At 42.4% G+C, this 72089-nt stretch overlaps 2 protein-coding genes and 3 non-coding genes across 6 annotated transcripts; 2 read left to right on the plus strand and 3 right to left on the minus strand.

Annotated features, from left to right (window-relative positions):
• The first annotated feature begins 12954 nt into the window (after positions 1-12954).
• On the plus strand, positions 12955-13026 carry trnac-gca (transfer RNA cysteine (anticodon GCA)). Its single transcript has one exon. It is a non-coding gene; the product is annotated as a tRNA-Cys (tRNA).
• A 2557-nt stretch (positions 13027-15583) lies between these two features.
• On the minus strand, positions 15584-15657 carry trnai-aau (transfer RNA isoleucine (anticodon AAU)). The gene has a single exon. It is a non-coding gene; the product is annotated as a tRNA-Ile (tRNA).
• Positions 15658-15975: 318 nt separating this feature from the next.
• trnat-agu (transfer RNA threonine (anticodon AGU)) lies at positions 15976-16049 on the minus strand. Its single transcript has one exon. It is a non-coding gene; the product is annotated as a tRNA-Thr (tRNA).
• Positions 16050-17619: 1570 nt separating this feature from the next.
• On the minus strand, positions 17620-39387 carry LOC133443843 (cytochrome P450 2F2-like). 2 transcript variants are annotated; one of them, XM_061721124.1, is made up of 11 exons: positions 39100-39385; positions 31131-31293; positions 29838-29990; positions 29567-29727; positions 28206-28274; positions 27979-28083; positions 27635-27773; positions 25412-25497; positions 19735-19836; positions 19499-19640; positions 17620-19402 (listed from the first exon to the last, which is right to left on the minus strand). In XM_061721124.1, the coding sequence occupies exons 1-11, from the start codon at positions 39259-39261 to the stop codon at positions 19215-19217; spliced, it is 1470 nt and encodes a 489-aa protein (XP_061577108.1). In that variant the 5' UTR covers positions 39262-39385; the 3' UTR covers positions 17620-19214. The 2 variants fall into 2 exon arrangements, with proteins under 2 accessions (XP_061577108.1, XP_061577109.1); XM_061721125.1 differs by lacking the exon at positions 19735-19836 and having other exon boundaries at positions 39100-39387.
• Positions 39388-52453: 13066 nt separating this feature from the next.
• tgm2l (transglutaminase 2, like) lies at positions 52454-66702 on the plus strand. The gene is made up of 15 exons (XM_061722497.1): positions 52454-52503; positions 52889-53059; positions 54095-54325; positions 57272-57390; positions 58427-58555; positions 59801-59978; positions 60832-60958; positions 61057-61163; positions 61310-61452; positions 61548-61647; positions 61759-61904; positions 62056-62185; positions 63508-63662; positions 63978-64114; positions 66335-66702. Exons 1-15 carry the CDS (start codon positions 52488-52490, stop codon positions 66501-66503), a joined length of 2058 nt encoding a protein of 685 aa, XP_061578481.1. The 5' UTR covers positions 52454-52487; the 3' UTR covers positions 66504-66702.
• Positions 66703-72089: the final 5387 nt, after the last annotated feature.

The raw sequence follows: 72089 nt of genomic DNA on the forward strand, positions 1-72089 counted from the left end.
CGAAGGAATGGCATAAATTTCGCCAAAATGACACGATTAATTCAAAATGGCCGACTTCCTGTTCGGTTTCGGCCATGTCGCCAAGAGACTTTTGTTTAAGTTGTCCCATGATACAGGTGTGTACCGATTTTCGTGCATGTACGTCAAACCGTATCGTGGGGCTTGAGGCACAAAGTTTTCAAGGGGGCGCTGTTGAGCCATTTTACCACGCCCATTAATGCAAACAATTAAATATCAAATTTTTCGCCAGGCCTGACTTGGGTGCAAAATTTGGTGACTTTTTGGGCATGTTAAGGGGGGCAAAAGGGCCATCACTTTGTCAGAAGAAAAATAATAATAATAATTAAAGCTGCAAGCAGCAATGAACGGGCCCTCGCACTCACGGCCACCGCCCCCCATAAGCATATCAGAAATGACACCACCCACGAATCTCTATGTCAAACTATTCCAAAGTTATAGCAGAAAATCGGGACAACCAATCAGAAAAAGGGGCGGGGCTAATTAAGGCCAACGAAGCTTAAGGACTCATTACAGAGTCCCATGACACCACCCACGACTTCCTATGTCAAACCATTCAAAAGTTATACCAGAAAAAAGGGACAACCAATCAGAAGAAGGGGCGGGGCTAATTCAGGCCAATGAAGGTCAAGGACTCCATACAGAATCTGATGACACCACCCACGACTCTCTATGTCAAACCATTCCAAAGTTATAGCAGAAAATCGGGACAACCAATCAGAATAAGGGGCGGGGCTAATTAATGCCAACGAAGCTTAAGAACTCATTACAGAGTCCCATGACACCACCCACGACTTCCTATGTCAAACCATTCAAAAGTTATAGCAGAAAAAAGGGACAACCAATCAGAAGAAGGGGCGGGGCTAATTCAGGCCAATGAAGGTCAAGGGCTCCATAAAGAATCTGATGACACCAGCCACGACTCTCTATGTCAAACCATTCCAAAGTTATAGCAGAAAATCGGGACAACCAATCAGAAGAAGGGGCGGGGCTAATTAAGGCTAACGAAGCTTAAGGACTCATTACAGAGTCCCATGACACCACCCACGACTTCCTATGTCAAACCATTCAAAAGTTATGGCAGAGAAAAGTTTTCTAGGGGGCGCTGTTGAGCCGTTAGGCCACGCCCATTAATGCAAACCATGAAATATCACATTTATCGCCAAGTCTGGCTTGCATGCAAAATTTGGTGACTTTTGGAGAACTATCAAATATGGACCAATCACATGAAGGGGGGGCGCGCCTTTTGGCGTCTAGCGTTGCCACGGTAACACTTTTGAAAGAGAAAAGTAATGCGTGGTGTCGCAGGATGTAGACGCACATTTTGATGTATAACACACCTGGGTGCACGTTACGGTTCGGGCTGAATTAACTGCCGAAAGAATGGCATAAATTTCGCCAAAATGACACAATTTATTCAAAATGGCCGACATCCTGTTCGGTTTCGGCCATGGCTCCAAGAGACTTTTCTTTAAGTTGTGCCATGATACAGGTGTGTAGCGATTTTCGTGCATGTACGTCAAACCGTATTGTGGGGCTTGAGGTACAAAGTTTTCCGGGGGGCGCTGTTGAGCCGTTAGGCCACACCAATTAACGCAAACCATGAAATATCAAATTTATCGCCAGGCCTGCCTTGCATGCCAAATTTGGTGCCTTTTGGGGAACTATCAAATATGGACCAATCAGATGAAGGGGGGGTGCGCTTGTTGGCGTCTAGCGTCGCCACGGTAACACTTTTGAAAGAGAAAAGTAATGCGTGTAGTCGCAGGATGGAGACGCACATTTTGATGTATAACACATCTGGGTTCACGATACGGTTCGGGCTGAATTAACTCTCGAAGGAATGGCATATATTGCTCCAAAATTACGCAATTAATTCAGAATGTTCAAAATGGCCGACTTCCTGTTCAGTTTCGGCCATGGCGCCAAGAGACTTTTCTTTTAGTTGCGACATGATACAGGTGTGTACCGATTTTTGTTCATGTACGTCAAACCGTATTATGGGGCTTGAGGCACAAAGTTTTTTCTGTCGAACCAATCAGATGAAGGGTGGGCGCGCTTTTTGGCGTCTAGCGCCGCCACGGTAACGCTTTTGAAAGAGAAAAGTAATGCGTGTAGTCGCAGGATGGAGACGCACATTTTGATGTATAAAACACCTGTGGGCACGTTACGGTTCGGGCTGAATTAACTTTCGAAGGAATGGCATAAATTTCGCCAAAATGACACGACTAATTCAAAATGGCCGACATCCTGTTCGCTTTCGGTCATGGCTCCAAGAGACTTTTCTTTAAGTTGTCCCATGATACAGGTGTGTACCGATTTTCGTGCATGTACGTCAAACCGTATCGTGGGGCTTGAGGCACAAAGTTTTCAAGGGGGCGCTGTTGAGCCGTTAGGCCACGCCCATTAATGCAAACCTTTAAATATCAAATTTTTCGCCAGGCCTGACTAGGGTGCAAAATTTGGTGACTTTTTGGGCATGTTAAGGGGGGCAAAAAGGCCTTCACTTTGTCAGGAAAATAATAATAATAATAATAATTAAAGCTGCAAGCAGCAATGAACGGGCCCTCGCACTCACGTCAACCGCCCCCCATAAGCATATCAGAAATGACACCACCCACGACTTCCTATGTCAAACCATTCAAAAGTTATAGCAGAAAAAAGGGACGACCAGTCAGAAGAAGGGGCGGGGCTAATTCAGGGCAAAGAAGATCAAGGACTCATTACAGAGTCCCATGACACCACCCACGACTCTCTATGTCAAAACATTCAAAAGTTATAGCAGAAAATAGGGACAACCAATCAGAAAAAGGGACTGGGCTAATTGTCACCAATTATGGTCAAGGACTCAATGCCGAGTCCCATGACACCACCCACGACTCTCTATGTCAAACCTTTCAAAAGTTATGGCAGAAAAAAGTATTCTAGGGGGCGCTGTTGAGCCGTGAGGACACGCCCATTAATGCAAACCATGAAAGAAAAAATCAGATCACTCAAATGAACGACGATCATACAGTACAGCTGTATCTCATGGTCCAGAATGTATGATATTATATTAATCTATTATACCATATTATATTACATGTTGTTATTTCATATTAGCGTACCCAGTAATATAGCATATTGTATTATTGCATTGTATGTTGCTTCATTTCATATATTTTTGACTGTATTATATTGTAAAATTATATATCATAGCGATTGCATTATTATATAATTTCAATTTATAACACTAATATACAATTCCTCACACACACACTCCTTCCAAATGTTTCTTTTTTTTCTCCATTATGACAATTGTATGCTGTCATCCGTTATGTTTTTTGTTTTTAAGCTTGTTATGTCTGTTATTCAAATATATTAATACATTTGTCATGCTGAGTGTCAGGCTGTGTTTAATCATTTTATTGTTTTGGAATTTTAGTGTAACATTTTATTTGCATGCATGTTTTGTTGCTTTGTCTAGTTATTATTGTTTGAAATGTAACTTCTTCTGTTTTTGAGTTGGCATGCAATTACCTTTTTGTTTGAGTTGATTAGACACAGCTGAACACAATCAACTGAATCCTGACAGACAGCTGCAGTGGCCAATAAACCACTGCAGGCTGGCCCCCCAGACCAATGGTGGACCAGGGGAGGGTTCCCTTCCCCCCTTGATATTCAAGGGAGCTGCAGAGTTGAGGAACGAGAGTGGAGGGCTGATGAACAAGAGTGGATGGACTGTGGTGGCTGGACGGAGAATGGGCAGAGCTGAGGAGGATAGCCTGACGTACAGAGGCCCATGGGGGCCCAGGTGGTTGGGGAGCCCCCGGCGAACTCGGACCGGGGATCCCTGTTGGCGTGGGCCAACAGGGAGGGGGCACTGAGAGGGCACTGGAGGACAGTGAGCCCAGAAAGACTGAGACTGTCCATCTTTAACCTTTTAACCTTTTATAGATTGGCCATTTTTAGAACATTTCTATTTTTAGTGACATTTTACAACAGTCTTTTGCACAATAAATGTTTGTTGCTGCACCACTACTTTTTGTTGTGGGTTACTAAGCGCTGCTCACCCTCGAAAGTTTTTAATTGGGGACTTGAGCCACCCCTGTGACATTTGGCGTTGTCGGCAGGATTCGAGTTCGTGAGCAGTGCTGGGTACCCACAAAGTTTTAAAATGATAATTTATCCTGGTGCCCGTTTTTTGTTGGGCCTTAAAGAAGGCCCTCTGCCCCAAGCCCTGAGGATGTTTTGCCCGTCGTAACAGTGATGCGACCTTTGCCCATATGCAGCAAGAGAGACCACCGGAGGCTACTGGTGGGGCTGATGGATGCTGCTGAGAGCTGGCTGCAGCACGAGACCACCGGAGGCTACTGGTGGGGCTGATGGATGCTGCTGAGAGCTAGCTGCAGCACGAGACCACCGGAGGCTACTGGTGGGGCTTTTGGATGCTGCTGAGAGCTGGCTGTGGCACGAGACCACCAGAGGCTACTGGTGGGGCTGATGGATGCTACTGAGAGCTGGCTGCGGCACGAGACCACCAGAGGCTACTGGTGGGGCTGCTGGACGCTGCGGAGAGCTGGCTGCAGCACGAGACCACCGGAGGCTACTGGTGGGGCTGCTGGACGCTGCGGAGAGCTGGCTGCAGCACGAGACCACCGGAGGCTACTGGTGGGGCTGCTGGACGCTGCGGAGAGCTGGCTGCAGCACGAGACCACCGGAGGCTACTGGTGGGGCTGCTGGACGCTGCGGAGAGCTGGCTGCAGCTGCTGGGATAAGGAACCGCTGGAGGCTGCTGTTGGTGGACATGGGGATTGTTGACAGGGACTGCCAACGGTAAACTGTGGGGGGATGTCATGCTGAGTGTCAGGCTGTGTTTAATCATTTTATTGTTTTGGAATTTTAGTGTAACATTTTATTTGCATGCATGTTTTGTTGCTTTGTCTAGTTATTATTGTTTGAAATGTAACTTCTTCTGTTTTTGAGTTGGCATGCAATTACCTTTTTGTTTGAGTTGATTAGACACAGCTGAACACAATCAACTGAATCCTGACAGACAGCTGCAGTGGCCAATAAACCACTGCAGGCTGGCCCCCCAGACCAATGGTGGACCAGGGGAGGGTTCCCTTCCCCCCTTGATATTCAAGGGAGCTGCAGAGTTGAGGAACGAGAGTGGAGGGCTGATGAACAAGAGTGGATGGACTGTGGTGGCTGGACGGAGAATGGGCAGAGCTGAGGAGGATAGCCTGACGTACAGAGGCCCATGGGGGCCCAGGTGGTTGGGGAGCCCCCGGCGAACTCGGACCGGGGATCCCTGTTGGCGTGGGCCAACAGGGAGGGGGCACTGAGAGGGCACTGGAGGACAGTGAGCCCAGAAAGACTGAGACTGTCCATCTTTAACCTTTTAACCTTTTATAGATTGGCCATTTTTAGAACATTTCTATTTTTAGTGACATTTTACAACAGTCTTTTGCACAATAAATGTTTGTTGCTGCACCACTACTTTTTGTTGTGGGTTACTAAGCGCTGCTCACCCTCGAAAGTTTTTAATTGGGGACTTGAGCCACCCCTGTGACACATTCATTAATATGCTATACTGTATTTTGTATTGTGTATATTGTGTGTGTGTGTGTGTGTGTGTGTGTGTATATATATATATATATATATATATATATATATATATATATATATATATATATGTGTGTGTGTGTGTGTGTGTGTGTGTGTGTGTGTATACCTGAAGTGTGACTACCTGCAGAACGTATTTTAGCATGAAAGCTTGCATATTTAACGTACATCAAGCATCCTGTATCATAGCTACATGTCTGCCGTTTGTAACAAAGCAAACCGCGTGAAAATCGGTTGAAAATCAAGTGAGTTATAGTTATTTTACTTATGCAGACACCTCCTTCCACAATAGAAGTGAACGCTCTAGAGTTAAAGCGATACCGATCCAAGATGGCGGCCACGCCCGACGTTCTCAGGCAGTCAATGCGGCGCCTCGACCAAGATGGCGGCCGCGCTGAACATCAGCCCCTCCCCCCGCGGGATCTGCGCGCGCAAACTCCACTCAAATTCAAAAGTTATGGCAGAAAATCGGGACAACCAATCAGAAGAAGGGGAAAGAGAAAAGTAATGTGCGTCGTCACAGGACAGAGACGAACATTTTGATGTAAAAAAAACACAAAAATTGCTGACAAAAATTTTGGCACATCAAGCCAGGCTTGAACTCTCGACCTCTGGCAGCAAAGACCGCAATAATCTGGCTGAGCTAAGTCTCAGCTATTCCTTTGATTTGACCTACTGGGTTAGGACAGACCAACATAGCGATAAAATGTCTGGAACTTTTTTTTCCTAATTTTTTAAATATTTGTAAGTTATAAATATTAGTAAAACCCTACTATTTAAATTATTACTTTTTCTGTAACCATTCTGCCAAGGTTGTAACCGGGCTGAGCCGGGAATATTTCTGAAGTCACCACATTACAGGGAGCTGATTGGTCGGGGGGCGGGGCCGTCATCACCCTACTCGCCACTGATTGGTCGGGGGGCGGGGCCGTCATCACCCTACTCGCCACTGATTGGTCGGGGGGCGGGGCCGGCAGACGTTTGAATCAGGAAGCGGGAGTCAAACCATTAAAAAGTTATAGCAGAAAAAAGGGACAACCAATCAGAAGAAGGGGCGGGGCTAATTAAGGCCAACGAAGCTTAAGGACTCATTACTGAGTCCCATGACACCACCCACAACTTCCTATGTCAAACCATTCAAAAGTTATGGCAGATAAAAGTATTCTAGGGGGCGCTGTTGAGCCGTTAGGCCACGCCCATTAATGCAAACCATGAAATATCAAATGTATCGCCAAGTCTGACTTGCATGCAAAATTTGATTACTTTTGGAGAACTATCAAATATGGACCAATCAGATGAAGGGGGGGCGCGCCTTTTGGCGTCTAGCGTCGCCACGGTAACACTTTTGAAAGAGAAAAGTAATGCGTGTAGTCCCAGGATGGAGACGCACATTTTGACGTATAACACACCTGGGTGCACATTACGGTTCGGGCCGTATTAATTGCCGAAGGAATGGCATAAATTGCGCCAAAATTACACAATTAATTCAAAATGGCCGACTTCCTGTTCGGTTTCGGCCATGGCTCCAAGAGACTTTTCTTGAAGGTGTGACATGATACAGGTGTGTAGCGATTTTCGTGCATGTACGTCAAACCGTATCGTGGGGCTTGAGGCACAAAGTTTTCCGGGGGGCGCTGTTGAGCCATTTTGCCACGCCCATTAATGTAAACCATAAAATATCAAATGTACCGCCAGGCCTGGCTTGCATGCCAAATTTGGTGCCTTTTGGGGAACTATCAAATATGGACCAATCAGATGAAGGGGGGGTGCGCTTGTTGGCGTCTAGCGTCGCCACGGTAACACTTTTGAAAGAGAAAAGTAATGCGTGTAGTCGCAGGATGGAGACGCACATTTTGATGTATAACACATCTGGGTTTACGATACGGTTCGGGCCGTATTAATTCTCGAAGGAATGGCATATATTGCTCCAAAATTACGCGATTAATTCAGAATGTTCAAAATGGCCGACTTCCTGTTCGGTTTCGGCCATGGCGCCAAGAGACTTTTCTTTAAGTTGCGACATGATACAGGTGTGTACCGATTTTCGTTCATGTACGTCAAAGCGTATTATGGGGCTTGAGGCGCAAAGTTTTTTCGGTCTGAACCAATCAGATGAAGGGTGGGCGCGCTTTTTGGCGTCTAGCGTCGCCACGGTAACGCTTTTGAAAGAGAAAAGTAATGCGTGGTGTCGGAGGATGGAGACGCACATTTTGATGTATAACACACTTGGGGGCACGTTACGGTTCGGGCCGTATTAACTGCCGAAGGAAGGGCATAAATTGCGCCAAAATTACACAATTAATTCAAAATGGCCGACTTCCTGTTCGGTTTCGGGCATGGCTCCAAGAGACTTTTCTTGAAGTTGTGCCATGATACAGGTGTGTAGCGATTTTCGTGCATGTACGTCAAACCGTATCGTGGGGCTTGAGGCACAAAGTTTTCAAGGGGGCGCTGTTGAGCCATTTTGCCACGCCCATTAATGCAAACCATTAAATATCAAATTTTTCGCCAGGCCTGCCTTGCATGCAAAATTTGGTGACTTTTTGGGCACGTTTAGGGGGGCAAAAAGGCCCTCCTTTCGTCAGAAAAATAATAATAATAATAATAATAATAACGCGAAGAATTCCTACAGATACAATAGGGCCTTCGCACTGAAGGTGCTCGGGCCCTAATAATAATAATAAAAATTCCTGCAAATACAATAGGGCCTTCGCACTGAAGGTGCTCGGGCCCTAATAATAATAATAAAAATTCCTGCAAATACAATAGGGCCTTCGCACTGAAGGTGCTCGGGCCCTAATAATAATAATAAAAATTCCTGCAAATACAATAGGGCCTTCGCTCTGAAGGTGCTCGGGCCCTAAAAATACAAATAATTCCTACAGATACAATAGGGCCTTCGCACTGAAGGTGCTCGGGCCCTAATTAAAGCTGCAAGCAGCGATGAACGGGCCCTCGCACTCAGGGCCACCGCCCCCCATTAGCATATCAGAAATGACACCACCCACGACTTCCTATGTCAAACCATTCAAAAGTTATAGCAGAAAAAAGGGACAACCAATCAGAAGAAGGGGCGGGGCTAATTCAGGCCAATGAAGGTCAAGGACTCCATACAGAATCTGATGACACCACCCACGACTCTCTATGTCAAACCATTCCAAAGTTATAGCAGAAAATCGGGACAACCAATCAGAAGAAGGGGCGGGGCTAATTAAGGCCAACGAAGCTTAAGAACTCATTACAGAGTCCCATGACATCACCCACAACTTCCTATGTCAAACCATTCAAAAGTTATAGCAGAAAAAAGGGACAACCAATCAGAAGAAGGGGCGGGGCTAATTAAGGCCAACGAAGCTTAAGAACTCATTACAGAGTCCCATGACACCACCCACGACTTCCTATGTCAAACCATTCAAAAGTTATAGCAGAAAAAAGGGACAACCAATCAGAAGAAGAGGTGGGGCTAATTCAGGCCAATGAAGGTCAAGGACTCCATACAGAGTCCCATGACACCACCCACAACTTCCTATGTCAAACCATTCAAAAGTTATGGCAGAGAAAAGTATTCTAGGGGGCGCTGTTGAGCCGTTAGGCCATGCCCATTAATGCAAACCGTGAAATATCAAATTTATCGCCAAGTCTTTCTTGCATGCAAAATTTGGTGACTTTTGGAGAACTATCAAATATGGACCAATCAGATTTCAAAATGGCCGACTTCCTGTTCGGTTTCGGCCATGGCTCCAAGAGACTTTTCTTTAAGCTGTGCCATGATACAGGTGTATAGCGATTTTGGTGCATGTACGTCAAACCGTATTGTGGGGCTTGAGGCACAAAGTTTTCCGGGGGGCGCTGTTGAGCCATTTTGCCACGCCCATTAATGCAAACCATGAAATATCACATTTATCGCCAGTCCTGGCTTGCGTGCCAAATTTGGTGCCTTTTGGGGAACTATCAAATATGGACCAATCAGATGAAGGGGGGGTGCGCTTGTTGGCGTCTAGCGTCGCCACGGTAACACTTTTGAAAGAGAAAAGTAATGCGTGTAGTCGCAGGATGGAGACGGACATTTTGATGTATAACACATCTGGGTTCACGATACGGTTCGGGCCGTATTAATTCTCGAAGGAATGGCATATATTGCTCCAAAATTACGCGATTAATTCAGAATGTTCAAAATGGCCGACTTCCTGTTCGGTTTCGGCCGTGGCGCCAAGAGACTTTTCTTTAAGTTGCGACATGATACAGGTGTGTAGCGATTTTCGTTCATGTACGTCAAACCGTATTGAGGGGCTTGAGGCGCAAAGTTTTTTCTGTCTGAACCAATCAGATGAAGGGTGGGCGCGCCTTTCGGCGTCTAGCGTCGCCACGGTAACGCTTTTGAAAGAGAAAAGTAATGCGTGGTGTCGGAGGATGGAGACGCACATTTTGATGTATAACACACCTGGGTGCACATTACGGTTCGGGCCGTATTAACTGCCGAAGGAAGGCATAAATTTCGCCAAAATGACACGATTAATTCAAAATGGCCGACTTCCTGTTCGGTTTCTCGACATGACGCCCAGAGACTTTTCTTTAAGTTGGGCCATGATACAGGTGTGTACCGATTTTCGTGCATGTACGACAAACCGCATTGTGGGGCTTGAGGCACAAAGTTTTCCGGGGGGCGCTGTTGAGCCATTTTGCCACGCCCATTAATGCAAACCATGAAATATCACATTTATCGCCAGTCCTGGCTTGCGTGCCAAATTTGGTGCCTTTTGGGGAACTATCAAATATGGACCAATCAGATGAAGGGGGGGTGCGCTTGTTGGCGTCTAGCGTCGCCACGGTAACACTTTTGAAAGAGAAAAGTAATGCGTGTAGTCACAGGATGGAGACGGACATTTTGATGTATAACACATCTGGGTTCACGATACGGTTCGGGCCGTATTAATTCTCGAAGGAATGGCATATATTGCTCCAAAATTACGCGATTAATTCAGAATGTTCAAAATGGCCGACTTCCTGTTCGGTTTCGGCCGTGGCGCCAAGAGACTTTTCTTTAAGTTGCGACATGATACAGGTGTGTAGCGATTTTCGTTCATGTACGTCAAACCGTATTGAGGGGCTTGAGGCGCAAAGTTTTTTCTGTCTGAACCAATCAGATGAAGGGTGGGCGCGCCTTTCGGCGTCTAGCGTCGCCACGGTAACGCTTTTGAAAGAGAAAAGTAATGCGTGGTGTCGGAGGATGGAGACGCACATTTTGATGTATAACACACCTGGGTGCACATTACGGTTCGGGCCGTATTAACTGCCGAAGGAAGGCATAAATTTCGCCAAAATGACACGATTAATTCAAAATGGCCGACTTCCTGTTCGGTTTCTCGACATGACGCCCAGAGACTTTTCTTTAAGTTGGGCCATGATACAGGTGTGTACCGATTTTCGTGCATGTACGACAAACCGCATTGTGGGGCTTGAGGCACAAAGTTTTCCGGGTGGCGCTGTTGAGCCATTTTGCCACGCCCATTAATGTAAACCATTAAATATCAAATTTTTCGCCAGGCCTGACTTGCATGCAAAATTTGGTGACTTTTTGGGCACGTTTAGGGGGGCAAAAAGGCCTTCCTTTTGTCAGAAAAATAATACAAAGAATTCCTACAGATACAATAGGGCCTTCGCACTGAAGGTGCTCGGGCCCTAATAATAAAAATTCCTGCAAATACAATAGGGCCTTCGCACTGCAAGTGCTCGGGCCCTAATAATAAAAATTCCTGCAAATACAATAGGGCCTTCGCACTGAAGGTGCTCGGGCCCTAATAAAAATTCCTGCAAATACAATAGGGCCTTCGCACTGCAAGTGCTCGGGCCCTAATAATAATAATAATAATAATAAAAATTCCTGCAAATACAATAGGGCCTTCGCACTGCAAGTGCTCGGGCCCTAATAATAATAACGCGAAGAATTCCTACAGATACAATAGGGCCTTCGCACTGCAAGTGCTCGGGCCCTAATAATAATAAAAATTCCTGCAAATACAATAGGGCCTTCGCTCTGAAGGTGCTCGGGCCCTAATAATTCCTACAGATACAATAGGGCCTTCGCACTGCAAGTGCTCGGGCCCTAATAAAATGCAATATACAATTGTACATACAATAATAACAAAAAACAATGCTGTCAATAATGTCATCTTCTAAACCACACACATACTGAATCACGCACTGAGGTGGTGGTGGTGGTGTGTGTGGGCGTGTGTGTGTCCGGGACTTCAATTTTCCAGGTTCCCTTTGTCCCCCAAGGACCTGTTGTAATTGTAGGTGGCAGACTTTGCAGCTTCAATCACTTTCTTGGAGGGTACATACTTGTGGCCAGGGCTGGTATGTTTAATCTTGCAAGAAAGGAGTGCGCAAAGAGTAGAATTATCCAAACTCGTGTTTTCTGTGAGGATCTTTTTCACCATGCTGAGTGACGTCTCTGAGCTTGCATTGCTGTGAGGGATGCAGAGCATTGCCCTCATCAGTGATGCCAGATTTGTAAACCTCGCCTTTTTCCCTAAAAGGCCCCAGAACCTGTCAACTCTCTCTTCCTATGGGAGGTCCTTGCTTGCTATGACTTGATACTCCACGAACTCTTCCCTCAGATTTCTTTCAAAGCATTTTCTCAAACAAAACAAATTTTAAAATTTTCAAATAACAAAACAACATATTTGAACCATTTTCCAGACAATAAAATAACTGAAAAAAATCTGAAAAATGGTTCAAATATCTTATTTTGTAACTTGAAAAATGTTAAATATGTTTATGTAAAATATGCTTTGCTGATGAGAAAATATGTTTCTCTATTTTTCTTATTTTTGTGAGGGGGGATATATATTGTTTTTCGGCACTACCTTGTTCTCTATAGCTGATATAACATGAATTACTCCAATGTGGGATCAATAAACTTCTTATTTTTGCCATCTGAGAAAATTAAATATATTATATTTGGTGCCTAACTGTTTCCCAAGTATATTAGTGCGTGTGTGAATGAATAAATGAGACGTACAACGTAAATTTCTTTGTAGAAGGCGCTTTATGAAGATAAGTCCATTTACTTGTAATAGTTTACAGCGCAGTCTTGCCACATCCAATATGGCGGCGACGTTGACATACGGCTCAGCGCTTAAAGCGGTTAAATAATACATCCATGCTCAGCATTCGATGGGTCGTCTACGTAGCTTGGACGTAGGCAGTGACGTATGTATGTATGTGCATGTTTGATCCAGGGCTGGTTTACAACATCTTGAGTTACATGCACAGTCTCCCAAACCAAGTAGAGACCTTTTTCAGTGAGGTAAAACTTGGCAGAAAGGGGGTATAGCTCAGTGGTAGAGCATTTGACTGCAGATCAAGAGGTCCCCAGTTCAACTCTGGGTGCCCCCTACTTGTGTTGTGTGCAGGGGTGTAGCACCAAATTCTGGGCCCTGTACACTCTCGATGTCAGTGGGCCCCTACCCATGCCCGCGAGGCGCGTGAGAGAAAAAAAAAAAAAGGGGGGGGGTGTATTTATACAATCTACTACAATCAACTACAATCAGATCAGATTATATTGATGAGTGGTTCTGAATTGATGCATTTGGCCTACTTGTGCTCAAATACCTAAAACATTGGGCTACATCTGGGCTACATTTGGCTGCAATAAGTTGCAGAGGCAAAAATGTTTTAAGCCATTTTTCAGCCAGATTGAGAAGAATAGCTAATTGTTTTTCTATGTTCTCACCACCCAGACCTATCTCTTTCTCTCTCTATCTATCTATCTGTGGCAAAAATCACAATCACAATCAATTTTGATTAATAGTGATATCACAGTTATTTAACATGATTATTCATTGGCTTTGGTAACATCATGAATTTATTGAACATTGACAATAGCTTTTAAGCACAGCACTGCACCGCAATGCTAAGGCTTTTTACCAGACAAAAATAATAAATTGCGTTATTGCTCAATTAATATATTACTAGTGTGCACTTGAGCCTACAGTGATATTGGTATGTTATTTACATGTTGATATATGCAGCAGCAACATTGCTAGATGGATCATTCATTAAATCTCAGCATGGAGTTTCATTTTATTTTCTGTAATGCAAAAATGTCATACATTCTGGATTCATTAAAAATCAACTGAAATATTGCAAGCCTTTTATTATTTTAATATTGCTGATAATGGCTTACAGCTTAAGAAAACTCAAATATTCTATCTAAAAAAAATAGAATGTTCTGGGAATCTTAATCTTAAACCGTAGGCCATAATCAGCAATATTAAAATAATAAAAGCCTTGCAATATTTCAGTTGATTTGTAATGAATCCAGAATGTATGACATTTTTGTTTTTTTAATTGCATTACAGAAAATAATAATAATATTCTAATTTTCTGAGACAGTCCTGTAAACTTGCTGGCGTGGTTGTGCTTGAACCACTTCCGAATATCCATCATTACTTTGAGTTAACGGAGCAGCAGAGAGCAGCGTCTTGCAGATGAGTGACGTACACCGGCTGATTTATGGTTCCGCGTTGCACCAACGCAGGTCTTACGGCGTAGAATACGCGGGGATGCGAACGTACGGTGCGCGTCGCAGCGTACCCTACGCCGTCAATTTAACGCGGAACCATAAATGAGGCTTAATGCGCGCATTTGTCAGTTTTCTTTTCATCTTTTCAACTGAGCATGCAAACACAAACTGAGGGTGCAATGCTTATGCACCCTCGTAGAACCGGGCCTGTATGAGCAGCAGCTGTCTGGAGTGGACTATGTTAACTTTAATTGGACTTTGTGTGACAAGCTAAATTGGTTCACCTTTGGGAAAGAAAGCAGTCAGCAGCTGCCCCCCTCGTTCTTCCGTCTTTCTTTTTGTTTCCTCTCTTTCTTTTTCTGATAGCCCGATTTATGTTTTTTGGGCAGCATGATGTCCTGCACACAGGTGTCTGATCTGGGCGCACTGTCTGACTGACCTGTTGCCTGTCGCTGTTGGGCGGACTAAACCATTTTGCATCTCCAAGAGGGGGGGCCCAGAATGTCTAATATGTTGGGAGAACTGTGACATTAAGTTCATTCTCTCATTTGATATTATCAATATATTTGAAATAAATTATGACACCAATTAATTGGAGGGCCCAATTCATTCGAAATAAAAACATCACAAAAAAAAAAAAAAAAATCAGGATTTTCATGGGCCCCTCTCTCTACTCGGGCCCTGGGTAGTCAGGTCCACTTTTCCACGCCCATGGTTGTGTGACTTAAAACCTGATTTCACAGCAAGTTTGAAGTCCAAAAGCTTTTCAACACTCCTTCCAGCACTGTCGTGTTCAAGGATGCAAGCAGTTTGCTAAATTGAGGTCTGAATTCCAAATAAACGGTTGGGTTTTGTAAAATGGAGTGGTCAACTTTCCTCCATTTCATGCTTGCAGTGGAAGATCCCTGCCTTCATTGGGAAAGAGGCAACGTATGTCCTAAAAATGTTGCCACTTTGATCAGAAAAGTTAGGGCAACTAAGCTCCACTCTTACAAGAGACTTGAGACAGTAATTAGTGTCCTACCTCACATTCACTCTTTACAGGTCACTTCAGTTTGGCTACCGTCTCGGGTTATTGCAAATATACGGAGAGTAGAGATTCTCCAAAAATTTGAACTCTTGACTTCAAATTTTACATTTTGTTGACTAATTCCGATTCAATCAAACAAACACGTTTATTTCAGCTTTACAGAATTGATAACTGAGGTACTTCCACTTTATGGAAACTTTTGTTAAATGGGTGAGTATGTCAGAGAAAGTACTTGATGGTACATCCATTCATTATCTATGCTATATTCTTTGCAGGGTCACGGGGGTCTGCTGGAGTCTATCCCAGCTCATTTTTAGGCGAGAGGCAGACCCCTGGACAGGTCAATTTTTATAATCTGAAACTTTCAACAATAACCCAAGTTTTAGTAGTAAAGAGTTTGGCCAGTATGGGGATTGAACCCATGACCTTGGCGTTATTAGCACCACACTCTGACCGTCTGAGCTAACCGGCCTTCGTGGTGAGTTTTCTTTTCCGTATCAACGTACGTATGTACTGTATGTATGTATGTATGTGTTTGATCCAGGCCTGGTTTACAACATCTTGAGTTACGAGTGAAGAACAGCAAAGCGAAAAGAACCAGACATGACCTGCCTCTCAAGCAGTCCACATCTCTTAGAAGATCTTTAAGACTAGAATGTGTGAATTAACTTTGGTTAAGAAACCTTCAATGTGCCTTTCTTCTTTTTTAAGCTACATGTCATTTTTCCATTTCACCACCATGGTTGAACCATCTCTAATCTTTCTCTCATCCAAAGACAGATGAGTTTAGAGGCTCTGCTGGGATTTGAACCCAGGATCTCCTGTTTACTAGACAGGTGCTTTGACCAACTAAGCCACAGGGCCTCCACAACCTCTCGCTTACCTCATCTCAGACATCAAAACAGTAAGACCTTTAGAGGTGTGACGTGCTGGAATGAGAAACAGACGCCATTGGGGGGCCTCACGTCCTAAAGGACAAGGCATCTGACTTCGGATTAGAAGATTGAGAGTTTTAGTCCCTCTGTGGTTAAAGAGACTTGAGACAGTAATTTCTAGTGTCCTACCTCACATTCACTCTTTAGGTCACTTCAGTTTAGGTACGGTCTCGGGTTATTGCAAATATATGGAGAGAGTAGAGATTCTCCAAAAATTTGAACTCTTGACATCAAATTTTACATTTTATTGACTAATGTTTCCGATTCAATCAAACATACACGTTTATTTCAGCTTTACAGAATTGATAACTGATGTACTTCCACTTTATGGACACTGTTGTTAAATGGGCGAGTATGTCAGAGAAAGTACTTGATGGTACGTCCATCCATTATCTATACCCGCAATATTCTTTGCAGGGTCACGGGGGTCTGCTGGAGCCTATCCCAGCTCATTTTCAGGCGAGAGGCAGACCCCTGGACGAGTCAAAATACAATTTTTATAATCTTAAACATTTAACAATAACCCAAGTTTTAGTGGTAAACAGTTTGGCCAGTATGGGGACTGAACTATTGACCTTGGCGTTATTAGCACCAGGCTCTGATGTTCTGAGCTAACCAGCGTTCGTGGTGCATGTTTCTTTTTCGTATGTATGTATGTATGTATGTATGTATGTATGTATGTATGTATGTATGTATGTATGTATGTATGTATGTATGTATGTATGTGCGTATGTATGTATGTGCGTATGTGCGTATGTACGTATGTACGTATGTACGTATGTACGTATGTACGTATGTATGTATGTACGTATGTACGTATGTATGTATGTATGTATGTTTGTTTGTTTGATCCAGGCCTGGTTTACAACATCTTGAATTACATGCACAGTCTCCCAAACCAAGTAGAGACCTTTTTAAGGGAGGTCAAACTTGGAAAGTAACTGACTGTCAGACACACCACGTAAAGAAATACACATTTGGTCAAGAAGAATTGGAGGAGTACCCCACCTTGTGGCACGAGTGAAGAACAGCAAAGCGAAAAGAACCAGACATGACCTGCCTCTCAAGCAGTCCACATCTCTTAGAAGATCTTTAAGACTAGAATGTGTGAATTAACTTTGGTTAAGAAACCTTCAATGTGCCTTTCTTCTTTTTTAAGCTACATGTCATTTTTCCCATTTCACCACCATGGTTGAACTATGAATGAATCATCTCTAATCTTTCTCTCATCCAAAGACAGATGAGTTTAGAGGCTCTGCTGGGATTTGAACCCAGGATCTTGTGTTTACTAGACAGGTGCTTTGACCAACTAAACTAATCATAAATAGTAAGTGTAAATAGTAAGAGTAACTAGTAGATTTTAAAAAAAGCCCAAAAGATGTGTATTAAGAAATAAAAGCAACCTTTCCTCCCAAAATTCAATCTACAAAATGGACAAATTACATGAACAAAAGTCTAAAAAATGAAGAAATAAAGAAACAAAGAGACTTGAATGCTATTAAAGGTTTAATCTTATCATTTATACAGTTTTCTCCGTCTCAGGAGACACACATACATGAACGGGCTCGTCTATGAGTCTCTCCTGAAGATCTGCAGGAACCTCCTGAAGACAGACTTCTTCTTCTATGGTTTGGGTTTGTTCATGTTCTCCAGCTGCTGCTCCAGATCCTCCACCATGAGGACCAGACTCTCCAGCGACTCCTCCATCTCCACATCTTTCCCGTGCAGATCCTCCCGCAGGGCGGACATCATCCCCAGCAGGCAGGACTTCTCCTCCCTCCACTGCTGCGTCTCTCCCACCAGCACCTTCTTGGCTCCACGACGGCCTGCTTCGTGCTGAGGACGGCTCCGTGATGCTGCTGCGTGTGGCCGAGCTTCTCCTCCTGCTCCATCTCCTCCTCCAGCTGGGCCAGGCCGGCTGCGCAGCACTTAGCAACCAAACACCGCTGCATTGCATTGTGGGAGGTTTCTGCTTAGCTAGTGTCCATCAATCCATATTAATAAATTTATCCGGAATGAGTATGGATAGTGCATACTATTGAGTATGTACTAATGTTTCGGACGCACTAAAAAATCTCACATACTGTTTTTGCATACTCATTAGGGTGGAAGTATGGAATTTCAGACGACGCCATGGGCTTCAAAATATACATTTAAAGGAAAACACCTCAAGCATAGAGCTTTTCTCAGCAATTTTTAGGTGAGATTAAAAAAGATTAATTAGAAATTAATTGCAGATCCTAATTAATGGATCGCTCAATTTTTTTAATCGCTTGACAATACTAATTTAATGACAACGATCTAAACAAGAAGATACAAGTGGTGCCATGATGCTTATTTTGGCAACTACAATATATTTCAGCTTCTACTACTACTGCTTCAAAGTATTTTTCAAGGGATAAAAGCCAAAAAAATAAAACAATGCATTATTTGAGTGGCGATAGCTGTCATCGATATACTAACAAAAGACTGTGACGTTCATGTGGATTTTACTTATTACTGTATTTTTAGGGCCTTCGCACTGTAAGTGCGAAGGCCCTTTTGTATCTGTAAGAGTTCTCGTTTTTATTTTTCCGACGAAATGAGGGCCTTTTTGCCCCCCTAAACGTGCCCCAAAAGTCACCAAATTTTGCACGCAAGCCAGGCCTGGCGAAAAATTTGATATTTAATGGTTTGCATTAATGGGCGTGGCCTAATGGCTCAAAAGCGCCCCCTAGAAAACTTTGTGCCTCAAGCCCCCCCATACGGTTTGACGTACGTGCACCAAAATCGGTACACACCTGTATCATGTCGCAACTTAAAGAAAAGTGTGTATATATATATATATATATATATATATATATATATATATATATATATATATACATATATATCCATATTTTGTTAATCCAGGTACTGTATAATGAATTTAAGTAGTAGTAAGTAGATTTTGTACCTAACTGTGTCCCACCACATTCGTGATCCCATCCCTGTCATTAATTTTTAATAGGAACATAAAAAAGCCCTGCATAGACAAGTAATTATGATTTTTAAAGGTAAATTCCAGCGGATTTATTTCAGGAATTGTGTTTCTCGTGTGCATCTGCACAGCACGTCATTGCTTTAACCTCTGTTGCACCTTCATGTAATAAGGTTTGGGAGTCAAAGTGGCACCAAAGACTGGAGTAAAGTCTGGTTCTCCTGCATCTTCAGGCCAGATGAACTTAAACCTCCTCAGCAGAGTCACGATGATGAGGAAGAGCTCCATACGAGCCAGACTCTCTCCCAGACACATCCGAGGCCCTGAGGCACAGAAGAAACCACAAATTAGGATACTGTTTTGATTTTGGTTTTCTTTTCTTTAGTTTCTTCTGTTTAGATATTTTTCTACACATGTACCTGCAGAGAAAGGCATGAAGGCTTCTGGTTTGACAAACTCTCCCTGATCATTGAGGAAGTTTTCAGGGTTGAATTCATGAGGATATTTCCACTGTCCTTCCTCCCTCAGCACAGACGTCAGATTCTGGATGACCAATGTACCCTGAAGAGAAACCAAAAGAACAAAGAACTTAAAGGACACGCTTAACTCTGGTGCACCTCGAGCTAAAACTTATTAAAACAAGTCGCCTCCTTACCCTGGGAATAGAATATCCCATGAGCTCTGTGTCTTTAGTAGTGCAGTGAAAGACACTGAGAGGAACAGTGTTGGCAATCCTCTGCACTTCATGGATCACAGCCTGGAGGAAAAGACAGTACACACAGTTTTGGTGCTGAAGAAATAGTGCAGGCTCTAAAGATCTCAAGCAAATACCATTATTTATATATATAAAATATCTACAAACAATTTCAGTCCTTATAGTGCCACCTTGCGAAATACCATGGCCATTACTGCTAATAAGAAATCTTTAGTCACTTTATGCAATCATACCAGCTGTGGGAAAATCAACAATTGTACAATTTTCCCACCCGTTACAGAAACTTGTTAGATGTTTTAATTTGGTCTTGTGTGCCCCAGTTTTTTCAGTGCCAATTAATGTTCATTATTACCCTGACTGAAAGGTTTCTGTGCCATATTAACCATGAAAATGACGTTGACTTTGGGATTGAAGCCACTGCTGTGCTGGTCCAGTGTCACATAGGCCTATGATGTAAGCATGTTGGTGCTAGCCTTCCTGGAAGCCACAGAGTTAACAGTAAAGTGCCTGAGAAGTGGAAAAAAACTAATGGGCCAACATGAGAATCTATGGGAGAGATCTATAGTGTCAATTCAACACCAAAAATATAAGCAAATCAAAACCCAAAATCTGAGAATCAGAATCCAAAATCTGAGAACCAGGACACAGAATCTGTCACCAGGAAATCAAAATCTCTGACCAAGAATGCAATTATTGTTCTCAGTTATACAGTAATCCCTCGCTATAACGCGGTTCACCTTTCACAGTCTCGCTGCTTCGCATTGCGCATCGTGTTCTGCATTCTGATTAGCTAAATAGTCTCCCTGCTTCTTCACTGCCTGTGTCAATAACGTTGGTCGCTTAGCGACAATGCTGAGAACGGCCAATGAGCTTCAGCGAGCAGCTCAAGAACGGGACCCTTTGATGAATCGTTCATTACAGTTCTCAAATATAATCCATGGTGGCATGACGGTTTATAAGAATCCTTTTGCCCAAAAGAAAAAAGAGCGACAACAACTACCCATAACTATATTCTTCTCTGGAAAAAACACTCCTGCACCGCGGGCTTTAGAAGAAAAACACTACAGAGCAAGTCAGGATGCAGCGGCAGTCAGAAGAGCAGGGAAATACGCGCCAGTTACAATTTGTCTTACTGTACTTCTTGTATTTTTTTTCATAACCCTTTTTCATTTTCTCCCGTTCAAATACAACTACTCAGGTCGCGGTGGGGTAAGGCTGATCTCCGCAATTTGAAGCCTGGTATAATTGTAAAAAAAAAATAAAGGTTGCTACTCCGCGGATTTCACTTATCACGGGTTCTTTTTGGAACGTAACCCCCACGAAAAACCAGGGATTACTGTACTTTTCTCGCCATTACTTCTAAAACCATCTCCGTTTTTGAATTATCTTGCTCAGTCGCGCTTTTGCTTTTTGTGGTTGCAATTCAGAAACAAGTGTCAAATAAGAACTATGTCAAGTTACACCGGGGAGGGGGAAATAGCTTGGCCATATGTTTCATTATTTTTTACCAGTTTCTTGCACTGAAATGGCTCTAGAAATACTAAATGAGCTTGCTTTAAAAAGTAGGTTGGGTCATTTGTATGTTAAGAGGCGAATACCAATTCTTCATTCTTGTAGATGTAGAGAGTTCTGCATCAGATGCTGAAGGCAAGGAAGGGTGTGAGTCTGAGGATGTGAGACAACGTGAGCTCTTAGACGCAACTTTAAGTTATTTCCAGTAATCATGTGTAGAAGCAGTTTCAACTGAAATGAGCAGCAGCCAGTACTATCATCAATGTATCATTACATGTGAGACTATAATAAATTTGAGGCTAACGTAAATCATGTGTGTTTCATGCTTGTAGATGTGTTTGAGAGTAGTGAGGAGGCTGAGGAGAGAGAAAAGGAAGGGCCAGGTGAGGGAAATGCAGAAGAGCTGTTGTCAGACGACCCAGGACTGTGGCCACACAAGCTAACTGCTCAGCAGAGAGAGACTCTAGTTTGCAGACTGGCGAGTGAAAGTGTAGACCTGACCAAAGTGGCACCCAAAGACAAGGAAGGCAAAGCATTTCCCAACTATCTGCAATATGTTAAGTCAGACAATGGGCGTGAGAAGATTAGGAGGGACTCGTTGATTCACAGTGACAGTGCAAAGGCTCTCTTCTGCATCCCATGCCTTCTGTTCTCACATGAGCAGACAAGGCCATCTAAAAGTGCACTGAACAGCAAGGATGGACTTAAGTTATCAGACATCAAGTGGCAAAAAAATGTATAGAAAGTTCCCAGAACATGAGACACACACTCCCCACAAGCAGTGCTATGTAAAATGGAAAAGCCTTCAGCACTCATTATTGGTAGCCACCACAGGAGTTGATGGGCACCTTCAAGAACAGTTTCAGACAGAAGCAGAGAAGCATACCAAGATCTTAGAGAGGCTTTTGGATGCAACTCTTCATTTGGCTTTAAGAAATCTTGCATTTAGAGGCAAAACCTCAAATTTGGATGATGTCCATAATGGCAATGTTCTTGGAACTCTTGAGTTGTTGGCCCATTATGATCCCCTCTTACACGAGCACTTAGAAAAAGTAAGACAAAAGAAGAAAGGGTCACGTTTAACTCACTACCTAAGTCCAGACACGCAGAACGAGTTCATTGAGCTCTGTGGCAAGAGAGTGCTCAACACTATCCTGAAAGAAAGAGAAGATGCAATATATTACATCATATGTCATATGTGACTCAACACCAGACATATCTCATACAGAACAGAACGTGCTATTGGTAAGATATGTACATCATGACAAAGAAGACAGTGGTGCTTGGAAGATAGTTGAGAGGTTCATTGAATTCAAAGATTTTCACAAAAAGACAGGCCAGGAAATTTCTGAAATGATTCTGGGAGTTGCAGTCCAATGGCATACCTTTACAAGACTGTAGAGGACAAGGATATGATAATGGAGCCAACATGTCTGGGAAGGTGAAAGGAGTACAAGCTCAGATTTTAAAAATCAATCCTCTTGCTACATTCTCCCCCTGTGCTTCCCACACCCTTAATCTGGTTGGTGTCCATGCGGCTGAGTCATGTCCAGAAGTCGCAACATTTTTTGGCTCTGTAAACCGTCTTTATGATTTCATCAGTGCTAGCCCTGAGCGATGGGCAATCTTGAAAGAAAAGACGGGATGCTCTCTTCATCGTCTCTCTGACACTCGATGGAGTGCATTGCTGCAGTACGAGTTGTGGCAGCTCACTTGCCCTCCATCCTTGAGGCACTACAATGTGTCTTAGCCACCTGCAGTCTGACAAGTGAAGCCAAGTCTGAGGCAAATGGTTTGATCAGTTATTTCAAGACTTTTGATGCCATCGTCCTTCTTACTGTGTGGGTAAAGATTTTGCAGTGCATTGAAAACTGAAATGTGATTCTTCAGGCAGGTGATATTTCTCTGGATGTTGAGGCTGCAAACATCAAGGCACTACAAGAGGAAATGCAGGCTCTTCGTAATAGATGGGACTCGCTGCTTGCAGAGTAGCACAAGCAATGGACGTCCCTGATCATTTTCAAAGTGAAGAGAGACGAAAGCGAAAAAAAGGAAACGCATGCCAAATGAGATGACACAAGAAGATGCAGCTACTGAAGACAGTGCCAAAAATGCATTCAAGAACAACATATTTTTTGTTGCAATGGATAGCATCATTAGTGCCTTGAGTGCAAGGTTCCAGACCATAGCAAACATATGTGAAACATTTGCACCTATTCTGAAGCTGACTTATATGATGAAGCGCAGATAAAAACAACATGCCGGGCACTGGCGAAAATATATCACATGGATCTCTCACAAAAATTTGAAAATGAAGTGCTATACTTCGGCACCTTATATGATGCTACATTTCCAAAAAATCTGTGCTCTCTTGAGCTCCTTAATGCCATCTGGAAGATGCAGCTACAGAGCATTTTTGGAGAACTTTGTATTGCTTTGAGAATTTTCTGCACACCTCCTGTCACAGTTGAAGGGGGTGAACGGGCTTTCAGCAAGTTGAAGCTGGTTAAGAACTACCTGAGATCAACAATGGGCCAGGATAGACTGAACAGCCTTGCCATTCTGTCGATTGAAAGCCAATTAGTCAAACAATTGGACTTTACAGATCTTATTAATGACTTTGCAAACAAAAAGACCTGTCAGTGGGCATTTAGTGGGATGTAAATTACATCTTTACATGTCATGTCAGCAAGCCTTTATTTCTTTTTCTGCAAGATGAAAAACAATTTGACAGTTGACATTTTGTACTATTGCAGGCTCTATTGATAAGATGACATAGGCCTTTGACGTAAAAAGCAGAAACCAGTCACAACTTATTTTTTTCACATTGAAACTCAATATTTTTCTGTTCATTTCTACTGTACCTTCTCATTACAAAAGGAATGTAGCTTATTTGATTTGATTCTGAGTGTACAGTTGTCTCTTGTTCTCCTGTTCAAGAATGAATGTTTTACATCAAAATTTGCACGAGTGTCATGGATCAAAATGTTAGTACACAAACCAGATGTAGCTGTTTTAGGTATTTGAGCACAAGTAGGCCAAGTGCATCAATCCAGAACCACTCATCAATATAATCTGATCTTATTGTAGTTGATAGTAGTAGATTGTATAAATACACCCCCCCCCCCCCCCCCTTTTTTTTTTCTCTCTCATGCACCTCGCGGGCATGGATAGGGGCCCACTGACATTGAGAGTGTACAGGGCCCAGAATTTGGTGCTACACCCCTGGCTATATGCACTTTGTTCCCTCCAGTTCTGCAGCGTAGCTTGAAAGCCATGGCAGACGCCTGCGTGACCATAGCAGGCGTCGTCAGGCATCAACATACTTTGTCAAGCAGCGCGATGCAGGCGTCCTGAGCCACCACAGGTCATTTTTGACGCTTTCGGTGTGAATCGAGGGTGACGTAAGTCACTGAGTCAGTAGTAAAAAAAGCTACTAGATCTCAGCTATGTCCCACATCCCCACTGTTAGCGAGTAAATCTCCATTCACTCCCACGTTAAAATGTCCAACGTTAGAGCAGAAATATACATATTTACAGCCTGGTTTGAAAAAAAAAGTTTTTGTCTCAGTTGTTTGATTTCCCACCCATGACAACTCTGAGGGGGGTTCATTTTTTGTGCCATGCAGGAGAATCGTCATGTGCTTAGCGAGGGAATCAGCCGTTTGTTCTAACCCAGCGTCAGCCGAACATTACAGTAATCTTTGATTTAGCCATCAAATCGACCTTTGAAAGGATATATTCAGCTGTAATCATTTGCTGGCACTTCTGCAGATATTTTGGTGGGGTTCGGCTAAAGTAGCTGGAAGCTGCAGCCAACTTTGACATCTGGTGGACATGTTCCTGACAGCTTTCTGGACAACAAGGCTGAGTGCTGTACAAACCAAGAGGCCTAAAAATCCACTCTTCAGGAAAAAAGAATAAGTCACGCAAACTAATCCTTTCGTCCATTATTTTTACCAGTCTATGTTTTGGGCAAAATCACCCCAGATACTACAATTATTCTCCAAATTTATATATTTTTTATTTTATGATCTCCAGCTAACATGCTGCTCAGATGTCATTGAAGTGATTAAAAGGAGAACCCTGTAATCACCCTCTTTACCTGCATGTACGGCATGTTGAGTCTGTCCTCAAAACTGGCCCGATCCTTCCCCTCCAACACCTGGTCTATCTCCTGCTGACATCGTTCTGGGGCAACAAAGTGGACATTTTGACGTATTTTAGTACACAACCTTAATGATAAAATAAAAAAAATAATTTAAAAATTGTGAAGATGACAATGAGAAGAAAGAGCATGAATGGTGAACGAGACAAAACTGGCTTAAAAGTATAATTAGTAAGTAAAATATTGTCATGGTTTTGTCACTTCCTGTTTTATTTTGAAGCCCATAGCTGCGTCGGAAATTCCATACTTCCACCCTAATGAGTATGCAAAAACAGTATGTGAGATTTTTTAGTGCGTCCGAAACATTAGTACGTACACAATAGTATGCGCTATCCATACTCATTCCGGAGAAATGTATTAGTATGGATTGATTGACACTAGCTAAGCAGAAACTTCCCACAATGCAATGCAGCAGTGTTTGGTTGCTAAGTGATGTGCAGATACGTATATGTCATGTATAATATTAAGTATAATATTATTATATTATATCAATATAATATTCGTATATAATAATATTATATTATGTCATCTTGTCTCGGCCAGGATAAACGGGAAAGAGCGGAGCGGTGCGCTGCTACTGCTGCTGTGACAGGAGTTGTTACCATGGTAACAACTCCCCCTCCCAACGGCAGGAAGTGCCGTGTGGCTCTGAGTAATACCAGAGACGTTCTATAAACGAGACAGCCCACTACGGTTGTGTTTCCTGTATCTGTGTCACGTGGGTTTCCCCACTCCCCCGCCCCTTTAGGAGACAGGAAGCAGGTCCTGAGTCTATTGAGTCCTATGGGAAAAGTGAATGTGAGCACAGATTATTACCAATTCCTTCGCCCCATAGTAACCTAAGTGAATATGGAGCCCATTGCTCAAAAGCCACAAACCTTCTGAACATTCTGACACCAAAATGGCAATTTTCAGACCGACAGATTAGGAGAAAATGAACTTTGTTTGAGACCTGTCTCTGTCTGAGCAACGCACTCTCGCGAGATTTGGCTCTCATAGCTCTGCTCAGAGTCGTCGGTCACAGCAGAACTGCCAAAGTCGTTTTCCCATCGGATAAAATGAAGTTTAAAACTAAAATAAAACTTGCTTCTTTGCTTAATAATACTGTTATTGTTATTATTGAAGTCTTTTTGGAAGGGAAAAAAAATATTAGACTGTATAGATCTTGTACTGGGTGGGCGACCACGCCCACTTAGGAGACAGGAAGTGGATATCATTTCATACCATTGGCAATAACGCTAATGCGCTATCTTCTGTATAGAGTATATTTGGTAATACGTCCGAATTAATGCATAGGCACACTACTGATATTTACTCAAAAGTGTGCCCGACTTAAGTATACTTTTTGAGTATATATTGTTTAGTATGGCATTTTGTACGCACCGCATGTCTTTGTGTTTCAGTTCTGGTTCGACCTTTCTGTTACCCATCTGCCCTGATTGTCTTCACCTGTGTCTCGTTAACCCTTGTGTATATCTGGTCTTGTCTTTCCCTTGCTCCTTGCTGGTCCGGACTGTTTTGTCCTCCATGTGTCACGTCACGTTTTTGTACTTTTGATCCTAGTTGAAGCTCTGGTTTTTGTATCCTGCTTAGCAGCATTTTTGGTTTTGTTTTAGTTAAATGTTTATTTGTTTTATGTTAAGCACTTTGTGTTGCATTATTTGTATGAGAAGTGCTTTATAAATAAAGTTTGATTTGATTTGATAAATAAATCACATTTTTTGGAACTCCTGCCTTCTGGTCTCCTGCATCTGGATCCTCACATACCACTCCCTGACAAATATAGGGCACAATTCAATCCAAAACGGTTACACGCACCAAGATAAAACAAACTGTTGCCTCACCCGCTCTCATACAATCCAAAGCACTTCAATTTACATTAAAAAAAAAGTCGAAAAAAGAATGGAATCAAACAAAAATAACAAAAAAGGACTCTAATACCTCACAATGTCTTCCTGACTCAATGGTCTTAAGACCCATCATAAATCTACTCATGATGCTGCCTTACTACATGCATGTCTTCCATAATGCTTTTAACAAGACATGTACTTTTCACTTGTATGTTCTACTGAGTGAACTCTAACTGACAGAGAGATAGCGTGAATGTGACCGTCCGTGTGAATATGTGGAGAAGTTGCAAGTGTAGGTGTTCAAGCATACCTTGAATGTGTGGGTAGTTACTCAGGTAAAGAAAAGCAGTTAGCAGGGTGTTGGAGGTGGTGTCAGTCCCAGCAAAGTGAAGATCTAGAGCGTATACAGCGAGCTGTTCTTCTGAAAATAACGAATCATCATCGCCTCTCTAAAAGGACAATAATAGTGAAAAGTGAAAATCTGCATGAGCTCCCATTAATTAAAGTAATACATTCAGATGTTACAACTTTTAACTGGGGGGGGGGGTTATCTGCAAAATAACCCCCCCCCCCCTCCCGCGCACACACACACACACACACACACACACACACACACACACACACACACACACACACACACACACACACACACACTTTATCCAGTTCATCCAGATAGCAGTCGACAAAGTCTCTTGGCTCTCCAGGTACTCTGGTCTTCTTGTGGTCCTTCACCAAATGAGTTACAATATTATCACAGGTCTAAAACAGAACAAAAACATGTTTTTAAAAAGCATGTATTCACAACAACTCCAATGAGAAATACAGCTTTCAAAAGCCCAATTCAGTCACATGCACACCACCAGAAATCATTTTAACATTACCTCAAAGTTCTTAAAGGCCTTTCTGAAGGGTAGTGGCAGGTTACGAACTATGGGAAAACAGTCATACATCTGTAAAGGAGAATTCTTTGTATTAGTCTCCAGGTATGGACATTTGTGTTTTCACCGAGATATTCTGAGATGACAACCTCAGTATGTTTCTTCCAGAATGATTTAGCTTTATTATTTCTGAAACACAATACTCACATAACAACCTTTTTAAAATTACTGCATTGGCATCCTGTGTCTTTGTGGATCAATTTTGAGGTTCTATTAATGTCTGAATGGTCTTGCACCTTCTTACCATGCTGATTTGCTTTTACCCTACAAACCCTCGTAGACCCTCCGATCCTCCGGTACCCACCTTTTAACCCGTCTCATTATTAATGCAATAACATTGGTGAGGCAGCCTTCCAACATTAGGTCCCACGTTTATGGGACCTGAAGGCCGCCGAAAAGGTTGATATTTTTGAAAGCAGACTCAAGGCTCGGTGGTTAGCACTGTTGCCTCACAGCGAGAAGGTTCCCGGTTTGACTCCCTGGCAGGGTCGTTCTGTGTGGAGTTTTCATGCTCTCCCCGTGCTTGCGTGGGTTTCCTCCGGGTACTCTGGCTTCCTCCCACAGTCCAAAAACACGTGTAGTAGGTTAATTGGTGCTTCTAAATTGCCCGTAGGTGTGAGTGTGTCTGTATCTATGTGGCCCTGCGATGGACTGGTGACCTGTCCAGGGTGGACCCCTACCTCTCGCCTTAGCTAAGATGGGGTCCAGCAGACCTCTGTGACACTGCAAAGGATAAAGCGGGTATAGAAAATGGATGGATGGACTCAAGACTCACTTTTTAATTTGGCATTTCTTAGCTATTTAGCCCCATCTTTCACTTGTTTTACTGTATTTACTGCCTATGTCTCATTTATTTATTTATTCATTAATTTTTGTTTATATTGTTTGATTTATTTATCTCATATTTTAAAATTTAATATTTATATTAACCTCAGGGCCGCAGAGAACGTTTATGTTTTTAAAAAGAGGCTCAAGACCCATCTCAGGCTTTTAACTGACTCATTTATTAACTCCTTTAAATGTTTTATGCTCACCCTTATTTTATTAATATATTAATACATTTTATGTTTATGTTTTATGAAAAGCACTTTGTGTTACATTTTTTGTATGAAAGGTGCTTTACAAATAAAGTTTGATTTGATTTTACTTTTCTTTTTCTATTTTAGTTAGTTTATTTGCCATATTTTTATTTTGTAAAGTGCTTTGTCCTACATTTTATGGTACAAGGTGCTTTATACAGTAAATAATGTTTGATTTGAATTTGGTTTTGATTTTCATTTAATTTGAAACATATTTTGACTCACCAAAACCCATGGTCCATTGACTATTTTAGCATTCTCAGTGAAACACTGAACAATCACTTTGATCATCTCATCATCATACTCGTATCGTGTATCAAACAGAACCTGGCAGATGATGTTGGAGGCTGCATTGTGAAACATGACCTGAGGAGTCAGAGTTTTACCTGGGAAAAATAAAGCACAGTATAGTGTCCCATTGCACAAAAACACAAGATCATTAAAAAAAAAGGTAGCACATCACAAAATGGGATTCTGTGGATTCTAGATGGCATACCAATGCTCTTTTCCAATGTTTTGATGGTGTATTGAAGCTCGTCATAAATTCTGTCTTCCATTGATGTTTTCCCGAGGCCAAAGTTTCTCAAGGTCATCAGAGCAAAGCGGCGAAATTCCCTCCATCTTGAACCGTAATCTGCTAGGATCAATCCTACAACAATTCATGTCATGAATATCACTAAATTAATTCACATGAAATGAAATTGGATTTGATTAAATCAAACCACATTTCAAATATAATGTATTAATCATCAAGGGAAAATGAATTGTTTAGTAAAGAGTAATTAATGAATTGATTAAAAACTGTTGATCTGGCAGTGACGCAGGAATTTGAAGATTTCATCCTTGAATGCACTGAGGTTTTGTTGCCCGGCAACTACTGAGCAAATGACAGACGCAGCATCTGCAGATAACGCAAGTGAACTAACAGGGCAGATAACATGGATGGGAACTAACAGCATAAATCTCAATATCTGGAGTGCAGGGATGAAAACACATCCAGGATAACGTCTGTTTTTAAAACCACCAAAAAAAACTGTCTCGCTTGCAGTCATTGTTTAAATGAAATTATTAATTTAATTGAAAACACTCCCTGAAATCACTCTTATTCCAACCTTTTGAAACTTGTTTTTGAGGGGAAAAAGACCAATAGTCATTTATTTTAGAATAAATAAAAGAAAAAGAACAATCACAGACACACACTGTCAGCAAGAAAATGTGAGTTTGTGGTAAATTGTTGATATAGTAGCCCGGCATGAGACGAGAGGCTCCAGGCTGCAAAGGGGCCGGTCATATGCCCCGGCCCCCGGCCCGGCTCTGATATGTTCCGCTACTGTGGGTGGTATTGAGAGCTCAAGTGAGGTCTGCTGCAATCTGGATTCCAAGGAGCTTCTCATTGACTGCACACTGAACCTCCAACCCCTGTAAGACCAGTGGACCATGTGCTCTTATTCTGATTCTCTTGAAGTCAACAATGACCTATTTGGTTTTCTTGATGTACACATACAGATTTCTCTCTGAGCAACATTAAATCAGATATTTGATCTAATCCCTGTAGTACATGTCATCATATGCAAACATCTCAGAGCTGATGGCAGTGTGGACTGGATCAAGCACACATTCACGTGGGTACCTGTAATCTAGATGAGGATGGGCGATATATTGTTCCCTATTACTCCTTGTGGCCTGTTGGTTTGTGTGGACTTTTATATATGGAGATAGTAACAGCAGTAGAGACTACACTTTTAAGTGTATTTATTCGGATTGTTAATTAACACATCTACTCCCTTACCTTTTCGCTGGGTGACATCATTAATAAACAGATCTTGGGGTCTTCCAGCAAAATCAGTAGCTTTGATCACAATTGCCTCCTTCATGGCCTTCAGTCCATTGATGACAACAGCTGGTTTTGGACCCATAAACAAACTGTACACATCTCCGTAAGATTTGTTCAGCTGGAAGAAAAACAAGATTAAATGTTAGATGTTAAAAATGTCAGGCCGTCTGAAGCATTATACATTTTAAAAGGTCTTAATATAAATAAAATATCAAAATAGCTAGACACAGTAAAACTGCAATGTATGGGTCATGTAATACTTTCTCTGCTTTCACAGAGGAGGGAACTTGTAATGCCACAATCTAGTTTAAATGGTTCATATCTAATCATTGTGTTATATATTAATGTTATTAAGTGGTAGACTCTTGAAGTTTATGCTTAGATACTGAGATTGCAAATTACTGTGTATATTAGGATTGGGAAAATGTGATGGTCCTTTTAAAGGAGCATGAGGCTCCTTTTAAGAAATGAGACTCTCTAGCGCCGCCCTTCACCACGACGGCCGTCGGGGGTACTGCAGCCAACAGCGTAGCCGGCACGGGAGAACGGGGAGAACGTGCATGCAGCGTCATGTGACGTCACATCCGCAGGACAGCGCGGGAAATTCCGGCCCGGAATTGCAGCACATTTTGCAGCACACAGCCTGTTCAAGGCAACGGAGAGATACACTAGAGGGCTCATTCTTTTTGGTTTGGAACGCTTCATCTGACATTATGACTAGAAAACTTGAAACGTATACGAATTTTTTTCATAAATCCTGCCTCCATCCTGCCTCTTGAGGCCGGATTGTGGCAGGACTTATGAAAAAAATCTGTATACATTTTAATGTATATACATGGGCATGCACAATGACGCTGCATGTGCGTTCTCCCCGTTCTCCCGTGCCGGCTTCATTGTTGGCTGCAGTACCCCCAACGGCCGTCGTGGTGAAGGGTGGCGCTAGAGAGTCTCATTTCTTAAAAGGAGCCTCAAGCTCCTTTAAGGCTTAGACTAAGTTTTTGATTAAAGAGATGTTTTTCAATGACAGGAAGCAACCTGTAATACTTTTTGACATACAAAATGGTATCATCAGCATACAAAATGCGCAACAGAAAGAAGAATTACATGTAGATAATACTTGCAGAGTAAAAAGCCAGAACCATGACTGATAGCAAACCATAAGTGACACTTTTGCAAACTGGTTTGGTGCTTTATATATATAATTGTCAACAAACAAAGTTTCATCTTTGTGGGAGAGAAAGCAATAAAATCAGCTGTAAACATCAAAACACAAAGAAAGAAGCCAATATGGCTACATGCTGTGAAGGCATGAAATGGTTGGAGCTACATACAGTACATCAAAGAACAATGCTACCTTTCATCAAACCTTACTAACACTGATAACAGTGATCCTACATATTTTCTTATCAACAGAAGAAATCAGAAAACAATCATGACCTACAGTGTACTCTATCCAGTCTATACTCATAATATGTAGTGCAAATGGAAAGAAACCAAAAGTATGATTGCTCAAGAGTGATTGCTCAAGATTGCTCAAGTCTTACTTTTATAATAAACATGTGGCTTGTATTATTTAGTGGCCTTAAATTCATAAATAAATGTTGAAGATATTCTTGTGTTTTTATTTCGTCCATCCATTGTCCACCGCATTATCCGGGTCGCGGGGGCAGCAGTCGGAGCAGGGATCCCCAGACTTCCCTCTCCCCGGACACTTCCTCCAGCCCTTCCGGGGGGACTCCAAGGCGTTCCCAGGCCAGCCGAGTGACGTAGTCACTCCAGCGTGTCCTGGGTCTTCCTCGGGGCCTCCTCCCGGTGGGACATGCCCGGAACACCTCACGAGGGAGGCGTCCAGGGTGCATCCTATACAGGTGCCCGAGCCACCTCAGCTGGCTCCTCTCGATGTGGAGGAGCAGCGGCTCTACTCCGAGCTCCTCCCGGGTGACAGAGCTCCTCACCCTATCTCTAAGGGAGCGCCCCGCCACCCTGCGGAGGAATCTCATTTCGCCCGCTTGTATCCGGGATCCCATTCTTTCGGTCATGACCCAGAGTTCATGACCATAGGTGAGGGTGGGAACGTAGATCGACCGGTAAATCGAGAGCTTTGCCTTTCGGCTCAGCTCCTTCTTCACCACGACGGACCGATACAATGACCGCATTACTGCGGCCGCCGTACCGATCCGCCTGTCGATCTTGCGCTCCGTTCTCCCCTCACTCGTGAACAAGACCCCAAGATACTTAAACTCCTCCACCTGAGGCAGGAACTCTCCCCCGACCTGGAGGGTGCAAGCCAACTTTTTCCGGTCGAGAACCATGGCCTCAGACTTAGAGGTGCTGATTCTCATCCCAGCTGCTTCACACTCGGCTGCAAACCGCCCCAGTGCATGCTGAAGGTCCTGGCTCGAGGGAGCCAACAAGACCACATCATCTGCAAAAAGCAGAGATGAAATCAAGTGGCTCCCGAACCGTACCCCCTCCGGCACTTGGCTGCGCCTAGAAATTCTGTCCATAAAAATAATGAACAGAACCGGTGACAAAGGGCAGCCCTGCCGGAGTCCAACACGCACCGGGAACAGGTCTGACTTACTGCCGGCAATGCGAACCAAGCTCCTGCTCCGGTCATACAGGGACCGTACAGCCCTCAGCAGAGGGCCTCCGACCCCATACTCTCGGAGCACCCCCCACAGGATGCCACGTGGGACACGGTCGAAAGCCTTCTCCAGGTCCACAAAACACATGTGGACTGGTTGGGCAAACTCCCATGCGCCCTCGAGCACCCTGCAGAGGGTGTAGAGCTGGTCCAGCGTTCCACGGCCAGGATGAAAACCGCATTGTTCCTCTTGAATCCGAGGTTCGACTATCGGCCGAATTCTCCTCTCCAGCACCCTGGAATAGACTTTCCCCGGGAGGCTGAGAAGTGTGATTCCCCGGTAGTTGGAACACACCCTCCGGTCCCCCTTTTTGAAGAGAGAGACCACCACCCCGGTCTGCAAGTCCAGAGGCACTGTCCCCGACTGCCACGCGATGCTGCAGAGGCGTGTCAGCCACGACAGCCCCGCAACATCCAGAGACTTGAGGTACTCAGGGCGGATCTCATCCACCCCCGGTGCCTTGCCACCGAGGAGCTTCCGAACTACCTCGGTGACTTCAGCTTGGGTGATAAATGAATCAACCTCTGAATCCTCAGCCTCTGCTTCCTCGACGGAAGGCGTGTCAGTGGGATTGAGGAGATCCTCGAAGTATTCCTTCCACCGCCCGACGATGTCCCCAGTCGAGGTCAACAGCTCCCCTCCTCCACTGTAAACAGTGTTGGCGGAGCACTGCTTCCCCCTCCTGAGGCGCCGGATGGTTTGCCAGAATTTCCTTGAGGCTGACCGGTAGTCCTCCTCCATGGCCTCCCCGAACTTTTCCCAGACCCGAGTTTTTGCTTCCGCGACCGCCCGGGCTGCAGTCCGCTTGGCCTGCCGGTACCCGTCAGCTGCCTCGGGAGTCCGCCGAGCTAGCCAGGCTCGGTAGGACTCCTTCTTCAGCTTGACGGCATCCTTTACTTCCGGTGTCCACCACCGGGTTCTGGGATTGCCGCCGCGACAGGCGCCGGAGACCTTACGGCCGCAGCTCCGGACGGCCGCGTCAACAATGGAAGTGGAGAACATGGTCCATTCGGACTCAATGTCTCCGGCCTCCCTCGGAATCCGGTCAAAGCTCTCCCGGAGGTGGGAGTTGAAGACCTCCCTGACAGGGGAATCTGCCAGACGTTCCCAGCAGACCCTCACGATACGCTTGGGTCTTCCAGGTCTGACCAGCTTCCTCCCCTGCCAGCGGATCCAACTCACCACCAGGTGGTGATCAGTTGACAGCTCAGCCCCTCTCTTCACCCGAGTGTCCAACACATACGGCCGGAGGTCAGATGACACGACTACAAAGTCGATCATTGACCTCCGGCCTAGGGTGTCCTGGTGCCACGTGCACTGATGAACACCCTTATGCTCGAACATGGTGTTCGTGATGGACAAACTGTGACTCGCACAGAAGTCCAACAACAAAACACCGCTCGGGTTCAGATCGGGGAGGCCGTTCCTCCCAATCACACCTCTCCAGGTAACACTGTCGCTGCCCACGTGAGCGTTGAAGTCCCCCAAAAGAACGATGGAGTCCCCAGTTGGGGCACTTTCCAGCACCCCTCCCAGGGCCTCCAGGAAGGCCGGGTACTCTGCACTGCTGTTCGGCCCGTAGGCCGAAACGACAGTGAGAGACCTATCCCCGACCCGAAGGCGCAGGGAAGCGACCCTCTCGTTAAGTGGGGAGAACTCCAACACATGGCGGCTGAGCTGGGGAGCTATGGGCAAGCCCACACCAGCTCGCCGCCTCTCACCATGGGCAGCTCCAGAGTGGAAGAGAGTCCAACCTCTCTCAAGGAGCTGGGTTCCAGAGCCCAGGCTGTGCGTGGAGGTGAGCCCGACTATCTCTAGTCGATACCTCTCAGCCTCCCGCACAAGCTCAGGCTCTTTCCCCCCCAGCGAGGTGACATTCCATGTCCCTAAAGCCAGAGTCGTCGTCCGGGGATTGGGTCGCCGGGGCCCCCGCCCACGGCTGCCACCCAAATCACACGGCACCTTCCCCTTATGAACCCTCCCGCGGGTGGTGGGCCTACGGGAGGGCGGGCCCACGTCGCTCGTTCGGGCTCCGCCCGGCCGGGTCCCGTGGGCCAAGACCCGGCCACCAGACGCTCGCCTGCGAGCCCCGACCCCAGGCCTGGCTCCAGGGTGGGGCCCCGGTAACGCCAGTCCGGGCGACGTACACTTCCTTGCTGTTTTTTCCTTCATAAGGGGCTTTGAACCGCTCTTTGTCTGACCCGTCACCTAGGACCTGTTTGCCTTGGGAGACCCTACCAGGGGCATTAAGCCCCGGACAACATAGCTCCTAGGATCATTCGGGTGCTCAAACCCCTCCACCACGGTAAGGTGGTGGTTCAAGGAGGTGAGCAAATGTGCCCCTCCCCCTCACATGATGTTTCGTTTTTGGCAGCCATTTTAGATTTAGTCTTGGTCTTAGTCTTTTGGACAAAAATGCTTATTAGTTTTAGTCACATTTTAGTCATTTCTATATGTGATAGTTTTAGCCTAGTTTTAGTCGAAAAAAACTCAAAAAGGTTTTAGTCCAGTTTTAGTCAGTTTTCCACCCAGCAGAAAATACTTTCTGATCTACTATAAGGATTAAAAAGGTCAAGAACAAAAACATACTTTGGCAATTGTCTTTATTTCTTAAAATTGTGCATGCCTAAGACATGCCCAAAAAATAAATGAACATCATACAACCCCAGTGCATCTTTAACTTGTGCAAACATTCTAAAACAAAGTAATAAAATAAATACAAATCCCAGAGGTGCAGTGAGGTAGGTTGAAAGTATGAAACAAACATGATGCTTGAAGTTTTTTAACATAAGTTGAATAAGACAACCAATGAATTCTGTAAATACTGTATTGGGTCTTTAACTCAAATTAAATAAATATAAACAACAATGTTTAACAACATGAATTAGAGGGGGGGCTTACTACCCCTTGTGCAGTCTCACGACAAAAAAGAAATATCACACTAACATCTGTACTAATAATAGTAACAGCTTGCTGTTAGCAAAATTAGCCTACCCACCTCGATTCAGTTTGAGGAAAGCGCTAAAAACTCTCTCAGCAAATGCCTGAGATGCTGGCATGCCAGAAGATCCAAGTTGATCGATTTAAGGCTTGGATAAACAGAATCTCCCTGTGCAACCCAAAATTCAAGGGCAGTCTCTTGGTTTATAGGCTGTGACAGCTGCTCCTTGAATTTCCTCATTTCCTCCTTGACACACGACTTTGACAGGCTGGACCTGGATGGCCGGCTTGCTTTTGACAAGAATTTGAATCTGGCCCGCTTTCTCTGTGGTCCCTCTTTGGACTCTTCTTCTTCCTCCTCCTCTGGCTCCTCATCTTCAGCCTCCTCCTACTACTGGTGGCACCGATTGAGCAATGTAATCTTCTGCTTTTCCCAGAAGCGCCTCAATGTGCTTCAGGTGCAACTGTTGGGTCGAGGAAGCATGCAGCAGCAGTGAGAGGTGAAAACTTAGTCACCCTGGATTCACACTGAAAGCGTCAAAAATCTTGTGACGCCAGCGTCGCGCTGCTTGGTGGATTCACACTGAAAGCAGAATGTACTGCCGACGCCTGCAGTGGGCGGGGTTTCAAGCTGCGCTGCAGAACTGGAGGGAACAAAGTGTATATCCTACACATATCTATATATAGCATGCACATCTTCAGTTTCCTATTTCACCATGGATCACACTTTGGGAAACCTTCTTTATATTTTAGCGTTATTTCCGCATCGATAAGAGTGAGTTTGATGCTCCTTAACAAGGTCGGTCTGCAGATCAACAGCAACCATCGGTGAGCCGTTGGACCCGGTGAAGCTGCAGTTTGTCTGCGGTGAACACTGAAACACCGGGTCGGGGCAGATTTGGTCATGATGTTTAAACTGTGTTTTGGGATTAATAAGCACGGTTTTTAATTATTTTGCGTTGGATCGATGCAGCAAATAAAATCATTTGGACCATTCAGCCCCTCAACCATCAGTTATGTGTTTCACATGAGCAGTTCAGGTAAAAACGGCAGTAAAATTAGCAAAAATGTCTGTTTGCTGGATGAAATATATTAATTCCTGATAAAATAAGTTTGTTAGTGCACAGCTCTGCTCATGTACGGACATGAATGAGTGTACGTTTGTGTGTACTTGAAAGTACAATCTGCATTGAGGCTTCTCGCTTCGGGAATCCCGGTCTGTGATTGGACGCTGCCTCGGCGTCGCCGCTGCTCATTTGCATAAAGTTGAGATTTTTCAACTTCAAATTGACGCCCTGCTCCTGCTGCCTCTCGACGCGCGCTTTCATAGAAACTGAATGGCAGTCGGCTGCCTGTGACGCTTCGGGTCAGTGTGATCAAGAAAGCAGCTGAACCGCGTGTCCATGTTTGCCTTCGTCTTCTTTGCCAGGGAAGCTAGGTCCTTGAAGCTAGAACCCTGGGTATGGGGGAACTCAGACAGGTGACCCTGCAGGTCCAGAAGGGCAGGCACCACAAGGGATAGGGACTGTGTGTCGCTCTGGAGCATCTGGGTATGCTCAGCGAAGGGGAGGAGTAAATCTCTTAGAGCAGTCAGCCTCTGCCACTCACTTGGTAGTAAATAGTTCCAGCTCATCCCATCCGCGACCTGAACTACTGAGTGATAGTAAACCATACGATGCACCTTTGCAAACTGCTATTTTGCTTTATTTATAACTTTAAGGGACCAAATTTGAAGTCCTTGACAAAGAAATAATTAGAAAACAATCATAAAACAGGGCAATGCTACTTTCATTAAATTTCATTAACAGAGAAAAAGAAAGATGTTCTTAAAAAATATTCTCCCACCTATTTGCTAATAATGAAAAGCAATCAGAAAACCGTCATGACTTGTACAACTGGTTGGATACATGCCAAATGTGAAATGAATGAAATTACTGATAACATGTATTGCAAATAGAAAACAGAATATGAGTATAATTGTCTCAGAGTAGCCTGTAATTCCTAAGTGCACATTGAAGAAATTCTTGTTTTTTATTTTGTTGATTTTGTTTATCAAGAATAGAAGTTTGACCAGTCCACTGTACAGTACATGACATGCTGTAATAGTTGGGTGCATACCAAGTGAGTATACCATCACATATATACAGTCAAAGCAAAATAGATGCTGAGAGACCTGGTTGAGTTCTTACTTTTCCAATAAACATAATTCATTTCAGTTTATATTTCATATTTGTTTTCACCATTCAGATACATTTTAGCTCAAATGTTAATAATTAAATATGTGCTATAGTAAGGCATTTAAAGCACAGTATCAATTATTGCAGCATATTTCTTACCCTTTCAAAGTCTTTCAAAGGGTTGTCTGAGCTCAGGTGCAAGAGGTTCCCCAGTATTGGCAGGACGGGCGGTCCTGGTGGGAAGTTCTTGGGCCTCCGAGGCTTGAGCTGGAGGATCATGAAAAAAACACAGAGCAACAGCAGAAATACTGAAACAAGCATGGTGGTGGGGATTTGAGTGAACTGGAGAGTCAAGTTGGTGTACTTGCTGCAAAAGGGTGGCTCAGCTCAGATATAAACCCTCCCTCCTCAGGCTGTGAACTTTGTTTCTTTACTAAAGGTGTAACAATAGTACTGACAGAGTTATCCAGGTCATAAGTAAACTCTCATAAACAAACTGGCCAACCTTTTATCATACTTAATCCCTCCTGCATTCCGACTGGATACTTGTCGTAACTTGTGTAAATGACGCCTAAAAGTGGCCATGCATTTGACAGAGTTGTAAAGGGAGAGAGTGGTGGAGATTAATGACTTGGAGGGCGTTAGGAGCTATGAACAGCAGAAAAAAAACATATACATCAATTTCATTTCAAAGACAAATTCAGGCAGGACTCTGCCACAGGGATCTTTATTTTTTCTTTTAAGGTAGGGGATTTATTCCCTGTCAATATCTGCTTTGAAAGTTGGGGTCTGAATTTGTGTCACTTTAAGATGTTGGCCCCAGCCACTTCTCTCTGAGGTAAGAGCAGAATGTTAATTTGAAGAAGAGAGCACATTCTATCGGTTCTTCTGTTGCCTAAAAGGAACAAAGACTCCCATTAGTAATGAGGACGTTGTGCTATGGACTCCTGCACAAAGACAAGGGCTGGGGATTGCTTTCCTCTGAGCTTGTGGGGCTAACATGAATTCCACACACGCTTAAATGCACCATCTACTCTGATATATAGAAAGTGTTTGGCTTTTCTTTAATTGCACCTTGGTCTGCAATGACTTTTCCAAATTCTTCACAGACAAAGTTCATCATATTTTGGACAAGGAATTTGTACATCAACAGCAGGTTCAGGACATATACTGTGTCCACCAAAAACCAGTTTATACACCATGACACCGTTTCATCCCATTAACAGCTAAGACCTGGAGGACAACTTACGTCAATTGTTCCTCCTCTTGCAGGCCAAGAAAATCTTCAATTTTTAAGTAAGATCATTGAAAAAGCAGTTTTTCAACAGCTAAATTACTTTTTAACATGAAATACCTGCTATTATGCGTTCCACTTTGGTCAGCACAGTTTCCTGTCTAAAACCTAAGTGTTTAATGACATATCCTTGAATACAGACAGGATCTTGCAGGATCTCAGTGCTACATTTGATTCAGTTGACTACGATATATTACTCAAATAACTGGAGAACTGGGCGGGTCTTTCCAGAGCTGTATTAAACTGGTTCAAAACATATTTAAAGAACAGGAAGTATTTTGTGTCAATAGGTAACTTTACATCTAAGCAGACCAGAATCACATTTGGAGTTCCCCAAGGTTCCATCCTGGGACCTCTTGTGTTTAACATCTACGTGATCCCACTGGCACAGATTATAAAGAACAACAAGGCAAACCACCATAGCTATGCAGATGACACGCAGATATATATAACAATGATACCAGGAGACCAAGGTTCTTTGTAAAAATATTGAGTAGATCAATGACTGGATGTGCCACAACTTTCTCCAGTTAAACAAAACTGAAGTAATTGTCTTTGGAGTCAAATATTACAGGTCACCACAGAGCTTCTATCTATACACCTAAAAACTACCAACCAGGCCAGAAATCAACCATGGACTCAGACCTACATTTGGAAAAATACATTTAGGCAATAACAAAGTCCGCCTAAGACCACCTTAAGAACATATCAAGGTTAAAAGATCTGATGTCTCAGCTGCATCTGGAAACACTAGTCCATGCATTCATCTTTAGAAGCTTGATTATTTTAACAGCATCTTTACAGTCCACCTTAAAAAGTCAGTTAGACAACTGCAGCTCATTCAGATCTCTGCTGCTCCAGTCCTCACTAAGACCAACAAAGTGGATCACATCAGTCCACATCAGTCCAGATCTGAGGTCTTTACCCCGGCTGCCTGTCCATCAGAGGAGAGACCTTAAAGTTCTGATGCTGGTCTATAAAGCTCTGAGTTGTTTCGGACCAAAATACATCAGAGACCTACTGACCCAGTATGAACCTTCCAGACCCCTCAGGTCATCTGGACCATTTTTAATCAGTTCCCAGAGTCAGAACCAGACATGCTCCAGTGCTCCAGTTGTCTGGAACAAACTCCCAGAAACACTTATTTGTATATTGTGTATTTAAACCCAGGTTAAAGTCTCACCTGTTCTCAGCTGCCTTTGAATGAAGCTCCAAATCTGCTGTTTTACTTTTAAGCTTGAGTTTCAAAACTTGATTACATTTGAACTACTGATTTTATCTATTGTTCCTTTTTCTTTCTTTCTTTCATTTACATTTTAAAACACATGTTTTATTTATGTGATGTTTTAATATCTCTGTAAAGCACTTTGAATCATCTTGTTGTTGAATTATGGTAGATAAATAAACTTGCCTTGACTTGCCTAGCCTGGCCTTTCTAAGAAGAAGGGAATATTGGACAAAAGTCTGTTAAGCTTGGATATATCGGGGGCCTCTTTTATAACTGTGCATACACTCAACATAGACCTTAAGAAATGTGTGCACCTCTGTGGAAACATAACAGACATACAACATTTTACACAGTAGATTAACTCCAAATTAAACTGCAAAAAAAGAAAATTGCACATATTTAACACAATGTGTTATTCATAGATCCATTATTTCACATGCAAACAAATACATATAAATTCTATATTTGTAAGCCCTAAATAGAAATTTGATCCAGTTTGAACAGAGTAAACTGAATACAGTGTGTAAGGTGTTTGTTGATCATTTTCATTCTCAAATCATTTTCTGGCTGGTGATGTCTGATATGAGGGACAAAAAATGACAAAATAACAAATTAAATGTAACAATAAATAAATACACATATCAATTAATAAATACACATATACATGTATGAATGCGTAAATGTATAAATAAATATGTTTTGCTCATGAAAATGGTTAATTCTTTATTTTAACTTGTATTTGTTTATTTATTTATGTATTTATTTGTGTATTTTAGCATTGTTTTATGTATTTCTACATTGATGTATTTCTACATTCTTGAGATATGAAACAAAATGTAAATCTTATGGATACCTGCCAAGGTAATTATAATTGTCAGGGATAATTTTTGTGGACTCAAAAGTGATTATATGGAGCATCACAGCCTGCTTTGCCCAGGGACGGTCCTTGGGGTCAGCTCACAACTAATGATTAGAACTATAAGCATCTAATCTACTTGAAAGCTGGAACACCATGATTTATGAGTATGTGAGGGTAAGTGTGAGATATGAAAGTGTGTGCATGATGTATGTAGATATGAGTATGTGTGCATGACTGTGGTGCGACACATATACATAATCATATTAATAAGGTTGCTTAGATATAAGTAGATATAATTTCCCTTACCCCCCATCTGTTTCCTGCTACATTACCATAATTCTTTATAGTTTCTGGTTCTACCACTTCAATATATAAGTACTCATCCAGTTCGATGAAAGCAGCTGCCATTTTCTCTTTTCCTTTTGTGTACTTTTTCTATACGTTTTCTACATAAGTTCAAATGACTTATTTGTGGGTAGGGCCCCTATTCACTATCATGTCAGTGGACTGACATTTTTATGTCTTGTCAGAAGCTTGAAAAAAACAGTTTACCCAGAGAAAAGTAAGATTGATTTCTGCAGTAAAATGAAGGCACTGCAAATGTATAATCTGCTATAAGTCTTCTCATAAATCAACTCCTTTGATTTATGTTGTAACTAAAGTTTACACTCTATTGAATGAGGGTGGTAAGGAATTTTAAGTCTGGGATTCTCCTTTAATGCATGTAGCACATTTGGTATCTGTACGATGTTTAGTTTTCTGACCAAATTGTACAGTATAATGGATAAAAGGGGGGGGTAATAAAAATAAGAATAGGTTTGTTTTGATTATTCATGACTCTAGGTTAGGTCTGTGTTGCTTCTGGTAGACACTAACATCCTGGCATCGGAGATACTAAGCCGTGAGACGTTTTAGCAGCTTTGTTTCATTTCTCTTTGCATACATCTCCTATGTTGTGAAACAGCATGTGGTAGTCATTATGTTTCCTGTTTCAAAATTTGCGCACATTCCCTACTGGGGAATGGTCAAGACAGCAAGCAAACCAATCCAGTACCTCTGCCCTTTGAACTGTTGTTAAAGCATGTAAGTGGGTTAAAAGTGAGATAAAAGTATGAGACGAATCCAATAGTAATAAAAAAATGATAATGCTCCTATGAAATTACATCAGAAGTGAGTCAGAGCAGAATGTGTGGCAGCTGAGTTAGATTCATTTCACAAGTAGAAAATGAAACACGTCAGACCTCATATTATAAAGATGAATTTGCTCTCTGGACAGACAGGCACTGAGGAGCAAACTGCTGATGTTGGGTTTGGGACATGACAGATGAAACATCAGCTTAGGTAATAAAAAAATGCACCATATTGAAGAATAAAAATAGAAAACATTGCATGCCACTGTTTTATGCTACTTTAGCTACTTCAATCTACTAATATCACAGATTGAAAGGAAATGAACAAAACAGGGTTACAGTAGTTAAAAAGAGCGAAAGGCTGAAGAATCGAGGGTTTGAAGAGCTTGTCTCGTTTTGCTGCTGAAATATCGTTGAAACGCATTCAAATCCTAAAGTGCTATTCTCAGATGCACAAAGAGGCTAAAAGACCAACTTGTCACTCATCTGACACTTGAGTGTGATGCGGATGCTGAGGTCAGTTTAAACACCATGTTTTCCCGAACATGACGGTCACAGAATTCCACAGTGCTGCATCACACTGACGCAGACTCCGAGTTCCCGTCAGAGGAATTATCACCAAACACGCAAGTATTCACTCGAAAATAAAGGCTTACTCTTTATCGATTGATCAGTCATGTCACACAAGAGAATGTAACAATCAATTTCAAAGTGAATTTGCTACCTCTGGAGTATATTTCTTGAACTGGAAGGATGCCTGTGTTTTGTTTCCCACCTTAACAGCTTGCAACATTTAAATATACTGTATTTTGTAAACCATTCCAAAAAACAATTTTGAGTTTATTATTATAAAATAAGAAAGATTATTTGCAAAAGGATAATACTGAAGTCTTGCAAGTCCTTCCAGCAAATGCATGTGCCCGCCTCCCCCCCTCCAACAAAAACAAAAAACAAAACCTTTAGAGGTTTTTCAGACACTTCGGGCTTCAAATAACATCTCAAATGTTATTTAAAAAACTTATGACGGTCACGAAAAGCTGCTCCTTTGCCGTGGTGGTTAGCATGGTTGTCCGTGGGAAGGTCCCGGGTTCAGTTCCCGGCTGTGTGTGGGTTGCCTGTTTTTGGTTGTGTCAGGGAGAGCAGCCAACATAAAACATCTTGCAAAATCTTTGTGCGGGCTGCAAAAGCTTCTCTGTGGCAACTTCTACATCATGGGAGACTAAATGTGAGTAATATTAATAATGCGACAGTAAGAAAGACAGCAAGGCTAAAATTGCATCTCAAAGAGAACTTCTGGAACGATGCCCTTCGAACTCAAAACACCAAGGAGGAGATGTTTGTCCAGTGGAGAGCTTTGTATTTCACGTGTTGCAGTTTACAGTCATTAAGCTGACTATAATTACTATATTTTATATTATTTTAAAGTGAAATGTGAAATCTGACATCTATAGCTTCAGGTGACAATGATCTGAAATACTCCTGAAAATGTACAACTAAACAGATGAAAATCCTATGTGATTTTGTTCTCTCAGATGTAAGTTTAAGGATAAAAGCGTCCGCTAAATGACAGTAGTAGTAGTAGTAAATGGTTGACTGAAAGTCCAAACTTCAACCTGATTAAAATACTGCGATGGGTTTGCTTCTGGTTATTCTTTCTAAATAACTTTCTACAAGTAACTCAAATATGGGATATATTTAGCTTTTTATTAACTACTTTTGCATTTGGTTTGTTTTTTGTTAAATAAATATTCACAGTGTGAGTTTTTTTTGTAAAATGTGTAATGTGTTGATCAATGAGTTAGTGATATAGCAGCTCTGCAGTCATCTTGGTTATTTTGAAGACTTTCTTGGGCCCCTGCAAATTTAAGATGTGGATAGAGAAAAAAATTACTGTATTAAACATTTGTGGTGTTTTGCAATGAATATTGTAATATTTATTTTAGCCAGCAGAGGCCGCTCTCCTCTAAGGATGTAATTTATTTTCTATGCTGTCAGGGGTGGCCAATCCTGGTCCTCGAGAGCCCCTATCCAGCATGTTTTAGATGTTTCCCTGCTTCCTCACACCTGATTCAAATTACTCGTCATCATTAGCTTGTCATAAAGGTCTGGACAGTTCTGTTGTTGAAACAGCTACTTTTATCACGGTGTGCTGAAGCAGGGAAGCATCTAAGACATGCTGGATAGAGCTCTCGAGGACCAGGCTTGGGCAACCCTGCTGTACATAGTTGTGGAAAAGGCCCAGAGAGGCTAAACAGTTCGCTTGCACTCATTCCCCGCACATAATCCAGCACTGACCTGCAGACTGAATGCCTAACTGATGGGTGTTGGAATGTTGTCTCATAACCAAAACTTAAAGCATCCAAAAGTATTTTAGTCCTGGACCACATAGTGTCATTTTGTCAACAACCACTCTCAGCTGTGGAAAAAAATACTGTTAATGTTTGTTCTTTTTACACAAACGCTAATGGCAAATGAAAAAATACCCTAATACGCTGTGAGTCTTGGAATGCAGAGTTTTTATTATTACGTACATTTATCTAATTATACATTGTTCACCTCCCTAAAACACTTTCAAGGATCCATTTCCAGAAGACTTACCAGGTGGCGCCTTACCTGATCATCTATTACCACCCATGGGTAAGAGTTCCACCTGCCATTTTCTTCCAGATTTTAGCCTCCACCTCTCCATGAGAATAGTCACTCTCTGTGTCACATTTCAGGGGACTCATGTGCTTTGGTTAAAGTTTTTAATGCTGTTAGATGCAGATCAAGGCTTTGCTGAGGCTTTGACATTTGTTTCAAAAACTATTTGATTAAGGCTTCAATGACAAGGTTCTCAAGTAGGAAATCTAGCGTTCAATAAAATAAAAGACAGTTGAGAAGTATGTATAATTCATCCAAACAGTGGTTTGCATGTTAAAGTGATCTTCCTTGGGCAATGTCTGATTGTGTCATTATACACAGTCCACTTGTATTTTGTGTTGTGAAATATTTAAATATAGTTGTTACATTCATGAGATGTGCAAATATACACTGATGTAATGTTCACATTGGACTGTTGCAAATACACATCTGATCATGGATTTTGGCAAAATGTCTTGGGGTTACCCTTAAGGAGTTGTCTTGGGTAAATAATCAGATCAACTTATCTATCAGTTTAGTCTTGTCTATGCATGTACTGTAATTTGTTATATCTAGCATTAATTAGGACTTTGACTACTAACTATGTATCTGTTGTGGAAAAAAGTATCTAATACCTCTGTAAAACACAGTTTGAAACACTCATGGTGACTGCAATACCTGAATAAGACTGAAATAATATAAAAGCACTCTAGAATAAAGACTTGGCAATACTGTATGCCTCGACTTAGTGAATTGTTTAATTATCTTTTTCTGAATACCTCAAGTCTCTGGATGTTGTAGGGCTGTCTGGGCTGACATGCCTCTGCAACGTTGCATGGAGGTCGAGGACAGTGGAGTGGCAAACTTTAAAAATGGGGACCTGAGAATGCGTTCCAACTATAGGGGGATCACACCTGGGAAAGTCTACGCCAGGGTACTGGAGAGGAGAATACGGTTGATGTTCAAACCTTGGATCCAAGAGGAACAATGCGGTTTTTGTCCCGGTTGTGGAACACTGGACCAGCTCTATACCCTCCGCAGGGTGCTTGAGGGTTCATGGGAGTTTGCCCAACCAGTCTACATGTGGATCTGAAAAAGGCATTCAACCGTGTCCCTTGTGCCATTCTGTGGGGGGTGCTCAGTGAGTATGGAGTCCGGGGCCCTCTGTTAAGGGCTGTCCGGTCTCTATATGATCGGAGCAGGAGTCTGGTTCGCATTGCCGGCAGTAGATCAGACTTGTTCCCGGTGCATGTTGGACTCCGGCAGGGCTGCCCTTTCTCACCGGTTCTATTCATAATCTTTATGGACAGGATTTTTAGGCGTAGCCAGGGACCGGAGGGGGTCTAGTTTGATAACCATAGGATTTCATATCTGCTTTTTGCAGATGATGGTATCCTATTGGCTTCATCAGGGCAGGACCTTCAGCAGGTGCTGCAGCAGTTTGCAAACAAGTGCAAAGCAGCTGGCATGAGAATCAGCACCTCCAAATCGGAGGCCATGGTTCTCCACCGGAAAAGGGTGGTGTGCCTTCTCCGGGTGGGGGGGGCAGGTCCTGCTTCAAGTGCAGGGGTTTTAGTATCTCTGGGCCTTGTTTATGAGTGACAGAAAATCTACGGTCAATCTACGCCCCAGCCTCACCTGATCATGAACTTTGGGTAATGACCAAAAGGACAAGATCACGGATACAAGCGGCCAAGATGAGTTTTTTCCCCAGGGGGGCTGTGTGTTCCCTTAGAGAAAGGGTGGGAAGCTCAGTCACCCGGGAGGAGCTCGGAGTCGAGGCGCTGCTCCTTCACATTGAGAGGAGTCAGCTGAGGTGGCTTGGGCATCTGTATCGGATGACCAAGTCACCTCACCTCCAAAGCACTTTGAATCACCTTGTTGTTGAATTGTGCTATACAAATAAACATCCATCCATTTTCTTCATCCTTTGCAGGGTCATGGGGGTCTGCTGGAGACTATCCCAGCTCATTACAGGCGAGAGGCAGGGGTTCACCTGGACAGGTCGCCAGTCCATCACATTACAAATAAACATGCCTTGCCATATTAATAACATAACAATGATACTTCTAGATAACTATCTCACTCCAACAATTCATGCTCCACTGCATCTCTACCTCCTTACCCAAAGCAAGAATTTGCAAAGCATTCTTGTAGAGTCATAGAGGTCGTCATAACAGCTGTGGAAATATCTCAAGATGACAATGTAACTATTTAAGTTTTCATCTGAAACGTGACTGATTAGACATTTCACAATTTATTTCCACACAACAGACTTTTGTAATCGAATGCATATTTGATCATTTGGAATACGGACCTTATTACAACAATTAGATGATCAAGCATTAAAACTGTGGACCTGAAGTGTGTACATACATGACAAGCCCAGAAGGGATCAGGGGATAGATGATCGTTTAGGAGGTTCCCAAGGTGATAGAAAAGGCCTTGATTCCTTTGGTGGGGTCTGGTGGAGTTCAAGTCCTTTAGGCTGCTTACAAGAGGTGCAAAAAAATGTTGTTACCCGTGTTGGGTGCAAATGTTCTCAAACATAGCAGTGCATCGTGCATATGGTTATCTGAAGTCTCCAACCTGTTTCCAGGGAGAGACAACCTGCAAGGTCACATCCTCAGGGATAGCCTGTGTGCAGAGATAAGTTTCCTCCTCAGCTCCTGTCCTGTTATAATTCTGTATATAAACTAGGAATAATTCAGTGCATTTACATGGGAAGTTTAATTAAAATTAAATCCAATTTAAAATTATTAAAAATGACCATGTAATTAATAATTCAAAATGAAAATGGCCATTCCGAATTAAACTTAATTCCGAAGTAAGTGGTTGGTTTATTCTGATTTTAAATCCGAATAGAATAATTCCGCGATCATGTATACACTCATTCCGCTTTAAATTAATTCCGGTCTTTCTGCGCTGCTCGTTCCCTCGCCCGTCTGTCGCCATGACGCTAATATTTCGCGCTGGGCTTGTTTTCCAAACAAAGTTACAAGATGCAGCACACAGTAAACGGTGGTCAAGAGCAGAGACGATTTATTTAATAAATAGCTTGGAGGACCTGGAAATAATTAAAAGAACAGATGGTAAACATAAAAATTGTGAGCTTTTCAAAGTTGTAGCGGCTTAGCGGCTAAGTTTGTTTTAGATGTAATGTAACGTAACTTCCGGTCCGCCCCCCTATCCAATCAGAACCTTCCCAAATCCCAGACCTTAAGCGGAATTGGATAAAGCCGGTCAAATGTGTTTTCCATGTAAACCTCAATTCGGAATTACTATTTCCATGTAAACTCGAAGGAAAATAGTTTAATTCTGAATTATTTAATTCAGAAAATTTAATTCCGAATAAAAAAAACATCATGTCAAACCCTGAGCATTGCCACCAAGGGCCCGGACACCCATGCAGCGCCCCGTCCAGTAGGACCCGCAGAACCCTGTACCCGCCCCACCACCATGGGGCAGCAACTGTGGACCACTGAGGGAACCCAAACAACCATTGAACCAGACCACAACACAGAAGGACCAGGAAAAGCAAAGTAGATCCAACTACTCCCAATGCTCCCAGTGACTTATCCACATACCAACACCCACACAAAAACATACAGTCATACTCATAAGTACAATCCTATTTACATCATTAGAGACACCCATTCAGGTTCACCTCAGATCATCATCCCTGTACTTGTTGAAAATCACCAGTCTGAGCCTTTTCTTAAACAAACTCATGCTTGGACGTTGCTTCAGTTCTTAGCTGAGTTTATTTCAAACCTTGACAACACTGACTGAGGAGCACATTCTCTTCATGGTTGTTCGAACACTCCTGGTTCTGAAGTTAAGGCTTCCCCTGTAATCATAACCCCCCTTCTCTATCAGTCAAAGGTTGCTGCATGTTATCTGTAAGTTGTTTATTTCTGGCTTTATACATCAGCTGAGCTGTTTGAAATTCTACCAGATCTGGGAGTTATAGGCAGGAGTTTATTAACAATCATTAGTGTGGTCCTGGAAACCTGCCTTATGAACCGTTCTGATGGCTCTTTTCTGGAGTGAGCACAACGATCGGAGTGAGGATTTGTAGGTGTTGCCCCAAACTGTCCAACAATAATTCAAATCTAGCAAAATAAGTGAGCAATATATGTAAAAATGTAATTCTTTTTTATTCAATAGATATTTAGCTGAAGACATATTTGATACTAACGTGTATCATTGCTACTATTGTTATTACTGTCATTGTTTGTCTGCCTTTCACTTTGGGTTGATTTACGACTGTCACCTGGCTGCATGGACCATCGACTACCTCACCAACAGGCCGCAGTACGTGAGGCTCCGCAACTGTGTGTCTGATGTGGTGGTCTGCAGCACGGGGGCCCCGCAGGGTACAGTGCTCGCTCCGTTCCTCTTCACACTCTACACTCTACGATTTCCACCACAACACGGACTCCTGCCATCTCCAGAAGTTCTCCGATGACTCCGCCATCGTGGGACGCATGTCCAGGGGGGGGCGATCTGGAGTACAGAGGGGTCATTGCCGACTTCGTCACATGGTGCGAACAGAACCATCTGCAAATCAACACCAGCAAGACGAAGGAGGTGGTGATCAACTTCGGCAGGAACCCTCTGCCTCGTGCACCGGTGAACATCCAGCGGCTGGACATTGAGACGGTGGAGGAGTACCAGTATCTGGGTGTTCACCTCAATAACAAACTTGACTGGTCACACAACACTGACGCCCTGTACAAGAAGGGCCAGAGTCGACTCCACCTGCTGAGGAGACTGAGGTCCTTCGGTGTGTGCAGGGAGCTCTTAAGGACTTTTTATGACTGTAGTAGCGTCTGCTATGCAGTGGTCTGCTGGAGCTGCGGGAGCTCTGAGAGAAGGAGGAAGAGACTGAACCGACTGGTCAGGAGGGCTGGCTCGGTTCTTGGTTGTGCTCTGGACTCTGCCGAGGAGGTGGGTGAGAGGAGCATGCTGGTCAAGCTGAACTCCATCATGGACAACCCCTCTCACCCCCTACATGACACCGTGGGAGCATCAGCAGCTCCTTCAGCCAAAGACTGCTCCACCCGCACTGCAAGAAGGAACGCTACCGCAGGTCCTTCATCCCCACAGCCATCAGACTCTACAACAATCAACTTTAGCCTTTCAAGTGCAATAACCTGCTTTTTGAAAGCACCACCTGTAGATTTGCTGTTTAATTATATTTATTGGTTAATTTTTTAGGATATACTGTTTTATACCTTTTCATACTGTTGTTTTCGTACCCCCCTCTGGGGGATCAATACATTTTTATTCTATTCTTTATATTTTAACATTCATGCCACCTCTGGAAACTGCAGCTTTGCAAAATGAGCATGTTGCAGCTTCACTGTTGGAATTTCCAGCAAGAAGTAACTCCATATCAGGTGTTGTTACTGAATTGTGCTATACAAATAAAAATCCATCCATTTTCTTCATCCTTTGCAGGGTCACGGGGGTCTGCTGGAGACTATCCCAGCTCATTACGGGCAAGAGGCAGGGGTCCACCCTGGACAGGTCGCCAGTCCATCTCAGTACAAATCAACATGCCTCTGCAAAGCATTCTTGTAGAGTCATACAGGTGGCCTCAGAATGATAACAGCTGTGGAAATGTCTCAAGATGACAATGTAACTATTGAAGTTTTCATCTGAAACGTGACTGATTAGACATTTCACAATTTATTTCCACACAACAAACTTTTGTAATCAAATGCATATTTGATCATTTGGAATACGGAGCTTATTACAACAATTAGATGATCAAACATTAAAACTGTGGAACTGAGTAGAGGAGATGGAAAATGGCTCAGACATCACACTGTTAAATACATTGTTGTACAGGCAATGTTGTTACTGGCTGGATTATTTAGAAAATATTTCATTCTCTCAACAAAACATCCACTGTTAAACTTATTAAAAATGTGATGTGAAATAATGTGGGAGGTGTTGTTACTGTATTATGTTGCATAATTACCTTTAGTTTGAAATGTGACTCAGAGCAGGGAGCTTTAGGAGGACATTTTTGACACAGGTCAGACAAGTGACTGGACAATGTCAGCAGTCACATTCACCATATTCTCTTCTAAATTTCTACACGTAAATGAACTCCAGCAGCATCCACCCTCCAATATAAACAGTAACAAAGACCCCTGTGTCTCAGATGGGCTGAGAAATCACTCATTCAATGTACACACACCCACAGATGAGTGCAGCTTTTTGGGAAGTAATGTCACAAGTCACAGAGGGAGGTGAGGTGGAGCGTTCAGGGGTGAGTGTCTGTGTCACAGAGGAGGTAGGGCCAGTTTTGCTCTGTATAAATACTGAACTGTGATGGACACATCAGGAGTGTGAGGACACTTTGACCAACAGATAATTTACAGAGGAAGAAAATCTGCAATGGCCAGCCACAACGGTAACTGTCACTTTGTTATTCTCAATTTTATTACTTCCATCTCCATCACTCTATGTGTTATCCATTTGAAAAATGTGCTGAGTACGAGTCGACAATTAGGTGTGGGATGACACATCCCAACTCAGCAGACACGGATCGGCTCCAACAGAACAGACCTGAAGCTTGCTGCAAACTTCACTCCAATTTAAGAAAATGAACCATAATTTAGGCACATCAAAGGAAAATTAGACACATAATATGAAGAAGACAACCTTAAATCTGACTTGTAAATTTAGAAATATTAACTTTTTCTTTTCAATTTTAAATCGTATCTTTCAGCCAAACTTGTATTCAGCAACAAAGCTGACTGCGTCAGACGCACCTCTCATCTGTTGGTTCCGTTCAGGTTTGATCACGGCCGTGGATTTGAGAAGCCGAGAGAACAACTATTTTCACGGCACCAGGGAGATCGATCGTCAGCGCTTGATCGTCCGCAGGGGTCAGCCCTTCTCAATAATAGTCCGGTGCTCTAAGGCTCTGACCCCCAAACACCACCTGGAGCTGGTGCTGCACCTCGGTGAGTACAGACAGAATAAGAACCAGTTTCCACAGAATGAGCGGCAAATCTGCACATATCCCATTATTTATTTCAAATTAATTTCAGAGGATTAATTGGTTGAGAGGAATTGTTATGTTTCCAGGGGGGGCTAAATGTAAGTTGTACATTTATGTTAGACATGATTTACTATTAACAGAATAATGACAGCTGCATAGTAAATTAGAGCATACTTTCATCTTCCACTTAAGAATTCAGCTGCATTTACTATAAAGGCCAGGATCAACTAAAAAGCCAAGATGTAGGCTGGGAAAAGGTGCTGCTGCGTCATCTTAGCAGGTGATAGATCTGCATCAACAGCAGGGTGTCAAATACATTCAGGCAGAGGTGGGAGGTTACAAAGTTCAAATACTTTATAACTCTACTTAAGGAGATTTTTCAGGTATCTGTTCTTTAGTTGAATATTTATTTTTCTAGAGACTTTTTACTACTCCTTACATTTAACAAAAAAAAAATCTTTACTTTCTACTCCTTACATTATTAAATCAAGTTATCAAAGAGAGTTAATTCTCCAGCCTCCACAGACGAAGACATGACAAAGATGTGAATAACTAGAGAAGGAAATCCCGCGAGTATATGGGTTATGATTGCAGGGCTACATGGTGGAAGTAAGGAAACCAGGGAGTATTCTGAAGTCGGTGTATTCTGAAGGTTCAATACGGAACGCAACTTTTAATTCCCAATTACGTAACAATTCTGTATTTCAAGGGATGGGTGGCAACCCTACGCGAGCCACATCTGGCCCGCGGGCCTTGAGTTTGACACATGTGGTTTAAAGGTATTTAGTTTACGTTTCATATTGCACTGGTCGGTGGCAAGTGATAAAAGGTACATAAACTGTATAATTCTAGTTGGCTGAACTGTATTTGTTTATTGTTAATTGTGGGATTTCATTGGATGGAATTTAGCTTTAAGAGTCCCTGAAAGGGAATTAAATACCTGGTCTTGAACTGCTGTGATTTGTGATTGTGATTCAGAGGCTTTCTACTTCTGCAGGTAAGCACGATGAGGTGGTGATCAAGGTTCAGAAGGAACGAAGGGCTGGAGACAAGTGGTGGTTCACCCAACAGTGGGTGCAGGACGAAATCCTGCTGACGCTCCACAGTCCAGCAGACGCCATCATTGGCCAGTACCGCATGGCTGTGCTGGTGATGTCACCAGATGGACGCATCGAAGAGGACAAGAATGAAGTCCGCTTCTTCCTGCTGTTCAACCCATTGTGTCGCGGTAAAGGATTAGTCAAGCACACACCAATATCTTCCTCCTACCAACTCTTGGGTGCTTTACTTAGTTACATGTATTTACATTAATATTTTACAAAGCAGCAGATGATGAAGTTGTTTCGGTTGTTGTTTATCTCTCCTCTTGCCTGCACCTTCTCTCATGTTAAAAACATAAGCCATCCAAACATGACATCATCATTTTAACCTCTTGGTCATTCAAATTTCTCTTAAGGGGTTGCCACATCAGATCGTTTTCCAGCTCATGTTGTCTTGTGCATCTTCCTTTGTCGCGCCAGCCAACTACTTCTTTAAAAACATTGAGAGGTCTCTATTTTGGTCCTCCACTTTTTCTCCTGCCTTGCAGTTCCATCTCCAGCATCATTCTACCAAAGTATCCTTCTTCTTTATATACCCAAATCATGTTATAGCACTTTTCCACTAGCACCTACACGGCTCTAATCATCTCAGCTCGGCTCAACTCAACTTGGCCTGGTTTCTTTTCCATAACAATTCAGCACCTGGAGCAGAAGTAGGAGGTTGGAGTGAAGCTGCTGTGACGTATTTGATTGTGTGATCTAAACGAAGAAGACAACAACAGTAAAGATGTAGAACCTGGAGGAAATGATAAATGTGCTGCTGGGTCTGTGGCTTGTGTTCGATATCAAGTTAAAAAATGAGAGAGAGAGAAGCTTCAAGCGGCAAAGCTTTTTAAGCTGCTAAAAAGTCCATTGGGAGCAGCTATGAAGTGACAGAGCTCCTGGTGGATCTGGGCGTTCCTTATCACCCGTCTAGATCTCTTTTTAATTCTCTCCTCAGTCACCAGGTTTATGAACATCTGCACCTCAGAGTTGGACCAGAACAGACTTTTGCGCTGCCATTGTCTGTCGAATAAAATGAACAAGAAGCCGCCGTCAGAGTCGCTCTTTCACTGATTTCCGCCTCCTGACTCAGACGTCTGACTCCAACCCCCCGACCAATCGGTGGCCTGTAATGTGATGACGTCAGACACAGCCTGACTCAGCTGTTTAGAATCTTAGCAGAGTAAATACAGAAAAGTATCTACTCGGTATCTACTTGAGCTTAGATCTCCTCCTTAACCTGCGGAGTGAACTGACTGCTTCTTTTCACCAGACAGGGTGGGACTTCTCTGGCCGGACGTAGCGCATGGAAGGATCACGTTATTCCGGCCAGATCCTCCCCATGTGGCGCCCCGGTTGGCCATGTACAGCCCAGGACTGCTGCATGTTTTTGTGAGGGTAGCTCACATTAGCTACCCAAGGGAACACGGGGAGAACATGCAAACTCCACACAGAAAGGCCCTTTCACCAACCCCACCCAGGGTGTGGGCGCTGAAGTCATGGGGGAACTTAACACGCATTCAGTGCCCATAGCGTTCCCGGCGGGAATTGAACCCGGGACCTTCTTGCTGTGAGACGGCTGCACTACCAGCTGCACCACCGTGCAGATAAAATCTTTTAAAGCCATCTATACACCTTAGCCGGGTCGTAGTCAAACCAAACTGAAGCTCTCGACATCCGAGTTATTCTGGCAAGATACATGCCAGAATAACTCGGCTAACTTACCCACGCTTAGCCGAGCTAGCGACGGCCCCGGGATTCCCCCTTCCAGAAGAGACAACGCTGCGAAAGCCAGAATATCAACACAGTAGGAGAAGAAGGAGATGAACAACAAAGAAGGAACCGGAAGAATGCCAACGCAAAAGTATGTGTGGCGCCACCTAGCATCGTGGAGTCGAACGCACCTCACTCAATAATCGATTGTCTTCTCGCGCATGTTTACTTGGATTTCTGGGAAACTGCAGTTTAATCCTTAGCTAGATTGTTACCTATACAGTAGGTGGATTTAGATGTGCATTGAACCTCACTGTGCTGTCATGCTGCCTTCATACATGTCCTGTGCTACTGTAGCATATATTTCTGCCACTACAGACTCCCTCATGCAATACCACAACTCCTGCATCTGCACTCTAATCACTTTATCTATAGAGGGAATGCGCATGACGTCACAGATGTGACTTCCTAGTGGGTTATGCCCACTGAGTGGCAGAAAGACTGAGTGGCAGCGTAAACAGCGAAAACATCTAAAATGGGAAAGAGCTGTTGTGCGATCAACTGTACTCATAGATTTAGCAAGAAATCGGAGTTATCATTTTACAGACTGCCGAAAAATACGCTTAAGAGAGACAAATGGTTCACTGCAATTCGCAGAAACAACTGGATTCATTCACCAAAACATGGATTTGCGGTTCCCATTTTGTATCAGTTAATGTTGGATTTTTGGGTAGCTAACGTTGAACGGTCAAATCATAAAGTTCGGCGTCCTCATCACTTTAATTTCTACAACAAATCCTTCCTTGAAGTCGGACCAAGCATCAAGACTTTTGTATGCCTTCAAGCTTTGCTTCTTGTATTTCCCCAGAGTAGAAATTAAGTACATATAAATATTAGGAAACTGGATTCGTGGCCAAATATTAATGTCCATGGACCACTGGTTCTTGGGGTAACTGTACGGGTCACTGTCAAGTCCAACTGCCTTTAATGTAAGCTGATAATGGGCTGTTATCCCGTCTTCTCCACTAGTTGCCATTTTTGCTGATGTTTTGCCACTCAGTGCGAGTAAGAGGGTTGGTCCAGTGGGAAAGTTACGTCAATGCATACCCTTTATATCTACAAAGGAACAGTGTAACTCTTTCTGATCACCCTTGTACGTGTCTAGCTGTGTTCTCAGAGTATCCTTCTTTGATGCCCTGTTTTGGCATGCCTCTGCTCACAAATCATAGACATTTTCTCCCAGCCTCTCCTCGTCCTCCTCAGTTCTTTATTCTCATGATTTTCTTATATAGAGGATTCTTTGATACTGAGCATGAAGGACATGAAAAAAGATTTCAGGGATTTTAATTTGTATGTATGTGTTTGTGTATTTGTACCAGATGATGTGGTACACCTGCCTGATGAGTATATGCTCCATGAGTACATTCGGAATGAAAATGGCATCATCTACAATGGCACATCGAACAACATCGGCATGCTTTACTGGAATTATGGACAGGTAACACACACAAAGACGCACGCACACACTCACACAGACACACACGCACAGACAAACTGTCTGTCTGTCAGGCTGGAGTTTGACTTCTTGTGTGAATTGTCACAGCAGTGTGACAGCGGGGCTTCAGCTGGATCAGCAAACATGTTTGTTGGTCTGAGGAAACTTCTGGAAGAGATGTGTCAGAATGTTACCAAACCACACAGATAAGAACACATCCCTTCACAGCTTGCTGTAGGGACGGACAAGAAGGCTGACAGGACAGCAAACAGATCGGATGTTTCGAAAAGACACGGCGTCACTTCACAATGAGCAGGACTTAGCAGGGAATTGGCCATAACTCAATGAGATTGAATCAGGAATTTTGGTTGATATGGGCAGGAATAGAAAAAGGTTTTACAAAAGCATTTTAACCATTTAGAAATGTATTTCAAACTCACTTCGGCTCAATTTCACCCGATCTGGAGCGAGACTGGCACTATTGTGAAAAAGTAGGGAGAAAAAAAGAGAAAAAAGAGAGGGCCACAAAGAATTCAATCAAAATCCCTGCACGCCCGTGCTGTCGTATCAACCTACCTGAGAATAAAGGCAGATTTGTTATATTTATCAAATGAGTCTGAACACAACTGTTTAAAAGAGTGATGAAATAAGTAGAATTGGTCACAATGCATGTATGAAGAATCTCTGTAGTGGGTGGTGCCTAGCAACAAATTAACATACTGACCGTGGAGCTATTAATTATAAATCCTGATCCTGACTACAGTTTGGAAAATGATTTGGACCCTTACCATTGGTGCACACAATGCTGACTCGGTTGTTCTCCAATATCTAGCTTTATGTACATGAATGAAAATATCCACAGTTATTTTAGTTCAATTTCTGTATGCAGATTTATCCAGTATTATCAAAAGGCTGGACAAATGGACAGACACAGTTCAACTGATGTAGAAAAAAGATGTAAACATTATGAGCAACAGGCAGGGGAAAAAAGCCTAGCAAACAACCGTTTCTCTTTCTGTGCTACTGTTTGTTCCTTCAGTTTGAAGACAAGATCATGGACATCTGTTTTGAGATTCTGGACAACTCCAATGATGCTTTAAAGAACTCTAAGATGGACCTGGACCGCAGGGGTGACCCCGTCTACGTCAGTAGGACGATCACCGCAATGGTAATGACTTCTTTTTTAGTCTCTTCTGACAGCAAGACGCATGATTTAATGACAGCATGAGGGAAACTTAACCTGTTAGATGAAATTGTTGTAGTGGGAGGATTTGAAATAAGACCAGTTTGTACATTTCAAGGCCTCATTTATAAAGCTTGCGCACAAAACGGAAGAAAAAAAACGTCAAATCACGGTTCCACATAGATATTGGCAGGTAGGATGATTTGACAGATGAAAATACCCCATCAGATCACGCTTCCACATAGATAAATGTTGATGTCTATGTGGAAACGTGGTCTATTTGGAAGCGTGATCTGACGGGGTATTTGCATCTGTCAAATCATCCTACCTGCACGGCGTGTCCGCGGTGCAGGACACGCCGTGCTGGTGTCGTGCCAAAAAGAGATTGCCTGCCAGAATCTGATTTCTCCCCTGAAAATTGGTCTTTTTACCTGCCAAAAATTGATTGAAGGCCAAATACAGTTAATGAAAAGTTGTTTCTGCCTAAATATGACTTGATCTCATTCTTGAGCTTCATAATCTGAAAATCTGACGTTTTAGCGCTATCGCTCAACGGGCTGCTGTGCGCGCTCCCGCGGCCAGAAATCAGATTCTGGCAGGCAATCACTTTTTACTACTGTGACCACCAAATAATGCCGTTTTCCTGGCCTCCACCTCATCCACAACATCTCGATCTCAGTCTCTGTGAAATTTAGTGGCACGGTTGCCTGGCTGACACATCTCATTCATCCTGACCCACAACAGAAACAGACTGCAGGCAGGCGCTGCGCATGCTCAGCAGGCTCAGTTATATGCAAATACAGTCATGAACTACTTTGCATTGCCCATTCATGGTAAAAAGTGGGCGTGTAGAGGGCGGGGTATGAGGCGAATTCACATGCGCAACCTTCCAGCTGGACTGTGATTTATAAAGCGAACATGGCGTGCAGATGTGCGTGTACACGGTTTTATAAATCAGGATTTTTTTGTGCGCCCGCCATTTTCAGCTTTTGAGCACACGTACACTTTTAGTATGAATCCTACGCACTCTTTTATAAATGAGGCCCCAGGAGAGAAAGTGTGGGTAAGTTTAGCCTTTCACTGCTTTACTGAAAACGATGTATTTTAGCAGAAAAGACACAACCATTTCTAAAATATAAAGATGTGTGCGGTGGAGTGGATGTGAATAGTAGGAAATGGCACTTCATGTAGAGGTTCATCAAATTTAGAGCGCTTCCTTCATCCATTCAGGTCAATGCCGACGATGACAGGGGTGTGGTGATAGGGAAATGGTCGGGGTCATACTCTGATGGAACCTCTCCGTCTAGTTGGACTAGCAGTGTCCCAATCCTACGAGAGTGGAGCAAAGCCGGCGCCAGAGGGGTCAAATATGGCCAGTGCTGGGTGTTTGCTGGCGTCGCATGCACAGGTGGGGTCCCATCATCCTTAAAAATTCATGGAAGTTTCTCCTGAAAAACTTTACTGTAGCATTAATCCTCATGTCACTTTAAGTGCACAGTATTTTATATCTTTCAGATCAAATGTATACGACGGAGTATTAGGGCCAAACTAAGACAAAAAAAATTGGAAATACCGAGAATAAAGTCGTAATAATATGAGAATAAAGTCGTAAAATTATGAGAATAAAGTCGTAATATTATGAGACTAAAGTTGTAATATTACGAGAATAAAGTCATAATATTACGAGAATATAGTCTTAATTTATGAGAATAAAGTCTTGATATTACGAGAATAAAGTCGTAATTTATGAGATCTCTAACAGGAAGAGCACATACGTCTTTTGTGGAAGAGGAGCTGTCTGGTCGACTGCAAGGCTAGCAGGTTCGTTACATCTGCTGCCATTCAAAGAGGTTTTGTTGTTTCTCAGGAATGATCTGAGGATGATCATAAAGATTTTCCTCTTCCACAAAAGAAGCAATTTATTCCAAGTCTGTGTGGTTCCTTCTTCGAAATAGACGCAGTCGTTTGCACAATCGTTTTAAAGTCCTTATAAGTATTTCCTTATTTGTGAAACCGATACCAAAATATAACTTCACAAGATGCTCAATATTCCTCATTTTAACACAGGGAGAAGACTGCTCTTCCTGTTAGAGTTCTTATAAATTACGACTTTATTCTCGTAATTTCCATTTTTTTTTTGTCTTAGTTTGGCCCTAATACTCCGTCGTAAATGTAAACACAGACCGAGTCAACTTTAAGAGTAAGAAATAGAAGAAAATCAAATAAAAATGGCCATTTGATTGTGTCTGATCTTTTCTCAGTGCTGCGCTGTTTGGGAATCCCAACTCGCGTCATCACCAATTTTAACTCAGCCCATGACACGCATAAAAACTTATCTATAGATTACCTGGTGGGCTTTGAAAATGAAAACCTGGGAGACAGCATCTGGTACGATCAAATACACACATGTAATGGTTTAGTGGAAAATCTAAAATTATTCAGTGTAATGTGGTGTCTTTTTGTCATTATCCTACTTATGGTTTTAGGAACTTTCACGTTTGGGTCGAGTCCTGGATGAGGAGAGATGATCTCCCAAAGGGAAATGATGGCTGGCAGGTTTTGGACCCAACCCCTCAAGAACAGAGCGAATCTGGTACCTTTTATATTTACAACTTTAACTCACGGAAGCCACATTGTAGGCTTTTCTCTGGGTGGGCAAAGACAGAAACTATTGACTAGTTTCCTGTTTCTGTGTCAATGCAGAAGGAATTCAAGACTAAATGCACATTGTCTTCTCAGGCATGTATTGCTGCGGGCCATGTCCAGTGATAGCCATCAAGGAGGGAGAACTGGGAGCCAAGTATGATGCTCCGTTTATATTCGCTGAAGTGAATGCTGACATCATCCACTGGAGAATCCAACCAGATGGCCAGTGGGGGAAGGTTTTGACCGTCTTTTATGTTTAAGTTGTAAAGCATTTGAATCTTAGGCCTGAAGAAAGAAAAATATTTAATGAAGAGGGCCACTGTGGTCTCAGGTCATTGTGGACAAGGCACGTGTGGGGAAGAACATCAGCACCAAAAGTATCTACGGGGACTACAAAGACGACGTAACTTTAGACTACAAATATCCTGAAGGTGAGCAGGAAGTGTGGCAGGAAATAGCATTTCATGTGGACAGCTAACACCTTGTTAATCCTGCTCCTCAGATTCAGAGTTAATACTCACCAATCATCGTTAACTCCACAGGCTCACAGAAGGAGAGAGAAGTGTTTGAGAAGGCAGGGCGTCGGCTCACCCAGCCGATGTATGATAGCATAGAACCAGCACGACTGAAGCTGCTGGTCAAGCATGCTAAACCCGTGTTTGGGACAGACTTCGATGTGATTGCGGAGGTGAGCAGCGCTCAGAGCTTAACCGTGACAAACTGAGTGATTCAAAGTGAATGAATTCTCTCACAGTGAATTTGGGAGAGAGGTTGTGTTTTCTTCTTGGATTTTGTCTGTTAAGTCGTACTAAGACAAGATTCTTGTATTGCTCTGGCAGGTGAAGAATGAAGGCGATAAAGAAGCTCATGTTAAGCTGACCTTGCAAGTTACAGCTGTAACGTACAACTCTCTCCAACTGGGGGAGTGCCAGAAGCAGATCATCAATGTGACGGTTCCATCTAACAAAGGTCAGGAGCTCAAATAAACCCAAAATCACTTTATCTATAATAAAAACATATGATCAAACAGCAGGAATGGTCCAGCTAAGATCCTTTCTGAGAGCTAACCTGGGTCCTGAAATGACTTTGCCTGTCATGAATGATGTTGAGAGATTTCTTTATGAGGGGAACACATATAAATGAATTTCTAAAATGTATCGCCTGTTGATGAATGAGGGCCCAAAACCAGGTTTGCATAAGTCTAGAGTGAAATGGGAGTCAGATCTTAATGTTACAATTGATGAACTGTTCTGGGCAGATTTATGTCGAAACAGCTTGTCAACTACTATCAATGCCCGGTATAAACTGATTAACTATAATATTCTACATCAATTATACCTTACCCCAGAAAAATTACACTCATTCAAATCTGACCTGTCAGAGATGTGCTTCAGAAGTGATACTGAAGTTGGTTCCTTTCTGCATTGTACCTGGCACTGTACCAAAGTGAGACCTTTCTGGCCTGATATCTGCTCCACTTTAACCAGGATCACAGGAGTTAGTGTTCCACTGGGATCCTGAACGGTGTTTAACGGGGAACTTTAAATGTATTCGTGGTTCTCTAAACAGTGCACAACTCAAATTCATGGAAGTTGCTCTGTGTGTGGCCAAGAAGTGCATTGCAGTGTCATGAAAATCTGATTCCCCTCTATTTATGGACAGATGGTCTTTTGAGATGAATGATTGCATCTCCCTGGAAAAAATCACATATTGTCTCAGAAAACGATATAACACCTTTTTGAACATTTGGCAGCCTTATCTAAACCATATCGATACATCTCTTACACCAAGTACTTAAAGGAGCATGATGCAGGATTGAGGCAGGATTTATGAAAAAAAAATCGTATACGTTTTAAGTTGAATGAGCCCTCTAGTGTATCTCTCTGTTGCCTTGAACAGGCTGTGTGCTGTAAAATGTAATGCAATTGTGACCAGAATTTCCCGCGTTGTCCTGCGGATGTGACGTCAAATGATGCTGCATGCACGTTCTTCCCGTTCTCCCGTGCCGGCTTCACTGTTGGCTGCAGTACCCCCGGCGGCCGTGGTGGCGAAGGGTGGCGCTAAAGAGTCTCATTTCTTAAAAGGAGCCTCATGCTCCTTTAATGTAGTTGTTTGTATTGACTTTCCACACTGACATGGGGGAGGTGGGGGGGGGGGGGGTTCTATTATGTATATACTGTTGGTATATGTTTGTATATATTGCAAAACTGAAAATAAAATAGTATAAAAAACAAAAGAGCAGGTATGGTGCTGGGCCTGAACGCACTTTTTTCATGCGTTTCTTTGTACAGCCCACAAAGAAGTGATGCGTCTGCGCTATGAGGACTATGCCATGTGTGCCACTGAGAGTCACCTGCTCAGAGTGAAAGCACTCGTAGAGGGGGAACAAACACCAATGGTGACTGTGGATGACATCCAGCTGAGCATGCCTGAGCTCATCGTACAGGTGAATGCACGGGGAAAACCGCTAAAAAAGGTTGGGCCGTTCTCACAAGGCAGCACAGCAGTTTATTGTTGACTTCAACGGTTTACGTCTCGAGAATAAGATCTTAAATGTTTAAAGGGTATCTGCCTCTCATATTTATTTCACCGGGAGTTCAAGAAAAGAACTCAAATACGACCAGTCTCTTTACTTTCTCTGATCTCTTTGCTGCACTTGGATCAAACAGAGGCTTTTCAGACAGCCAAAAGTACAATGTTTGTGACTTGTTGTATTTGTAAAGATAATGTAGAGCATAATGAAAAACCTCTCATTCACCAGATTCCTGGGGATGCTGTTGTTAGGAAACCGATAACAGCCTACATCTCCTTCACCAATCCTCTTCCTGCCCCTCTGAAGGGAGGCGTGTTCACGGTGGAGGGGGCCGGCCTGCTGTCCACCACTCAGATTCGTCTTGAGTGAGTAATGAAAGTGACAGGCTTTTAAAGCAGCACTATGTAACTTTTCCACCTTAATATCATATTTCCAGAGTCATTGTGATGGTACATCAACTTACAACAGGTTTAATGACACCTCTATCATGGTCTGAGGGGTTCTGTATCGCCTTCACTGGCAATATGTAACTTTGAGGAGCATGGTAGGAACCCTGCCACACTAAAAAACTACAATTTTTTACGGCTTTGACTGCTTTACGGCATACGTCACTTCCCCCTCCTTCCCGATTCGTAGTCGAGACAAAAATGGGCGGGGCGTGGAGCGCAGAGCTCAGGAGAAGCTGGTAACCCGTTGCTGCGTTGTGGCTGCAGCAGCTCCACATAACAGACGTGGGGAAAAGATCACTAATTATTTAACTTTTCACCGCTTTCCTGCTCGGAGGCAGAACCACGGAGGCCAAGTATCTGATATAACAGACTAAAAGAGTAAACGAGTCGTCGGCTCGGTTGGAACGCGGCTGTAACGACCAAACATAACCTTCCACACATGATCACAAACAAACACGCACACAGACCGGGGTCGGATCAAAACACGGGTTTATTAAACCACAAACAAACAAACTTGACCGGGGGTCGGATCGGGTTTTATTCCCCACTTCTCCAGCTAAACGCAGTTGCTGGCCAGCTCTCTGCGCTGTGATTAACCCCAATCTTCAGATAAAACTAGTTTGTTGAGGAAAAGATATTAACTCTATTTGTAGCTGCAGAGGAAAAAAATAATCTCACGAGGAAAACAAAAATATTGCTCACGCCTCGGAGCCTCTTCAGCATATTATAGCAGTCAAAAAAAAGAAAAGAGAAGTAAGAGTGATACAAAACATGTACTGTATGTTGTACTATTATACAAATGTATTGAAACACATGGCGAGTCAAACATTTACCAAAGCAGCTGCCAAACACTCCTAAACAAGGTAGCCTAAGACGTGAGTTGTGCAGAACTGCGGCAATAAATCATCATTGGAGCTCCACTCTTTGATAGGGATTACATATGGACCCAACCCGTTAATAATCATTATTTTCTCCATATACCGCTCCCTGGCTCCCTTGTTTAAGGTATCCCGGTAAATTCCAGTTCCTTTCCAGCAGTTTCACATCTTTTTTTTTGCGTTCTGTCCGTTCACTTGGTGAAACAAACAAATGCAGCGACGGGACAGGAGTTTTCCGGCAGTACGCGCTGGTGCTCATGGGAAACGTAGTGTTCTTTCTGGTAAAGCACTACTGCTTTTGTTCAAAGGAGCCGCCAAACTCAACAAAAGCTGAAAGTTACATTGTGCTGCTTTAAGAGGAGTTACTTAAAAAAAAAAAAAAAAGATGGCTTGGTAAATTGTCAACTTGGTATTTGATGATGGATGTTGGACTTAATTGTGATTAACTATAGGATATAAGATAAGATATAACATTGATAAATGTGTCTATCTTGGGTAGAATCCTACGGAAGAGTATTAGGGCCAGGCAGGAGAAAAAATAAAAATAATATTTTAGAGGAGGAAGATTTTTTTTTCATTATGCACTTTGAGAAAAAAGTCGAAATGTCGAGATTAATGTTGAAGTACAATTTCGAGAAAAAATTCGAAATGTCGAGAAAAAGATTGAAATGTCGAGAACAAAGTCGAAATGTCGAGATTAATGTTGAAATACAATTTCGAGAAAAAAGTCGAAATGTTGGGAAAAAAGTCAAAATGTTGAGAAAAAAGTAGAAATGACGAGAATAATGTTGAAGTACAATTTTGAGAAAAAAGTCGAAATGTTGAGTAACTCCAAGGATGTAAGTTAGTTAGTTAGTTATGGCTGCTGCTGCATAGCTGTCAGTCGCTCTCCTAACTGGATTTGATGGGCCAGAGGAGACATTTCCACTTTATTCATGAAATTGTATTTCAACTTTATTCTTGAAATTTCGACTTTATTCACGAAATTTCAACTATTTTCTTGAAATTGTATTTCAACATTAATCTCGACATTTCGACTTTTTTTCGAAATTGTATTTCAACATTATTCTTGACATTTCGACTTTTTTCTCGACAAGTGAACAATAAAAAAAAAAATCTTCCCCTCTCAAATATTTTTTCTCCTGCATGGCCCTAATACTCTTCCGTAGAATCCTAATCCACCGCTTTTCGATTAAATCAAAACATTTTCAAATCAACTTTGAAAATGAAATAAAAACATGAATAAACTGTCTTTCAGTGCTGATATTCCAGCTGGCCAGAAGGTGTCAGAGAAGATTACTTTCTCTCCGGTGAAGCCTGGGATGAAAAGACTTCTGGTGGAATTCCACTGTGACAGACTGCACGATGTAAAGGGAGTCGCCACTGTCATTGTACGCAAGAAATCGTTTCAGATTAATTACAATTAATTAAGTTAATTAAATCCCTTTCATTAGTGGAAACCCTGGGCCAACTGAAGCCTCACATATTGAGATATGATAAGATGGTATAAGTCTGGTGTTGTTTTGGATTGAAAATGATACCTGGTAAAACAATGCTTTTTTTCTAAAAGTTCTAAAAGTTCTAAAAAAATTTGCTTGACTTTTATTTCATTGCAGATGGCATTAACCTAAATATTGCCTGTTTTGTTCTCAACATCACTGTTAATTTACTTCTCTTCTTGCATTTCACACTTCACACACATCCAAACCTGAATATGAACATCTGCTTCACATTGATTTCAGTCCCCAGGAACATGATTGGCAGAAACCATAATCTATGTTTAAGAGTCAGAGATTTTACTCATGATGATCGGTAATAATGAGGATTATGTGTCTTGTGGATGAATAGGTTTCGTTCTATTGTCTTTGTCATAGATATATGCCAGCTGTCAACCATAGGTGTATGTCAATCAATCAATCAATCAACTTTATTTCTATGGTAGCCTACTTACAGTATCACAGATAAAAATCACAAAGTGCTTTACAATAAAAAGCAGAGCAGGATAAAAGAAGAAGTATCAAACAAACAGGGATTAAGAACATAAAAAGGAAATAAAAGAGCAAAATAAATCCAAGTTTAAATGTATGTGTGATGAGAGACAATGAGCTCCATACCTCTGCTTATGTGGTCTCAAGTGATGCAAAAGAATCGCCAGATCTGCTCTGGCGATTCCTCTGTCCAGCTGGTCTTCAGCAGGAGGGTTCCCCGCTTATGATCCAGGTCCTGGTCCAGGTTTCTTCCCAGGTTTCTTTTTGGACACGTGGCTGATAACATTCTGGCTGGTCATTTATGTCTTTGTCCAAAGCAACTTTTCTAAGCTTTTCTCCTTTTAGGGATCACCACAGCAGAAACATGTTCACGTTTATCTCAGCTCAGCTAAATCCTACGTAATAGCAACCAGTACTAGACTTCGTTTAGACTTAGTCCGTACAGGCTCAATGGCAACACTGGCTTGTGGTTTATACTGTCCACACTGCAGTAGAAGTCAAGGAGAAAACTGCTTTTTTGTTGTTCTTCTTTTTGCTAATTTGATTTTTTTGATTTTTTTTTTTATTTGGCATTGAAGCTACTTTGCATATTTTGGACCCATAACTGCTATAACTGTTGAATGTGTTTACAGAGTGTTTTTTCTGACACCATTTCTAATCATAAATTAAAAAATGATGGAAAATGCTATTTTTGTTTTCTTAATTCTAATATTTTCTGCATTTGACTATTATGTGTTCACAATGTCAAATAAAATGCTTCCAAAAATGTTTTTGTCAGGAATTCATAATCTGGTGTGTTTTAGCATTTACAAGTCGGCCACAATCATTTGAACAATGACCAGTTTTCATGATTTTATACACCACCACAGGGGGTGAAATAAAACAGTCAAAATGTGTTCAAAGTGTAGACTTGAGGCCCCGTCCACACAAAGACAAGCTCAGGTCTATAAAGGCAAAAGTATTTTATAAAGCCAGTGTATCGTCCACACGAGCCGGCCTTTTGGGGGTCTGTAAACAATCATTTTTGAAACCAGGTTCCAGAGGAGAAAGATTTGATGACGGCGTTTACGTTGTTCGGTTGTTACTGCCTCGCCGCAACTGTGGATTTTGATTTGACTTGATTTATTTATTTGCACATTTTTAAAAGAAGAAAAGAAAGAAATACAATGGAATGCGTTTAGAGAAAATAAAAAAAACAACATAAAAGAAAATGTGCTGGAGAGGTCAGAAACCTGAGAGGGCTTATCGAGTGGCCTCCCCTCTATGATACACTTCAGACAGTAAAACAAGAAATACTTTAGAGAAGAAAAAAAAACAGGATGGTTAAATAATAGTTAAAATAAACATAATAAAAAAGATGATAAAAGGAGCAGAATGTAGCATAAACCAAAACAAAGAGCATCTGGATATATAGTGTATACAGTGTACAGTGTACTTGTATGTACATGTAGAGACAGACACACAAGCTACAGCAGACGTTGATGGTACTGGGTCAGCAGCTGTTTACATCTCAGCTACGAGTTTGTTTTTTAATCTTTTTTTGAAAACAAGGAGGGACGGAGTGCTAGGTATTAGGTTGGAGATGTTATTCCACAGGGCGACCCCTCTGTATTTAATATTATATTGTCCTCTAATGGTGCGACATCGAGGAGGATGGAGATGAGATGCTGAACTAGTTGGAAAGCTGTGAATATTGGATTTTATACAAAAGTATTGTTGGAAGTGGAGTGGTAGTGATTGGCTTAAATACAGAATTTTGTAAATAAAAATAGAGATTTGCATTTTATTGATATCAAAAATATTTATAATCCTGTTCTGAAACGCTTGTGTCATACATGCCGCTCATACTTCCCTGTTTACAGATTTTCGTCGCAGGCGGCATGGCCAATGTTTCGCCAGCTGTTTTTGCTTATTTCGGTCATAGCGTCAAAGCACCACTAACTTTCTAAATTTCCCCTTGTGGGATGAAAAAAGGTTAATAACAGGCCTGTTGTGTATTTTATAGCGTCTTCAGAGCTGTTGAGTACATTCATGTAGACGCACAAACTTAATGACACATGTCTGTGTTTGCAAAGAACGTTTTTGACGTCATAAGCGTTTTGTCTTGGCGTGGGTATAGCCCCAGCTTTAGTCTAAGGGAGGTTACCACTTAGGAATTATAATAATTTCAAGCAAAGTACCTCCCTTCTTAGGGGCTAAAAATACCTGGACAACTGACTGAAAAGAAGTGAACTGTCCAGGTTTAGTCCACCTGGTTACTTCAAGACAACAAAGTCAAGAATACTCCTGATTAGGTGGGTGTATCATTGTTAAAATCTCCAGTCAAGTAACCTTCATGAGTGTAAACACAGATGGTTTGCAACAAGATGCAAACCCAGTGTAACATTCAAGAACAGGAAAGCCAAAGTTAGGAAACTCAGAATCCGGTGATGTCTATGGACTTCAGATTACAATCATTAAGTGCAAAAGAATTTCATTAATGTATTAAAAGAAATATGACCATATTTAGAATTATGTTTTATCCAAATACTTCTGAAATATCTGAAAATAAAGGTGTTTTGCTTAAAATATAATCACTAAATGACATATTTTTGTGAAACTTCTTAAATTCAAGCCGAGAATCTACACTTTAATCTAGCTCTTCGTAATTTATATAAAATGTATACAAAAGTTAATCTAAAAATGGGTCATACATGAATACACCGAATTTCCAAGAAAAAAAAGTCACCACCTGGATTTAACTAACAAACAGGTAAGAGCCTCCCATTAGATAATTACTGCATGCATGATTATGTTTCAGCTGGCAACAAGTTATTAAAACCAAAGTGCATCTCTTAAACAACCCTGGAAGTAGGGTTGCCAACTCCCTGAAAAATAAACAAGGGACACCTCGGCAGGGCCGGCCAACCCGATTGCCTTCACCCTTCCTGGCGTGGTGAATTTTTTTAGCCCCTTTTTTTGTGAGTGAAACAATTTTTTAACTATTTGACTCAAACCTGATTTGAATTAGATGGATATATTTTTGAATGCCATGAACACATGGAAAACAAAATATTATCCAGAAATTCACTTTAATACAAAATAACAAAATGAAGTGAATAAAATAAGTATCTTTCTTAAACAGAAACCTGTCCTGCTTAACTTAAAATTGTATAATTAATATAAAACAATAGAAAGCATGCAGAAAATCAATTCTGTAATAGTGCACATTTTTAGTGCAATAACAAAAGTGCAAACAGAAAGTCTGTAGAAAACTATTTTCTGACTCTCACAGTAATAGGGGACAAAGTGCGTCCCTTTTCAGCTCAATGCGGGACGCGTACTTTAGTTTATAAATACGGGACGATTCCGTTTTTCAAGGGTTGGTTGGCAACCCTAGCTGGAAGACCCATCCTGGGGTCCTGGAAAAGATGTCCCTCATCTGTTTTTAAAGGAGTCGAAACACCAGCATCGGCCTCCTTGCTCATGTTTGTATTTTTATTTTCCAGTTTATTCATGTATTTATTTTTCTGAATGTGACTACTGCAGTTTTCAAGGCATTGGTAATTTGCAATAGATTAAGTGACGTTAAAGCGCATGGGAGTTTCAAGTTTAAAGCGCAACTGTCACCCAGAACACATACATGGGTGTGTGTGTGTGTGTGTCTGGGCCCTGGGGCCCTTGTTGCAGGGTTCCTTGTCGTGGGGGGGGGGCGCTAGTGGCCTGGCTCCTGTGGAACTGTAGAGTTCACAACTAAGTTTTAGTAGTGAAAGTAAAAGCATTTTCACACGCACTAGGAGAAAAGAATTGAAGGGATTGGGACTTAACAGCCGTGTCACCTTAAGACAACCACTTTTTAGTCAAGCTCATCAGAAAAAAATGTTTCAGTTTGCTAGGGAGCATAAAAATTGGACTCTGGACCAATGGAAGATGATCATGTGGCCTGATGAGTTCAGATTTACCCAGAGTTCCAGAGTGATGGGTACATTTCATTTATTTATTTATTTATTTATATATTTATTTATTTATTTATTTATCCCCATTAGTCTTCAGAGCAGTGAAGACTATTCTTCTTGGGGTCCAACATTACACACATAATCCTTACAATTAAAACATAACTAAATCTAAATAAAAATGATCTGAGATGTAATGGAATTCAACCATTAAATTGTTGAAGCCAGCCAGAACCAAACAACAAAAAATATTTCATTTTACACACTCAGAATTTCAGAATAAACCAACTAACTAAAACTGACTTCCTTGCTCAGTACTGCTTTTCTTAATTTATTTTTGAATCTAGCTTTATTGTTTATCATGATTAAATTTAAGTTTATCATGGTTATTCCAATATGTTACTGCCTTATACATTGTAGCCCTCTTCAGTGCATTGATTCTTGGTAGAGGAAGAGGAAAGTGAACACCAGAAGCATATCTGACTAAGAAGAGAGCTGGATGAAGCGAAGTACCCATCATGCCTAGTGTCTACAAGCCTGCGGGGGCAACGCTATGATCTGGGGTTGCTGCAGTTGGCCAGGTCTCGGTTCAACAAGTTATGCGGCCAAGAATGAGGTCAGCTGACTACCTGAATATATTGAATGACCAGGTTATTCCATCAATCAAGGTTTTCTTCACTGATGGCACGGGCATATTTCAAGGTGACAATGACTGGATTCATTGTGCTCAAATTGTGAAAGAATGATTCAGGGAGCACATCTGACCCCTCACACCCGGGACACAGCCTGTTCCAACTCCTCCCCTCTGGACGGCGCTACAGAGCTCTGTGCGCTAGAACCTCCAGACACAGAGACAGTTTCTTCCCGCAAGCGGTTGCTCTGATGAACTCTCACAAATAACAGTCTCAGAGTAACCAAACATGTGCAATATATAAATAAATCATCAAAATATAAATAAATCATCTAGCACCCTCTTTAATATTCATGTTGCCTCACTCTGCTGCACCTCTCACTTTGTATTTCTTTTGTACAATTTAAATTTTTTATCTTGTATTTTTTGCATAATTCTTGTCTGTTGAAATTGTAAATAGGT

This window comes from Cololabis saira, chromosome 5, assembly GCF_033807715.1.
Source record: "Cololabis saira isolate AMF1-May2022 chromosome 5, fColSai1.1, whole genome shotgun sequence".
Taxonomy (NCBI): domain Eukaryota; kingdom Metazoa; phylum Chordata; class Actinopteri; order Beloniformes; family Belonidae; genus Cololabis; species Cololabis saira.

Coding starts and splice junctions, on each gene's coding strand:
- LOC133443843 (XM_061721124.1), bottom strand. CDS start 39,261: ATGCTTGTTTCAGTATTTCTGCTGTTGCTCTGTGTTTTTTTCATGATC. Junction 28,275..29,566: donor TCAATGGACCATGGGTTTTG/GTGAGTCAAAAT, acceptor TCTCCTTTACAG/ATGTATGACTGTTTTCCCAT. Junction 19,641..19,734: donor TGGGATATTCTATTCCCAGG/GTAAGGAGGCGA, acceptor GTTTCTCTTCAG/GGTACATTGGTCATCCAGAA.
- tgm2l (XM_061722497.1), top strand. Junction 57,391..58,426: donor TTTACTGGAATTATGGACAG/GTAACACACACA, acceptor TTGTTCCTTCAG/TTTGAAGACAAGATCATGGA. Junction 62,186..63,507: donor GACGGTTCCATCTAACAAAG/GTCAGGAGCTCA, acceptor TTCTTTGTACAG/CCCACAAAGAAGTGATGCGT.